At 34.0% G+C, this 72089-nt stretch overlaps 2 protein-coding genes across 3 annotated transcripts; one reads left to right on the forward strand and one right to left on the reverse strand.

The window, feature by feature from the left end:
• Nucleotides 1–9897: 9897 nt before the first annotated feature.
• Nucleotides 9898–51770, reverse strand: LOC118194679 (protein SSUH2 homolog). Of its 2 annotated transcripts, none has more exons than XM_035365851.2 (12): nucleotides 51484–51770; nucleotides 42450–42557; nucleotides 37770–37823; nucleotides 33430–33493; nucleotides 31320–31449; nucleotides 31168–31228; nucleotides 22303–22490; nucleotides 16872–16948; nucleotides 14989–15081; nucleotides 13744–13846; nucleotides 11955–12059; nucleotides 9898–10761 (listed from the first exon to the last, which is right to left on the reverse strand). In XM_035365851.2, exons 2-12 carry the CDS (start codon nucleotides 42490–42492, stop codon nucleotides 10618–10620), a joined length of 1062 nt encoding a protein of 353 aa, XP_035221742.1. In that variant the 5' UTR covers nucleotides 42493–42557; nucleotides 51484–51770; the 3' UTR covers nucleotides 9898–10617. The 2 variants fall into 2 exon arrangements, with proteins under 2 accessions (XP_035221742.1, XP_085678764.1); XM_085822638.1 differs by having other exon boundaries at nucleotides 51323–51770.
• Nucleotides 51771–59719: 7949 nt separating this feature from the next.
• LOC118194677 (uncharacterized) lies at nucleotides 59720–71625 on the forward strand. The gene is made up of 3 exons (XM_035365849.2): nucleotides 59720–60428; nucleotides 65367–65617; nucleotides 71278–71625. Exons 1-3 carry the CDS (start codon nucleotides 59846–59848, stop codon nucleotides 71476–71478), a joined length of 1035 nt encoding a protein of 344 aa, XP_035221740.1. The 5' UTR covers nucleotides 59720–59845; the 3' UTR covers nucleotides 71479–71625.
• The last annotated feature ends 464 nt before the right edge of the window (nucleotides 71626–72089 follow it).

The raw sequence follows: 72089 nt of genomic DNA on the forward strand, positions 1-72089 counted from the left end.
GCTATCAATTTTTATTTGAACTTTTACGGTTTGAAGAGATGAACTCTACTTTTTAGAAATCCTTTCTCATTTTAATATTTTTATTCTTATTTAGTTATTAGCCCAAAGGAGCGGTAGCCCAGAAGGGCTATTATTCCCAAAACTGCATTTTGTGGCGTTCACTATAAACGGCGTTTAACTTTTCAAATTGTTGCCACCAAATATTATCGGCCAGTATTGTACTTAAAGAAATTAAATAATGAAGAATCTGCATGAATGCATGTATGCTTCTCGCGTGGTGAAACACGATGGTACCTAGAGCCATCAAATTTTGAATGACTTTATCCTCCACCCTAACATGGGCACCTGGCCCCCCGAATTTTGAATTTCGAATTGGTTTCCTTATCTATTTCATATTTTGTAACGCTTTAACGAATTTTTGATTAACAAATTATACGATTTTCAAGCAAGCAATGGTAAACTGTACGAAAAAAAAAAAACATTTTTATCTCCAGTGTGCGAGACTGTCTGTCGGAAATTCTAAAGATATGATGTTTTTAAATATTTTATGTATTTCAAAGGGCTGGAAAACTGGTTCATAAAAACGTGAAATATTTCAAATCGAATTATATCGATGTACAAATGCCCGCGGTCTACGTGCAAGGTAAAATCAGATTCACTGTCCTCTACGCAAAACCGAACTTCAGTACCGATGCCCTTTTTCGGACTTTGAAATGCGACGAAGAATGTAAAACGGTCTTGGATGGAGATTTCGATATCATTTGGATTCTTTGGAAAGAGTTAAATTCGCCTAAGAACTTCAATACGTGAATCTCGAAATCTCAAAAACGTACAATACCTTAAAAAAAAAAAAAAAAAAAAAAAAATTATAGTTCTATATCTCACGCTCTACTGGGCCGTTTGACGAAATTCAACATGCGTTTCTCATGCCTAGAAAGCTCGATTTAGAGTACATGAGTAGTACGTATATTTACCATTTTCTGTTTTATGGAAGAATAGAATAATTAACAGTCATTAATAAAACTTAAAAGGCGGTAGTAAAGAAACAATCCCATTGATACCATTTCTAACGGTAATCGGTAATCTATGATAAAAAAAGGAATTCTAATGGTAATCGGTAATCTACGATAAAAAAAAATACCGCCCCTTTTGGCGTAATGTAAAATCTAAAAGCTTTAAGATATTTTTTTGCTAAACTTTTTTCCGGATCATTTAATTTTTTTTTCTTTCTTCTCGTGTCCTTTTTCTTTCAGTGTTTATGTACTTTATTTAGTAAGGAGTATTAAGTACTCCTTAAATTTCAGCGTTAATGTGCCTTATTAATACACTATGTTAGTGTTATACCTTACCTATGGAATCTTATGGTGGACGAATACTTTGTGTAATATAAGTAGCTTGATTTAATAACCACAACAAAATCATCTATCTATAAGCAACGATGAAAATGACGAATTTAGCAGAAACAGTTTTTTAAATGTAGACCTTCATTTAATTGATTATTAACTCTTTTAACTATTTTAAGAAAGGTAGTTCTGCATTCTACCATGTGTACTAATGGACATTAATAACAGTCAACGATGATTAATAATATTAAATATATTTGGAATGCAGAACCTTTATTTCAGGTTTATAAGCATTATCTTACCATCATGAATTTAGATATTTTAATTTTTTTTTACTGTTATGTGGTTTTAGACAGAATTCCATAGAAAACGGAGTTATTGAATCAGATGAATTGTGGCAGTTTTGACATTTTAGAAACAGAGAATAAACTCCTAGAATTATTTCATTTAAAAATTCATAGATGCATATCCAGAGGTTCCAAAGCCATTCCCAAAACTAATATCGAGGACAAGTACATGGTTGAGGCAAACCAATGATAGAGTTTGCCTCGGAATACATAATACGAATGCTGGGAGATTGATATTGTTACTAAATGTAGAGGCGCGGTAAGATATCTTCCCCGCAAAGCAGTTTTAAGGTTACCATAAAATGGCATGGTAAAGCAGGGTTGACACATTCGGCGAGAAATCGCCCATTTGGCGAAAAAATTGGCGATATACCATGGACGGTTGGAGAAACTTCTGTAACGAATTCTTACCGGTTTAGCCCAGAATGTTCTCGAACACAAGCCGATAGCTATATAAACCCTGCTGGTTCGCAGTCAGTTAGTGTGTATCTCTCATCGAGAGTGTGTGTGTGCCTCGTCTAGCGAGCTGATAGTCAGTCATTGAGCGAGTGTCTCGAAGTCTAGCGCCGAGGTGGTGGTCGAGTGCATCGAGAGAGTCTTTTAGTGCATCGCAAATTAGTGCATCGTCGAGTTTTGTCATAGACTGTGCTGAGTCGAGAGCTATACTCTTGTGTATCGTCGAGTGCATCGTGTGGAGAAACTCGAGAGTACGTGGAGTTCCGAGAACAACCAAGCATAGTTGGGAGGTGTACTCAGGTGCTTTGAAGTGAAGCTGTCTCCATCGTTATTGCCTGACAGTGTGAAGGCTGTGTCACTGATTGCTCCAACGCGTTTATAGTACATCTCCGACGACTGTAAAAAGTCTTATTAGAGCTGTCCTGATTAACATTGGCTAAATAAAGTGTGTTTCGATACTTCATCAAGTGTCGTCGTTATTCACTCCAAATCCACGAACCCCGTACGAACGTGAGCGAAGAAAATAACGCAACACCTGGTGTCAGAAAAGGAAAAACGTAACAATATAAACATACAGGAATGAGTGTTTTCACAGAAAAACACATGCTAGGACCTGCCTGTATGAAGCTTGATAACCTTGCAAATATATCTGTAACTCTTTAAAAATATGTGACGGTTCTCCAGGCTAAGGCACTAATTAAACGTTCTATCATTCCTTAATCAGTAGTAATAATGACACCAAATAGTATTAGCAACTACTCAGAATCTGCAGTTTTCACATAGTACAAATATTTTTGTTGATGACAAATTTAGCACATATAATAATTAATAAAAATTTTGTAGTCATGGTTCTTCGCTTTCATATGTTCACAGATAAAGTAATTTTTACTGCCGTTCACGAAATGAAATAAATTGAAATATTTTCTGAAGTAATGGCGGTAAACGAAAGACATCTGTAGAGCGGTTTATTCTGTAGATGGATGAAGCTGATGCATTTAGATTGAAACCGATTGAACTATTTTAACGGCATGTAGTGCATAAAAAAGAAAGCATGCTAGTCTGCAACTTCTTAGGTAAGCACTGGATGGTCTTCCACTAATAAATATAATAACAGTATTAGCGAGAGAAGGCATAATGTACCTTCAAAGCAAGTTCGTATTTGAGTATAGTATATTCTGATAGGAATTTCCGTTCCCTGTCTTATAACTACAGATGTTAGGCAGAGTTTTATTCTTGATGGCAACGACATTTTCATGACACCGAGAATTAAGAGAAAATGAGCTCATGATGCGATAGGCCTCGTATGATATGATCTATTTTTTTTTAAATGAGTTTAATTTAACCTTATAACTTTTCAAGGAAAAATATTCCTTTTGTTGTTGTTGTTCTCATGTCCATGCCTCCTTTTGCAATGCTTTTTTTGTCTTCCTGTTGTAATTTTAAATAATAAGACTGATTCTGCGTAGAAAATGAGGATACGTTTCATTTGTGAAACATTTATCAAAATAATATTGATCGTATCAGCTACGTTTTCGGGAACCCCAATATCCTCATTGATATGTAATCAAGCTTAAAAGAAATAACTGAATTAAAACTCGAGGCTGAAAATAAATGATAATTTTATTGCTTTCAGATAAACTCTTGTAGAACGGAACTTAATGTAACGTATTTCGCGTCATGTTAAAAAAGAAAGAAATTTCCATGAATTTTGTCTCATAAGAGAGATATATGATAATTATGGACTATTTGGATTACACCCAGTGCCTCAGAAAAGCTAAATACTTAACTTAAGGAATTAACTAAAAATTAAATATAATTGATTTTAAGATTATTAGAAACAAATCCATAATACACAAGTAAAGGAATTATTCTCAGAATTCTTCTGGCAATGGTTTTGGATTACTCTTTTTTATCTTGTTTCTTTCCAGTAAGCTGCGTATGGAAACCAACGGTCTCTTTCGTTTTATTCTTACAGGAAACAACTGAACATGATTTTCCGTTAGACATTTTAACATATCCTTTCTTCCAAATTCCAACTCTTATCAGAAATATGGAGCTAATTATAACGCGAAACAGATTGGAAAGGTAAGTTAGGGTACTCTAACTACTATATATGCCAAGTGGACAAGACCGGAATTTTTAAAAGTTCGGCTAAGCTCAAATCCCAACAAATTCTCAGGTATATGGGTATTTTCGTAATTTTCCACGTATGTAACGTGAATTCGAACTAGTTCTCCTTACAATATCCTTCACGAAAGCATCTCTTCCCTTAGGATTAAAACTCTACTTTACCAAAATCTATTAAATTGTTAAAATCAGTTAAATCGTATCTAACCACCACATCGTATGGAAAGGATTAATACACAATGTCCGTGATATGGTGTCTTTAGTCAAAACTATGGTATTAGAAGTTAGCAATAAATAGGTCAAGAAGTTACTAGAGGACCAAATAAAAATAAACTCGACAAGAAAGAAGTGTAACATCTTCAGAAACAACATCTTCAGAAACAACATCAAAAGGCGACTGCAGATTAAATGTCTTCAGCGGTACAGAGGATGAAGCACCTATTTGTTTTTATCCGTGAAAAAAATCGGGCCTAATTTTGTGAAAATGAGGATAAAATTCTAAATTTTTTGTAATGATATCTCCCTGATGAAATATTACCAAGCTACAGCAAAGCATGTTCATTGACATCACAATGTCTCACTTTCGAAACGTTTTGAAACAGACGATAACATATCACATTGAACAAATTTTGAGCGAAACAGATACGTTGAGTCTCAAGCAATATCGAATGATGCAAAGAGACAAAGAAGCGATAAAAGAAGATACTGCAGAGAGACAGTTACTTGATGCTTTTTCAGAAGGGGACTTATCCAGATCTTCCTCATCACTTCCCACTTATGCCGTCCACTTTCATTCATAACGGTTCATTAAAATAAAATGAAATTTTCATGTGTTTTGTATGCATAATATTGTGTTTACATTTTTGTTTGAATTGTTTGCGTTGATTTTGTATTATGAACTTATGACAATGTACTGTAGTTAATTTCAAGTAGCGTTCATGTATGATTCAAGAACAAATGAATTAATTTTATATATATTCTATAAGAAAACTACTTTCGGTTTACATAGATTTCGGATGACGAACGACATCCACGAACGATTTAAATTCGTGAATCAAGGTTTCACTATACTAAATTCCTTCATGTCTATCTAATTTCTCACATCGTGCATTAAGTTGTGTATATTTAAGGGAATAAAATAACTACAATAAATGCATAATTAAGGGAATGAAATAATTAGAATAATGTAATACCCAGAATGAGCACTTAGTATGGTCCGTAACATAAGCATACTAAAATCATATAAAATTTTGTATTTGAGCATATCCGAGTTAAGAAGGAAACTTCAAATTCACAGAGACAAGTGTGAGTTAGTTATTGGGCCAGAAATACATAGTTAGTTAAAAAAAGAGGAAGAAATAATTTAGTAATTTAATCCCCACACTTATATTATTTTTAGAATAAGAAAGGCCAAACATATTTATGAATGGAAACATAATTCTTTTCTTCTTTAACCAAAATTAATCAGAAACTGCTACAGCTTATTTATCAGGTATCACTAAGTGCTTACGCGTGACCATGGTGAGCATTTCAGAAAAACAGATTTTTGCGAAGAATGCTCAAGCACGTTGATTTCATTTTAAAACAACTACGATACAAAATCATTATTTGAGTCTTTTATTTCTATTATTTTATTTTATCGTTCAGTTCTGTCCAATGTTAAGGACCGTTCGGACTGAGATTTATCTAAGCTAACGAAGACAACAGACTTAGCCGACCCATTTCTAAAGCCAGTTTCTTCCCATAGTACAGTGAGTTGAAAATATGAACTGCACGCATAGCGGAGCTAGTCGACAGATAGAACTGACTCCGTTAGCTCACTTAAATCCCAGTCTGAACAGCCCTTTACCGTTGTTATAGGAGAAGGGTACAGAATATCGAAAACAACTATAACAATGGACCGAACTCAACAATAAATTCAAATAATAGAATTAGAAGTTTCAAATAATGACTTTGTCTCGTACCTGCTTTAAAACGAACACACTGTACAAATGAGAGTTTTTATGCTATGTTTATTTTAAGAAGTTCAATCTAATAATAACTCATTTGGCAAGCACATACGTGTATGAACTTATTCAATGGTAGTTTTAGTTTCTCTTTCTATCACCCTTATTATTTGTAAATAAGATGTAGGAACAGGAAGTTTACAAGTGCTGCGCAAGGAATCATTATTAAATTGAAAGCAGATGCTATTCCATCTAAAATTTTATTAGAGTCTTAAAAGTCAGCTTGGAGATAATTGTCCTCCTCAGTGCGCCAGGAGCCTCAAAACTGCATATGCATGTCCTTCCTTAGGTCCTTCCCCACCGTGGAAGCGCCTGAAACCCACGCGTGTATACCATGACGTAGTGGTAGCAAGCCGGATTGGTGGCCCGGTCTTTGACAATGTTTAAGTGACTTCACTTTACTACCCGGGTTTGCGGCCCCTGTTGATCGCAGACGTTTTTATTTCCCTCCAGGAAGGGGACGTGGAATTGAGTTGCTGAGTGTTCCTGACGGCTGGGTTTAGTCGGCTCCATCAATAGGTTAGCAGTCTCTTGGATCGCCTTGTGTTAAGGCAGCCTCGAACTAGCCATAAGGCAGCCTCGAACTAGCCAGGTCTGGGTGCCCCTTTCTCCTAGTGCATAGAGGTAAAAGTAAACTCACTTCCTACCTCCATGCTTCTAGTGCACTTCTCCCTCAGTCTAAAACATGGAGGTAAGAATGAAAGGAGGGGCCAAACCCTCAGTACGAGTAAAGCACTGCTCCCAGGCTTTGGTGGAGTGTCTTTTGTTTACATCTAGACGGTCTCTTGACAGCTCTAATAGTATTTCGACACACGACAGTTCCATACACATCGAAAAACGGGCACTTTCGCATAAAAAGAACATTCATTGTGTTATGAATTGCAATCTGATAACAATGAGTTTGATGCTTAAATGGTAAATGGATAGTTATTATTTATTATATTATCAGAGAATTATTAAACTTTGTAAAATCGCTAAAAGAGGTATTGAATGCTCTGCCAAAATATATTTACTAGAAGATTTGAATTTGATAACGAATGTATCCTGAAACATGTTTTAAGTCAAAAGTTTGAAACTTGATGACTAAATGTAAATATAAAATAATGCACGTTAAAAAATTTGTAATTAGGCACATAGGTCGGGTTACTTTTTTTATTAAATAGAGTAAGGCATGCAAGGGCTATCTGACTAAAGGGAGTAATGCCATCGTGGAGGAACTTCGAATAAAAACTAACCTTTGAGTGGGTATTAAAAATAATGCATTTAATTTTCATTCAAAGTATAGTTATACATATTTTTATGTACAAATGTCTGGTATATGCTAAATTATTGTAAATTACTTTACTCGGAAATTGTAGTGAAAGCACAGAAATTAAAGATTTGCACATGCCGAAAATGAAAAATAGGAAATATGTATGGGTATTTATGGATATGCTTGCAAAAAGCATGTACCTGTAACAAAATACATAAATATTTATTACATTATTTATAAAGTATTTGAAAATGAAGGATTTATTCATTCATAAACTCCTGTGAAAGTCACTATGAAGAAATCTAGTTATTAATTATATATAATTATTATAAATTAGAAAATAAATTTTAGTACGCACGCTAAAAAGTTACCAAAAACTGTGGTTCCGTGAAAACTTCAACATAAGCATATTTGGTTGCTACGAAATGTGTGAAAGAGGAAAAAAATACAATATTTAAATATTTACAAGTAAAATTATTAAAAAGTAAGCTATATGCTAAACAAATTGAGTAATTTTTAACACAGTAAAAAAAAATAAATCAATTGAACGGCGTAAAATAAAAATAGTAAGCTATATGCTAAACGAATAAAGTAGATTTTAAAACACAGTAAAATACTAATCAATTGATCAAAGTAAAATATAAAATATAAAAATATAAAAATAAATAATTATTATAAATATTATCTAAATATATAATAACCTTAACATTTAACAGTTAACATAAACTGAAATTCTGTTGACAAATACGTTTATAAAACTATTTAAGGAAGAATTGTTCGTACTGGAAAGCAATCTGTTAGAAGGTATTGTAAAGCAAATTCTATGAGATGCGTACTTAAGGAAGTAATAAAGAATAGCTTTAGAATATGTATTGTTGAAATGAAGGGTTAAAAAATTTGATAAGTATTAAAAGAATTATTCCGTTGCATTTTATAATAACTCAGTTACCTCAGTTACCAGTTTTAAATAATATTTTTTAAAAATCCTTTTTTTATTTCTTTTCAGGAATATTCAGAGAAAGTTAAGTACATGGAAATCAGCACCGAATAGAGCATAAATTATAAACTGACTCAAATTTTCGATTTAAAAGATGCCTCAGAAGCTAAAAAATCATGTCATATTTGAGACGTATTTTAGGAAGAAGCTCTGTAAAAACAAAAGAAATAATGCGTAATTTTTATATTAATAATATAAATTAACTTCGTTCTCTTAATTTAACTTAAACTCTTAATTTTTGTAACCCTTAACCGAATAAAATAGAATTACCTTAAAAGTTTTTTCTAATATAATTAACGAAAACTTGAGAAATTATTTCATTGAAATTAAACTGTTCTGAGCAAATTGTTCTGTGAAAAACTATAGTATTTAATTCCGTTCAGAATGAAATTTTGTTTAAAAATGTATTCTTTTCACATACTTTAGACTCTGAAATATTGTAGTAAAAGAAAGTACATACACTTATATGCATATTTATGACGTGATTACAAAATGTTTACATCCGATCGTGTCAAAACCCATTGATCTTAATGATAAGTAGCTGAATGTTTTGGTCTCCATGAATGGATCGCCAATGCTTCAAAGCAGTGTATGGGGAAAACCAGTTACGCCCTCTCCTCTTACTTCCTACCTCCATGGTCTGATGATGTCGTGTCTATGACAAAGTGCAATTATATAGCTTCGACGCTGTCAAAGACAGCTCTTGCAACGCCGGCAGCTCTATCAGTACAAAGCAGGTCCACTGGGTCTTCAATGTCGATGTTAAACAGTCTGGCCTGGATTGCTGGGCAGCTGAAGATGTGATGGCGAGACAGTGGGATGTCATCTGGGCAATGAGGACAAATGTTGATGTAACTACGCTGTCCGTCTGCAGAAATCCTCATCCCTTTTTAGTGATTTTTCCTAAGTCTGATTATGATAATCGATATGGCTCTGTCACAGTTCAATTCCGGGATGGAGTTTCCTTTAACTTGACCAATTAGTCTCTGACTGGCAACTGCATTGGCATCAGCGAGGGTTAGGCAGTTGGATGGCCGGGGTTTGGATGGCATTTAGACCTCCATGGTCTAAAATGTACGATTGGTGCAAATCTTTTGAAGAAGTCTGGGTGAGTGTTTAAATTGATGCGTAAATCTCACGAGCAAGTTATTTATTCTGTGCAATATTGGGTGAATATGACTATGAAGATTCTTATCCGTCTAGCCTTAAGAAACCTTTTTGGGGCTGAAACAAAAGTATTGTAATTGCAAGTGACTTCATAGAAAAACAGAATAAAGTCGTCTCATTGTATTCAATAAATTTTGTAACTGTTAAATTCCTCTTGATATATGAACGTCTCAAGTATTAAATGAAAAATAATAAATCCTGCTTACAAATGCACGCATATTTTATTGATTTGTTATTTACAATTGCCGATAACTTTCGTACAGTACCAAAAAATATTCATTTAATTACATTGCCACGTACAGTGACAGCAAAAGATTCGGTGTCATATTTAAAGACCTTTCTATGTAACTTTACTTTTTGATATCATTTTTCATTATATTTTAAACGAAAACCAAGCAAAAGTATTGATTTTGCTTTTCTTTCAGTGTGAAATAAGTTGATAATTCTTCGTCCAACCTGCTGGTGCTTAATTTTGAATCCGCAATACATTGCAAGTACGTATTACGCAGCAGCAAAATTTTAATCTAATGATAATTTAATAGATTAAGGCTTTCTAATGCACCCTGTAATATAACTTAAATCTCTGAGTTGAATTTTCATTCGTAAAACCTCGTCTGTAGTCGTTCAAGACACAGAAATCATTAAGACATAGTTGCATATATTTACTCAGAATAGTGTGTGGTGCTCATGATAGTCTATTATGCTCGAATTCTTCAAAATGTGTTTTCGATTGATTAATTCCAATACTGGTAATCATGAGTTATTCGTTTTATAAAAATATTCTAACTTTTTATATTAGAACCGCCGCAAGTATGAAATTGTGAACTTCTGCTGCCAAATTGAATTGGCAAGCTTTCCCACGTTTATCTTCCAATGAAAGTATACAGGTGGGTAAGACTTGGTTTTGATTATTCTATAAAAATTATAAACATGTGCAGCAGCAACAAGGTTGGGGATAGTCTTCAAAGTAAACCTTCTTTTGGAAACCGTAGATAAAGAATTCTCCGTTTTTGGTTCTCCATATATACTTAACTGTCGTTAGAGGTACGGCCCGCAAAACATGCCTCTGAAAAATAAAACAAAAATTATGAAGATTTGCATAAACCAAAAGCCATCATTTTTTTTCTTTTCTACAGAATCACTATAAGATAAAACGTAGAATGAATAAAATCTAAAGTAATGAAGATAGACTTGTAAATATACTGGGAAAGAGAATAATGTGGGAACAGGTTTCTTTAGCCAAGATTTCGTCGCAGAAATTTACCAGAAACCAATTTTTGAAGCTTATTTCAAAAGTTATGTCTTATTCTTTTTTCTTTTCTATATTTCTTTTTCTTGTATACTGCTTATAAATCAATACAGGTATGTAAATTTTTCCATCAATGTGAACAAACTCAAGTGTAGGAAATCCGCCTTAGTGTGGATCAAGTGTAGGAGTCCGTCTCATCAACAATATGAACAGATCTTTTCCTGCCCTAAGGTAATAAAAAACAGTAATTCTCTAAAAGCTATTTACATGTAAAAACTCATATATTTCCATTTTATTACATAATTGTATTACTAATTTTTATCTTTGAAAGATTTGAAACTCGGCGGAGGAAATTACAACTTTCGTTACACTCAGAAGCTTATATCTATCCTTACAATATTATATTTTAGAATCATTTCCGTTGTACGATAACACACGTGAAACAATTTCCTATAAAAGGATATATGTACCAACGATATCTATTAACCCTTTTAAATTAAATGTCCTTTTCTCATTTATTACAGCAATTTTCTTACTTACATGGTAAATGTTATCAGTGTAAATATTTCAAAGTGTTTCATTCTGTATCTTTCTTCCTTTTTTAAAATAACCAACAAAGCAGATATATTTCTCACATTTAGGAAATGTTTAAGGGTATTGCAGTTTTTGAGCTTTGATTTTAATAAGATAACTGAATGAATCGGTGTATAAAGACCCTCGTTTTACTAAATTTAATTTGAATTAGTGATTAGAGTTTTAAGGTTGCATTCTTTAATTTCCTGTTTCTATATGAAAATATTAATCGTCTGCATACCTGATTATGAAAATCACATGGAAACTCACGTCTGTTCAATTTCTAATTTTTAGTTATTTGATGTCTTTCCAAAAATATTGAGACATGCAATTCTAAAACCACTTTAAGGATGTCAATGGTGGGACGATAAAAAAAAGCCCTTCTTCTAAGATGGCTGTAGTCGTACATGGCAAAATTACAGAATCTTTCATTTTACCTGTTTGCGGATTAATTCTGTAGGAAATGCCGTCTGGTGTTTAGCTACAAGCCGGCTGGAAGCAGCATTTACAGCAGAATCTGGCGCGTGATTGATTGGGTTTACCTAGTTCAGAATAGAAAAAAATATGTGCTCAAATAAAATCATCATCATCATTTACTTTAAAGTCAAAAGAATTTTAAACAAATGTATATTTACAATGTAGATTAAATTACTGAAAAGAAGAAATTTTCTCTGCAAGTTATGATTTGTTTTCTAAAATATTTCTTTAATTCTTCTTCTTTATTTATGAAGTGTCTCCCTATCTTATTTTCGCCAGTGTGTTTTTTCCTAGCTTTGCTTTCTACCCAGCGTTGATCGTGCTCATGACCGCTGAACATCAGAACCAATGTTGATTGCTCTTGCGGGATCTGTAGAACCTATAATTCGTTGATATCTTCTAACGCAGTGTCGATTATCCTTTCGTTGGTAATCTCCTGCGACTGGAAATCTTTATCTTAAGAGGCAAGCCACCTCATGTCACCGATCACATATTTTTGTCCTTATGGTGAATAAAAGGAAGTTCATATTAACATAAGAAAGATTATAAATAAAGTGACTGCGTTTCAACAAGTTCTTTTTTGTGTATATAATCCCTTCTCAATTATCAGGACACAGACCTCACCTAACACAAACAATGATGAGCTCACCACACCTAACACAAACATCACGATATATGGATATTTAACTTTTGCAAGGTGAAACGAATTTTAAAGCAGTCTGTTTGGTGCAGGATGAAGAGGAACTTTTACCAGACAAAACAAATTTTCATGATTCAGCATTAACTCGCAATTCTTAAATCTGATTAGGATGCCATCCTCCGTAATATTTTATTACCAACTTCACGCATTTTTTCCGAGCACGGAGGAGACAAATGACCCATTCACTTCAATTTTCTCGAATCAGATTACAAAACAAAAAATCATTATCCTGTTAGGTTCATGAATATTTGAATAATTAATATCCCGCCCAACCGGGATAGTGGGACTCTGACTGCCGTAGCGAAAGGCCCGGATTCGAATCCCGGAGAATGCACGGATATTTGTAAATGTAATGTCTGTTTGGCAAGGGGTGGAGGACTCTAAATATGCGGCTAGCTGAAATTCCTCTAGAGAGGTTCCTGGTAGGGAAATAGGAGTAGGAGGCCCTCGGACCCGTCCTCCCAGGAGTTCTCTCCATTAAAAATGGGGGCGGAACTGAACAAAGTCGTACTGTCACCTGTATGGTGCTCAAAGCTCCTGCCAATGATAGGAGCAAACTTGCACTCCTTGCCACGAGGAATTTCATGGTCTCGTTTTAATGTTATTCTTAGAAAAGGGAGATAAGTCACAGCAACATATTTGGAAATAGAATGTTGAAGCTGTCTCTTTAAACGCTTCAACAAATTTTGCATAAAAAAGGTATTGCAAAGTAATGCTCAGAAAAGGAAATTCGTTGCTTAGGGAAAGTTTTTCTATCTTGCAGCAAATAAAGGGTTTTTAAAGCAAACAGCGTAAATTTCAACTGAAATTTTAAGTGATATATTACTTGAAATAATTTGCCATTAATGTCCCTTTCGAAATTTCCTCAAGTTTTCAAAACTTGGAGTGCGGGGCTTTTGGATCCCCTTGTAGTTTTAAATCCTAGTTAGGTTTAGTAAGGGAAAGTGAGACTCTTGTTATTCGACTGTTTAGTCAACTTTAATGCATGACAAGGCTGTTAGCTGAATTTGTTAATAGATAAAATCTCTGCATGTTTTAAATACACATACCGTAACATATTCTTCCCTGAAAATTTCTCTTCCTGCTACATCCCGAATAAGTTCTTTCGGCAAGTTTCCCGTATGCGAAATGAAGTCGTCCATATGGTTCTTCCTATAAAAGAGATTCATATCATTACTTTGCGTTTCAGGTTAATGAAAAAAAAAATCTGAAAGGTTCTAGATTTCAACTGTCTCCCAAAAGAGTCTGTTACTGTTTTTGACGTTCTCGCTGAGCTCATAGTCTGCAAGTCTGCTATTACTCTCACTCCTGGTAACCCATTTTTTTGTCTTTTTAGCTTTATTATTAAGCGTCATTTTATTCCCGCTTACGCCATATAAATTCAACAGCAAAATTACAAAAATTTAAAAAGCCCTATAACAATATACGTTAAGAATTCCCAATGAAGCGTTAACCGTTGGCAAAAATTTTCTGATTTTCTCCATCTTTTCTCCGTTTATCATATCAATGTTCAGTTTTCTTACTCAGAGGGCTTTACAAATTTTTCTGTCTTTTTAATATTCCCTTTTTCTGTATTTACTTTATTTATGAAATATCACGTTCTTGACGCTTACGCCACATAAAGTTTGATCAAGAGCAAAATCGCAAAATATTTAAAAACAGTATATGTTTAGATTTTCCGATAGATAGTCTCTCGCGCTGGAGATGAAAATGTTTCTTTACGTACAGTGTTGTCACTGCTCGCTTTGAAATCGTTCAGTTTGTTGATCAAAAATTCATTAAAGTTTTACAAAATATGAAATAGATGATAAACAAATTCGAAATTCAAAATTCGGGCTTCCAGGTACCCATGTTCGGATGGAAAACTATGTTAATCACAATATTATGGCTCTAGGTACCGCTGTTTTTCCACAATGAAAAAAACATGCATACATTAACACATTCACGCTGATTCTTCGTTATTTAATTTTTTAAAATATAATACAGGGTGATAATATCTGTTGGTAATAATTTGAAAAGTGATACGGCGTTTATAGTGACTCAACGCAAAATGCCATTTCTAAACTAATATCCCATTAGAGACTAACGTCCCCTTAGGGCTAAAATAAAAAGTAATGCAATCAAAATTAATAAATGAAAATTGTAAGTAAAGCTGTAAATACTCATACAACAGTTCAGACAGTTTTCATAAACTATTATAGAGCTGAAATTATAACTTAGCTTGTTTTATTTATTATGTCATTAATTTCTGTTCATTTGTAAGCATTTCATTACCACATTGTAGCTTCACTCACCATGTAACGACAAGTAGTTGATAATGCTTGAGTTTCCCATGACCCTTACAAGTGCGGCATCTCACCTGCCCGGTGCCATTACAAGACCAGCATCTAAAAGTAGAGTCAATAAATTAGCTATGAAACATTCAAATACTTCCTCGAAAAAGAAGAACAGCAAGAATTAAACTTTCATTATAACGAAAGTTAAGAATGCCTCAAAGGAATAATGAAATATTTTCGCAGGATGAAGAAATTATGCTCTCATACATTTTACAGCGAACTTTAAAGACATTTTCATGCATTTTAATAAAAAAATTTACAGAAATAAAAGAAAACAAGCAGAATACAATTAGCAGCTCAAAAGAAGAAATTACCTATAATAGCGTGTATATGTAAGTGCAAGTATATGCATAATGGGCGTATATATGAGTTCACGTTATATGCAGGGAAAATCGAAATAAACGGTATACTGCGGGGGGGGAGGAAAAAGGACAGTTCTGTATCTCCCGTTCTACTAGTTCGATTGACGAAATTCAAATTGCATTTTCCATGTCTCAAAAGCACGACTTAGGATATATATTAGATATATATATAACGTTGTTCTAATATACGTATTTTGGCAGAAAATCGGACTTCTTCTGGAATGACATGCCAATTATTTTCCATATTTCGATTCTACGACTGAAATTATGCCAAACTACCATGTTTTGTAAAAATCGAACGAGTAGTTTTTAAAAATTTAGCTCTCAAAATTTTAGCTCCTCAATGCTAATTGAATTTGATATATATTTATTAATATCTCTTTTTATATTAAGCTTATCTGACTCCCTCTTCCAGAAATCGAAATTTATGCTTTAATACAAACATAATTCACTCATTTTTTATGATTGGTTTTTTAAAATTTGTATTTTTAAATATTTTTTATAAATTTTTCGAAAAAGGTTTTGTGTTATGACCTATAAAATGCTTAACATCGTCTTAATGTAGATGTATTTCTAGGCACACCTGCAAAAAATTAGTTTTTTATTCAAAATTTTCTAAGATATACATGAATTTACATATTGGAGCGTTTTAAAATTTGGCATCTTTTTTTTACCTATAATAACTCCAAATGTGGTTTAAGCACTTTGTTAAGATTATTTGAAAGTATGAAGGATGACTTTTTTCCTGCTCGTCTACAATGAAGAAAAAGGAAAGTAAAATAGGTTGCTATAAATTAAGAAGTTCACCAAGTGAATTATTCTTGGCGCAAACTGGCCCACCAGCGGCCGAGCGGTAAAGTCGCTGAACACTGGTAGTTCAGTCCGAGGTTCGAATCCCGCGAACGTGCTGGCTGCATGGGCGTTTTCGTGGTTTTCCCCATGTGTAACGTGTATACGAGCCAGTTTCCCTTAGAAAGTCCTCCACGAAAGGCATCCCTCCCCTCAGGCAGATAGCCCTCGTGTGCTTTGCCATAATTAAATACACCAACACACCTTGGCGCAAACTGAAAAACATTCACCAAGATAACTTTTTAAATTTCTCCATAAATTTCTTACCGTATTTTACAAAATTTAATATTTAGACATCATTTGAGTCATATAATCGAAATATGGAAAACAATTGGTATGCTATTTCAGAAAAAGTCCTATTTGGAGTCAAAATAACTATGTTAGAATGATGCTATATATAAATCTAATATATATCCGAAGTCGCGCTTTCGAGGCATGAAAAGCGATATTTGAATTTCGTCAATTGGACCAGTAGACGGTCCCCCCCGCAGTGTACATCTTTGTGATTGCTGTAACGAATCCATTTCCCAAATACTTATATGAATGTAAACAATCACATCTGAAAGGCTTCTTGATGCATTAAAAAACAATCGTTTCCGTAGAAATAATTAAGTTATGTGTGCTACGTACACTCTACGACCTGTGCCAGAGCAACTTGTGCATCGCCGTCCGTTATCATTCCCGAAAGTGCAACTCCAACAGGTTTCCTAAAAGGAAGATATAGAAATAGTTTCAATATAAAAAGCAGTATGTGTTAAAGAATACAATTATAAAAAAGTATTTGCAATAGGAAAAAATGGTTTATTGATACTGCTATGGCAATGAACAACGTTTATGTAATTAAAAATGTTTTCAATTTTCTATTGAGATTTTTCAACTGTACAGAAAGAATGAACTTAGTCATGATGGAAAATGCATTTTTTTAATTTTCTACCCATTAAAATTTATTATCTGTAGCCGAATTTCATTTAGCAGCAAGACGGAGCAGAATTTTATATAGCAGCAAGACGGAGCAGTCATTCACAAGTGCGAAATGAGCAAGACAATACAAACGAGGAATTTTTCCACAGCGTATTTGAACAGTGAGTTTAACCAGTAACCACCAATGCACTGCGAACAACTTACTGGAATATTTTGGTAGTGACATCTCCTTTTCTGATTTCTTGCGAAAAGTGTTTACCAATCACAAATAAAATGGCATACAATTGATTGTTATTCTCTGAAGTTTGTATCTGCCTTCATATCAGTTGCAGCAAGAGTGCCCACCAGTGATCGAGCGGTAAAGGCGCTGAACCCTGGCAGTACGACTTGGACTCAAATCCTGGCTAACGGTTGACTCCTTGGGAATTTTCGTGTTTCTTCTTATGAGTGATGTGTGTAAAATCCAAGTTTTTTTATAAACATCATTCACGAAGGCATTTATCCCCTCAGGAAGGTAGCCCTCGATTGCTTTGCCTTAATTCCACTAATTTAATCATCTTGACTTTCCTTGTGAGGGGATGCCCAAAGATATAATACGTCTACTTCAGGTAAAGCACCACGGAGTCAAAAACAATACTGAGACTGTTTATGAACATTTAAAATGTAGATTTATAATTGAACTGAATAGCGACTGAAGATACTTTACCAACAAAAGTTTCACACACTGAATATTCTTAATAATTCTATTTACTTAAAATAATGTTTTCGTTCTTTTTCCACCGTAGGATAAAACGCGGCAATCAGTTTTCTTTAGAAAGATGTACAAGTCAACTTGATACTTTCGCAAAGGAAAAATACTTTTTCATTATCAGCTTACTTAAGAGTGAAGTAGTATTTGTTTGAACATAAGAAATGCGTATACAGAGGCTGTTAGCACATTTTTAGACAATTTTCATTGTAATTAAAGAAATAGTTTACCTAACGTTTTATGCTGTAAATGTCCCATTTGATAACCCCTATTCTTCACTATCTTTCCACTTCTTAATTTCCAAGACAATAAAGCCATTTTTAATATTGAGAGAGATATTTTATCCCTTTTCTCTTGAACAACTTTCCGCAATACATGGAGGATTGTAGGTCGACGTTTGGACAATTCGCCAAGTCTCAAAGCGCAAACAGGAATGATACATCAGGAGATTTAGAACGGATATGAAAGAATCGAATGGCCTTGATACTCGTTTCTTGTTTCATTTTTTCTAGGAAATTAACAGTAGAAATTAACAGATACTACTTGCTTTGTCTTGATGCAGTTCTGCTGTTTGATCACACTGTGTGTAAAGAGAAGATATTTCGTATTTAAAAATTGGATATAAAATATGTTTCTGATAAAAAATATGTGTAGTTGGTCTTAACATCCCCCCTTCTTTATTTCTACTTTACTGTTATAGGAAAACCCAGCAACAATGATAAAATCCCTTCGAAAAACTGTCTTTAGATTCCTTGAACCATGTTTTAACACCTTTCCTCCCTTTGATGATAATAAATGGATCTTTTTTTATTGCAGTTATTTGCTTACATCCAAGATTAGTCTACTGTGAAAACATTTTCCATTTTTGTCTGGATAAATCTTTCTCACACAGAATTCTGCAGCGTGTTCTGCGTCCGGCGATATATGGGGGAGAACACGATGCACAGTATGGTTTTCACCTTTTTATGATTCAAAAAAGCATTAATCACTTTGTTTACAGTTGACACTGAGCATTTTAATGATTTTGTGACCCTCCTTTGGCATGACGGATTTTTTTTTTTTTTTTCAGTATTAAAGATCTTACTTTTGCAACATTCGAAACATTCCGTGTTTTCCTTTGATACGTATATGGAACAATTTTTCCACTTGAAAAATGTTGAGGTTTTTTAACTTTGTTGTTGACATTATACTTTCAAAAATACAGTTGCAGTTAAAAAAAATTCCGAGCAGAAGATTTTTTTACAGCAAAGCAAGAATGTCTAAAAAGTGTGCGAACAGCCTCTAACTTAGTTATCTGAGTAAATGAAAAGTGATAGAATGACAAATTTTAAAAAAATTCTCGTTGACAGCATTTACAATAAAAACAACAGTACTATTACATGAGATAAGAATAACGCGTTTAATATGACTAATAGGCATCGGAGTATCTATACGTTTCTGCAGAAATATTTTTATCTGATGTTGTTTGATAATGAAAAAGTCCAATGAGTTAATAATTCTCGTAAATACGTATTCTCGTTATTTGCTTTTTGAAGTATATCCTTTAGCGTGTAAAGAAATTTGGAACATCTCGTAGTTCCATAGTTTCTTTCACAGGTGCATCAAACAAACAATTACATGATTTTGGACAATAAAGCTCACACGATTTATTATGTATTAATTGCTATTATTTTCAAGCTTAAGTTTTGCTTACTATTTCAGTTTTGATCTGTAATTGAAGTTCTAAATTTTTTGCTTTAGTTGTTAAAGTTGTTGTAAGTTTAAACTGTAACTTTTGTAAACTTTAAAATTTAGTTGCTTTAAAAGTTTTGAGTTGAAGTTCTTTAGTTTGATTTGAGTTTAGGGACTTAAGTTTACTTGGTTTTTGTACTTTTGTTTTGGACCCTTAAGATTGTCTAACTTTTAACTTTAATTATTATTTTAAAGTTTTGTTTGCTGCACTTTTAGTGTGTTAATTTTCTTTAACTTAATTTTTTGTTACCCCTCTTTCTATTAAAGTTGTCGAATACATATTTTCTGACTGGCGATAAGGTCAATCAATAGTATTTGAAATTCAATCTGGGTAAAGAGTATTTATACTTAAGATGCTGCTGAAGAAACAATTTATATAGTGTTGACTTTTTTTATGAATTATATTGTTATGTAATAGTTTAATTTTTAATTTCCCAAAGTCGTTTGTGTTGACTTGGTTCTGAAAATTTTCACATTCCAACCGTCGGCTTAGAATTCATTCACAGAATCCCTTATCAGAGGATTACTGCACCCCGAAATTCTTTCGCCCAAACGAAAAACCACATGTCGGATGACGTGCTGGATGTATACACCATCTGGAGTTTCACTGATAGGGGACCCCGTTTGCTGGACAGAGCTAGCAGGGAAAGGTTCTACAGCGAATTTGGGAGGAGGGGTAAATAATCGTTAGGTAGGAAGCTCTACATGGTCGAGGTGGACCTCGATGCGAGGCTAGATGCCCTCCCCCTTGTTTTCGTCTGCGGAGATTGTTGACACTTCGGTGTGGCCTTGGAGGCCGAATGTTTGAACTGCGCTAACTGGCTCTTCTGGTAATCGGGAAACCCCTTCCCGTGAAGATTTCTCTGTTTGGGTTGCAGGACTTGGCTGGTTGCTGTTCACCTTCTACGCCAAATTTTCAAAAAACGCGTCAGCTATTAAAGTGGCTGCGCAGTGTTTTCGAGAGGGGATACGGAGAAAAGATTTTCGATTACACCTTTTTTCTTCTGACGGAGCCAAGGAGGGAGAAAGCAATTTTCTCGAAGAAAAAGGAACGAGAGATGACTTCTATGAGGCAGAGCGGAGACCAGCAGTCCGGAGTCCCTGGTGTGATGAACGATTAAACAACCTACACAGAAGGAAGGCGTATTGAATCAAGAATTCCTGAGTATTTACTGACTTCAGTATGGCCGGTGTTTTGGAGAAGTCCGAAGACCTACCGGTTGGAAGCGGCTGTGGGGTGGAAAGCCGGGCCACCGAAAGAGTTGCCCATTATTAATTCTCATATTGTTTTTTTTTTCTTTCTTGTAGATTGCAGATGTATCTTCAGAAGTTTAATTATTATTACCTGCATCGTGACAGTATCTTGTCTGAGTTTTCGCCTGTATCAAGTAACCAAAATTTTGTATGATGCCTCCCAAACGGGAACGTTGAATTGTTAAATATTTAAAGAAGGTATGTAATTTTCAGTTGTTTCATTAGATATATAGATGACCGGTCACCACCAAATTAAAATGTAACTGTATTCTTACTATTACCTCCTTAAATAAACGTTAGTTGATTTTACCTACCTAGTTTGTAATTATTTTAATTATTTGACTTTTGCACTGGACCATAGTATTTGAATGGGTTACTGCCCGACATTATGTTACACAACGCAATATTCTATAGTTTAGGATGTTTTGTGATTTAGAATTGTTTTAGTGTATGTTCAACTCGCACCGTTACTCGAACTCTTATGTCATGTGATTGATACAGTATTGGTTGAAAAGTTTTGTTATGTTGCACATATACACAACTTTACCTACTACAAATTTGGTATGAACATTGTTTATAGAAATTACACAGAAATGATGTCAAGAAGTAAATAATACATTTGAAATATATTATGTTATATTGTTATATAACACAATTAATTAGTAAATGCACAAGGGATTTATTTATTGGCTTAGTAGAATGGAACATTGCAAAGCACACGTAAACTATCTACCTAAGGAAAGGATTGCCCTTTTGGTTGGTTTGCTTCAGATGACTGTGGTAAAGTACATTAGGACTATCTACCAAAGCTGAGGGATGCCCCCGTGGAGGATATTCTGAAGGAAACTGCCTCGTATACACATTATACATGAGAAAAGCCACAAGAATAATCAGGCAGCCAACAGTTCGCCTGGAATCGAACCCAAGTGAATGCCTTCTTGGACGACGTTTAAGGAAAAACCTGCTCGTATTCATGTTACAAGCGAGGAAAACTTTTTTTAAAGTTTTCATGCAGTTAATCCGTTCACTTGGTTCGCACCTGGATAGAACTTCTAGTCTTCAGTGTTCTTAACCACTCTGCTACTAGTGGAACACGAGGAAGGAGTTTTATTTATTTAATAACAGTGATGTTTTGTTGCATAAAAAATTATATGTTGTTATATGTTACCATTAAAAAATTTTATAATAATGCTTAAATAAGATCACTGAAAAAAAATCATAAATTATTTACATAAAAATCGAAGATTTAGAGCCATAATATTTACAAAACTTCCTTTAACAATGGCCAGTTTTCTATTCAATTAACAACTCTACTTTTTTCTAATTCAGACCAAGAGAGAATCTTACGAATCGCATTTCCTAACAAAAGAAAAAAGTGATTTTAAAATTAGAGTCTGTAAAACTCACCCCTCCTCTGCCGTGACAAGATTCACATCTTACACGACAATTACCTACGCAGGTGCTGCACTGCTTCACTGAGGCCGTATGTGGGACTTCCAATTTCATTTGGCTATCCGCAAAACTCTGAGGTTCTCGGACAACTACGTCCCAGGGTCTAGGTGGCACACCATTTTCTGGACCATCTATCCACTGGCCTACAAATAGAATGTGATATTAGCCTTACTCGTACAAATCGTATTTTAATATCAGACATAGAATAATAAGACTTCTATTAATTCTAATTGGAAACAATGCCTTTTTTTCCCAAAATCTAAATAAAAAATGGCTCTCAATTTGCTCTGACTCCATCACCATCAGCATTATCAAGTTGTTATAATTATTGATAAACTATAATGGCCTAATTGCAATTATATTATTACGTTCGATTGAATAAATAAACATTTTCCAGCTATCCAACTGATTGATTTAACAATCATCCCTTTAAAACTCGAAGAATAAATAAAGGTTTCTTCTTAAAGACCAACGAAAGCTTTCAAGATTTGGCAAAAAAAAAAAAAAATTCGGGAGGTAAGTAACGATTCTGGCGTGTTGGTGTATTTAACTATGGCAAAGCACACGAGGGCTATCTGCCTAAGGGGAGGGATGCCTTCGTGGAGGCCTTTCTAAGTGAAACTGGCTCGTATACACGTCACACATGGGGAAACCACGAAAACACCTATGCAGCCAGCCCGTTCGCGGGATTCGAACCTCGGACCGAACTACCAGTGTTCAGCGACTTTACCGCTCGGCCGCTGGTGGGCAAGTAACGATTCTGAAAGCGAGGAACAGATATAATGTAGCGTATTATATTGTGCGTTATCAGTCACGTATCTTCAAAATAAAGAAGATTAAAAGAATCGCCCGTTCATATGGAATTTGAAAGCAAATAAATACATTGAGAAACTATTCGACATCAATGTGTGGGGAATTAGTAAAAAGAATAGATTGTTATCGCAAGACAACCTTTTACTTTAAAGAATAATGGTACTTACGTATTATCACAACTACCTTAGTAAAAGTCGCCAGGTTTTTCAGAAATCGCCAAACTCTGGCAACCATGTTATCTATCATAAGTTCCAATCAGAAAAATTCACAGAATCAACTTTTTCTTCTGTAAAAAATCGCCAAATTGCGCCATGGTGGTTGCGCTAATACGTAAGTAGCAAAAATAGATTTTATTCCATGTAATATACAAATAAAAAACAAAATTTATGGATATTCTACGATACCGAAAGAATTTTCGAGCTATTCACTTCGAGATTTCTCAAGAGTCGGGGTTTTTCCTTCCTTCTGTGAATAAAATTCAAAGATTTGTATTAAATACATTTTAAGGAAAGAAAATGGTTGAAACAGCGATGGAAAAAGAGATCGAAATTACCGAAAAACCATGGCTTTCACAGCACTTTTTAATAACTAAATACGAATAATTTTCTTCTGAAAAACCACAAACACAGCCTTCCTTCCAGTGCATCTTAAAAAGCCCCATTTTTCTTAAAAACAAAATTTTAAAATAGCAGATGGTAGTTTACACTTTCGAAAATATATTTGTAATTAAAAAGAAATTTTACAAGTAGGTAATTTTTTATAGCAAAGCAAAGTCGTCTAAAAAAATGTGTGAAATATTTAAGGACGTGATTAGTGTTTAAATGATGCGTATCCTACCACAACATAATTTTTATATTTTAAAGAGAAATAGCCCTCTGCATCAATATCCAGAGAAATATGTATTTTGATCACAAAACCAATATGAATGTAAAGTTGAATTTTGCTTAAGTTTGAATCCTAGGCATTTCTAACCATTTGTAATACAGTTTTACTAGCTCATAATAAGAAAGATCTTGATGAATAGGCTGGCTCCATCGGAGTTTTCATGATTTTTGTGTGTTACATAGATACGAGCTAGTTTTCCTTACAATATTGCCCACGACGTCAACCTTCCTTAAGTAGAAACCCGTGTGTGCTTTGCCATTATTCAAATAATTCAAATCCAGTACTATGAAGGGCCTTGCTATTGTTGGCAATTATCATACATATCGATAACTAATGCAAGCAATGCAACACAGTTGAAACGAAGCTAAAATCTTTGTTGATCTTTACAGCTCATAGAATGATACGAAACTCGATCTTAAATCCGGTACTATTCGGTTTTGAGGGCCGTAAAAAAATCGCCAAACTATTGTTGATGCCAGTGCTGCCAAAAATAATTGCGGCAACCCTAATGCAAGAAAGAAAGTATAATAATAAATAACTATCTAAGATTGATGTTTTAATTTAGATGAAAAGTTAATTTCATATAATACTTTTTATTATTATAATTTATATAAAAAAAAGCTAAACATGACTGAATGGAAGCATAAGAGTAAATAACTATTTCAGATCATTATTATAATTTATATAAATATTGCTAAACATAACTGAATGGATTCCTGCATTGCTATTTCGCTACCGAGTTATCGCTAAAGTATAATTTCATCTCGTTGTTTGTTCAAAACATAATTTTCTATAATAAATGATGCCTTTTCCTTGAAACAATTCTCAGTAAAGTGCAGAATCGCTCACTTATTTGTTTGCCGCTTTTTACAAGGGTAGGTAGGTAGGTGACGGAAGACGGGGACGCCTGGTGGCTACCAGAGATAAACAGGCATGTGTCCCTCGCCTTCCACTATCTAATGGCAACAACTCCCTGTGGCCTCAAGAGTCCACACCGGAAACTTATTAAGGGTGCAGGAGTTTACATGGCCAAACAGGGACGACTTATTAACATTGCTTGACTAATTACATAATTACAGGTATGAGACTTGTGGGACGGATTTACAGGTGAGGGGCTCAGAGCTAGGTACTAAATGTATGAAAACACAAAAACATGAAAATGTACAGAAAACACACACGCAGAGGGGAAAAAAGGGGGAGAGGGATACACTTGATTAACACTTATGACAAATAAAACATACTTAAAAAATAATAATACACATATACCACATGTCAGATACATATTTGGCCTCATCGATCACATATACTGTACATTGTGGGGTGTGTTTACAGACGAGGGGCCATAAGATGGGAATAACATGTGATTGCTGGACATTGATATGGGGGACACGTAGAGGTCCGGCGAATATATATTTGTGGAGCGCATAGGTTGCTGAGTGTATGAGCATGCCGAGCGCGGTGACATGTTAGCAGCACAGGGTGATGTGCATGTTGACTTCTGTTAGTGGCGGACGTTGTGGGATTATGCAGTGTCGCATATATCTTGGCCCATAGCGGCGAGCTGGTCAATGACCTTACAGATTTTATTGATTTCAGGTTTGTTTTTAATAATGAACCGTTGAAAGGCGTCTGTAGGAGGAGTGGGATGCTTAATGTGGTTGTCTGCTGTGAGTGGGCAAGAGTAGATATAGTGTTCTGGTGATCCAAGTTGGTCGCACACGCAAGCATCTGCAGTGGAGATGTTGTGCCTATAATAATATAGATAAGGGCCATGTCCTGTTATGAACCGGGTGAGTTGGGGTATAGCTATGAGGCGTGATACAGAGACTTTGGGTAGGAGATTGTAGGTCCGCCGTCCGGTGTCACACTTGTTCCATTCCTCTTGCCATATTTTGAGTAGGTCTTCTTTGAGAAGCCTCTTTAGATGCGATGGTGGTGCACGGATACGGATTTGCTGAACTTCAGAACTGATGGCTTCTTTGGCTAGGGTGTCTGCTGCCTCGTTTCCAACTAGACCAGCATGCGCCTTGACCCAGGTGAGGTGAATGCGTTGCTCGTGGTTTACAGAGAGTAGCTTTCGCATTTCGGAGATAATTGGGGAGGTGTGGCTTCAGTTTTGAATTTCCAGGAGTGAAGATTGGCTGTCTGTACAGATGCATTCTTGGTGGTAGCCGTTATTTAGTATGTCGTTGGTGGCGTTGAGGATGGCCAAGGCTTCTGCCTGGAACACACTATTGAAGTGCCGCAGTACTGCCTTCCAACTGGTATGTTCATCATTTTGGTGGTAGCAAATAAAGGCGCTACCAAATCCGTCTGCAACCTTGGATCCATCGGTGTAGTAGACGTACCTAGCGTTGGGAATACTAGAATTGCTAGTGTTGTTTATGGTGATGGAAGTTTCTTCCTTGAATGCCTGGGTGTGGGCGTTGGGTGGGGCGAGGGTTTTAATATAAGGTCGGACTGTGTGTTGTATCGTGGAAGGTGGCGTCTTTGCGTAGTTGCAAGACTCTGGTTATTGTAGCTTCTTGCTCGGCTCTAAGATATAGTGGCGGTATGCCTGCAAGGATGACGGCCGCAGAGGTGGCTGTGGTGCGAAAAACTTTGCACATCATTAGTGCGAAAGGTCTTTGGATGGTCTGTAGTTGTTTACGTTTCCAGCTTTGCATCGGCATCGCCCATATTGCGGCAGCGTACAGTACTATGGGTTCAATCACTGTCGTGTAAAAAATCTTGTTAATATATGGGTTTCGTCCCCAATTTATACCTTGAAATTGACGGGCCTTGCGTGCAATGGCTTGTGTCTTAATTTTGAGTTGCTGTAGATGTGGGATCCATGTAAGGCCTTTGTCCCATATTAAGCCTAAATACTTGCGCTCTTTGAAGATTTTTAGATTTTTCTGTTTTAGTTTAATACATGGATTTCTGCTTGGGTTGGTGCTTGGCATGGGAATGATAAGAGCAGTTGATTTGGCAGTGGAGATGGTTAATTTGAGTTCTTGACAGAGAAAGCTGAATTTTTGTAATATTTGAGTGCTTCTGTGTTCCAATTCGTTTCTGGTGCGACCCTGGATTAGGAACGCAACGTCGTCTGCATAGGCAACTAGTTGTGTATGCTGTGGCCAGTTGGTGGAGATGATGCTGTTGAAAGTTAGATTCCAGAGCACTGGGCCGGCGCAAGATCCTTGCGGGAAACCTCTCTCCTGCTGTTTGATGGTTGTCCCGTTGTTGTGTGGGATCAGGAGGAAACGATTCTGGAGGTAACTGTCAAATATGCCATAGATGTTACGGGGGCGTCGAGATGAGCGGAGAGCTTGTTTAATGGCCGGCCACCAGAGGGTGTCAAAGGCACTCTGAAGGTCAATTGAGACAAAGGCCGTGTGAAGCTGTTGTTCTTTGTTGTAGTGGATTATCCGTCGAACTTCCTCCAGAGCATGCAGTGTGGAGAGGCCAGAGCGGAAGCCGAACTGCCTACTGCATAGGATGCGATTGGATTTTTGTCAGTTTTCTTTTACTTTTTAAGTGAAAATAGTTCGATGTGTACATAGATAAAGTCAAGGGTGTGCGCAGTGCCATTTTTGAGCAATTTCTGGGTTTTTTTTTTCTTTTTTTTAAAATGAAAATAGGTCGATGTGTACTTGGATACCGAATATGTGCAATTCTTAAAAACGCGTCAAGCAGTAGGGGATTCTGCCCTTTACCCAAAATTCAGTTGCAGACTTTTCGTCATGGGCAATTCCCAAATTGTTAAATCCATAGGATATCAAAAAAAAAGGATTTAAAAATTAAACTAGTATTTCAATGGCTTCTTAAGAAATATAGAACTATATAAACTTACGCAATCTGAAATCAGCGCGTACACTACATTTGGTGCTCTGTTAAATGGGCGCGTTTGCTAGATTTGGCGCTTTTGCGCATACATTTTCCCTGCAAATTTTTTACGGTCCTCAAAACGGAACAGTACCTCAAATCCTAACGTACTTTAAAAACAACCTTAAAACGCAATCTACAAGTTCAGGGGGGAAAAAAAGAGTTCAGTGAGTTTAATTCAAATGCATTCGACCGGTTTTTAAGTACATTCCTGTTGACCATGAAATTTCCCGCCGAAATTGCGCAAATCATTCCAACGGGCATGTAAAGATCAGATTATTCTTTATTTAGAAAGCTAATCAACAAATACAAGTTACGGATACGGTTAATTTTTGAAGCACTCAAAATGTGCCGTTTTCGAATCGCCATTATTTATTTGCTTTCAACTCACCAGCTACCGAGCAGTAAAGTCGCTGAACAATGGTTATTCTAACCGAAGGTACGAATCACGGCGAACGGGCTGACTACATGGGCGTTTTGGGGATTTTCTTCATGTGTAACGTGTATACGAGCCAGTTTTCATTAGAGGGTCTTCCACGAAGTCATCCCTCTCCTTAGGCAGATAGCCCTCGAGTGCTTTGCCGTAATCAAAATAAACCAAAACTAAATTTATTTGTTTTAAAATACAATCTCATACTGTATTCATTACGCGCATATCAGGATCCTGTAACTTTCCTGTAGAAAATATTTCACTGCATGTTATTCTGTAGAAGACAGGTTCATTCCAAGTTTTAATCAAGTCTTTCATCAAAATGTTAAAAAAAAAAAATCCCGAGGAATAGCTGTTAACTTATATCCTCGTTTACAAAAACTAAAATGACTTATAGACAATTAATTAAGGTAAGATAAATCAGGTGAGGTCCTCAAGCGACCCCTGAACTATTTCGATCTGGGTTCGATTCCAGGCAAACGGGTTGGCTTCATTTAAATTTTCATGGTTTTCTCCACGGGTAGCATAAATACAAGCCAGTTTTTCTTTGAAAGTACAAAAGCATCCCTTCCTTTTAGGAAGAAGGTCAAGCATGCTTTGCCATAATCAACTAAGCCAAACCAAAACGCGAAGATCTTGACAGTGCATTGTGACACCACACTTATCCATTATTGACCCTAAATCACGCCTCTTCTCGAGATATTTTTCCGGAAAGTACGAAAATATTATTTTCAAACTTTATCAAATACACCTTTTAAAAATTAAGACGTAATAGACGTATCAAATAGATAATTATTAAACTAAAACTTCTTCATCACTTCGCGTCATGATTAATATTTTTTAAATAACTTGCCATTTCTGGCATGATTTCGTCTTTGTTGTTTGGTTACTTAATAAATTCGCTGAGAAACGAAGGCAAGTGGATAAAAGTCTTAATAATTTCTCATAAAGCTCAATCCTTTCGGTTACTACATCTATGTATCCTCGATGTAGCTGTGTTTTCTTTAACACCCGTTAAATTCGCATACTTTTCGGCAAAAGAGGACAATAAAAGAAAGGAAACAAAATATAACAAAAACTAATGACAAGAACTGATTATTTAAACTTAAAAAATCTTGCCAAATCATAGAACAAAATGAACATTTTTCCATTCAAAATAAACGAATTCAGATTACCGTAACAAGCATGTTTGTATTCAAAACAATGTACACTGGTGTGGAAAAATTAAGGACGAACTCGAAAAATTAGCATATCAGCTGAACGAAGAGGCAGAGCGGACAGAAAGACCAATCAGGAGATTAAGTAAGGTGATGTACGCTAGCACATGCGCAGATATGCAGGTAGACGTAATGGGGGAGTGTCTGAGTAGTATAAATCATGTTGTCGGTGTAAGATCAGTATTTCTGGCAAAGAGATTGCACGCCGTATAGCAGTTAAAATCACACCGAGTTGCTGCCTCAGCGAGAAATGGCGAATAATCAATCTGTTAGACGACATCTGGATGCTTTTACCCGAGGTCGAATCATTGGGAAGTTGGAGGAAGGCCGCAGTGTGACAAGTGTGGCTGCAGAGTTCGGAATTGCTCACAGCATCGTTTCACGACTTTGGAGACAATTTCAAACTACAGGAACAGCTATCCGAGGGTGTAGTAGTGGTCGTCCACGAGGAACCACACCCGCAGATGACCGGTATATTGCCTTACAGGCCAGAAGAAACAGGCGGCAGACAGCGGGAGAAATCGCTAGACACACGACACAGGCGACTGGACGACCGATATCGCGTTTTACCGTTGCCAGAAGACTGCACGGTGGTGGTCTGTTTGCACGATGCCCTGTACGGTGTGTACCTCTAACGCCTGCCCATCGGAGAAGGCGTTCTCTGTGGTGCCGGGAACACCGGAATCGGAGAGACAATGAATGGGGACGAGTACTCTTTACAGATGAGAGCAGATTCAGTCTGAGTAGCGATTCTCATCGCATACTCATCTGGAGAGAGCGGGGAAGCCGCAATCATCCCTCGAACATCATTGAAAGGGACAGGAATGGAGGTGGCAGTGTTCTCGTTTGGGGAGGCATCATGCTCGGTAGTCGTACATACCTTCACATCTTCGACGCAGGTTCAGTCAACGGGACCCGTTATTGTAACGAGATTCTTCTTCCATATGTGCATCTTTTTAGAGGCGCTATGGATCCGCAGTTCCTTTTCATGGACGACAATGCACCATGTCATCGCACAGTAGCTGCCGAACAGCTCTTAGAGAGTGAGGATATTGAACGTATGGATTGGCTGGCACGATCACCGGATCTCAATCCCATCCAGCATGTATGGGATTTTCTAGGCAAACTCTTGGCAGCTCGTACCTGACCACCAGTAACGATTCCGGAGCTTCGATTGGCGCTGCAAGACGAATGGGCAGTAATGCCTCAACAACTCAGTGACACCCTCATTCTCAGCATGGGCAGACGCTGTGAAACCTGCCTAGCAGTCAGGGGAAATCATATCCTATATTAAAGACCGGATGTTTCTTGCTGGACACCCATCACAGGGATGTTTCGGCCTTCAGTCGCATTGCGCTCCATGCTGCTTTTTCAATAAAGCTTCTTTTTATCCTTCTGATTTCTCTTTTAGTAAGTGTTGCTTACATTACTCATGTCCTTACGTATTGGGGATCTTACGGTATTAAATGTGTTGATTTGGAAAGCTTCTGTACAAAGTATATTGAAAATCCGTCTCGTCCTTAATTTTTGCACACCAGTGTATACTTACTTATCATGCACTTATACTTTAAATGATATTACGTAAGAAATCATTTTAAATACACTTACCTGTATAAGGTGTAGAGCGGAAGGCTGTCACTCTTTTCTCGCCAAATGTCTCTAATATGTACTGAAACAGAAATAATCATTTAACTCTAATATTCTGTACTATTGGCAAAAATTAAAAAATTGCAGAGGAGGTTTTACAGTCAGTAACTTACATGATAGGTGCAACCGTTGGTAATCTCGGTCAGTATCATTTCTCTGATAGCCTTTGACCCATAGCAACAGTTCTCTGCCACATAATTCATACAGGCTTCTTTAATCTCTGGTTCATTGAGTCTATCCATACTGTAGATAAATGCAAAAATTTATTCCACTATTTATCGCTTTTTGACATGCTTACTATGTCATTTGAATATAAAATCTCTGTTACTTGTTGTCATTTGTGAATTTTCTGTTAAAAATTTAATAGATTTACAAGGATTAAATACAAACTAGTGACAACATTCCGACACCGAAAAGATTTACAATCCCTCAGTATAATCGCCCCCATGTTGACCCCCGTCTGAGCACTTGCTGGCACACGTCGTACATCATTAACACGTTCATTTCTGTTGATATCAAACAGAGGCCAAGAGAGATAATGAATTCTATCCCAGTGAATCTTTCATTTTGGCTAAGACATCATAGTTTTACTGATTCATATCTAATCAGTATGGCGTATATTCCAGTCCTCTCATCTCCAGCGTTGCAGGAGCTTTGTGAGAGCTTTCGAATCATAAAACAGCACATTATCAGGGAAGATGAATGAGATTCATCACCTGAGACATCATCTGCGTCCAGCACTTACAAGGAAGAGATGACATTCATTGGTAAAGATCCCATCCTCCTCCATGACAATGCATGGTGTCACAATGGGAAAGCTGTCATGGATCTCCAGTGACGGTGACAATTAAAGGTACTGCAATGCCAACAATATTCATCTCGCATGAATGCGTGTGACTATTATATCTTCTCCAAAATAAAATAATCATTGTGAGGGATGCATTACAACAACACAGAAATGGGTATTCATGCTTTTGAACAGTCCCTGCATAACATCAGCAAAAGTGGACATGAAAGTGGTGGTAAAAGATTTCTAGTGATTTTGCAGAAGATGGTAGATGTTGTAGGCAATGATTGAGAGATTGTATTTATAGAAATGAGCTATTTTTGGAATTATCAAAGCGTTGCTACTATTTTTACCCAAGCCTTGTTGCCAGAATTTCAAACCTCTAGTTCAGAATTTCGTCAATCATCCCAGTAAAAGGGAAGCTATAAAACTTCCGCCCCCCATTTTTTGGGGGGTTGCTGTATCTGCATACTTTGACATCAAGTATAACATCGAATTTTCTATATTTTTCTAAATAGCAAAGAATTTTCATTATTACTAAGGTTATTTTAATCAAATTCCATGCAATAGTAGTGTGTTATATGACGATTTAAGTAGCTCAATTGACTTTTTTGTTAATTTGAATAGAAATTGTTTGACAGATGAATAAAGCTTTATTATTTTAAATTCAAAGTCTCCTCTAAAATTGAACGAATTATTTTAATTTATCATTGTAAAGTTCCTCACTTTGGAATTCTAAGTTAATGTTGGAAGTGAAGAATCTAAGAACTGATAAGCGAATATTCGTTTGAGTTCGGTGACAAGAAACAACAAGATAGGAGGGTAACTAACCCTTTATTATTCCAATAAGATTTAACAAAACTCCGCCTGGGAGTGTACAAGCAAAGCCCGCACTTGGACTTGAACTTAAAAGACTAAGAATTAAACTAAAACTAAGATTAACTAAAGAAGTATAGCCGAAGCTATCAAGGTTCAAATCGAGCTGGCCCCTTAACTTATTTCACTACGAAGCTTAGCAAGGGCCTGAGTACGGCCGAGCGTAATAACAGCTTTGAGAGAGAGAGTGGCCAAAAAGGCCGACGCGCGTAAATCAGAAACTCTGATTCTCTCTGACTCAGTAACTTCGTGGTTTAAATACCGCTCATTAAATATTCAGCAAGATTCCAAAACTACGTTCTGGCCGGAAGTAGTAAGTTGAAGTTAAGAATTTGACAGGGAAGGAACTTTAACTTAAAATTTAACTGTTAATAAAATTAACATAATCCTTACATCCTTAACACATGTAAAATCAGGCTCTATGCCCATCCAAAATAATTTTTCGTGTGTATTTTGATTTATTGATAATTTATATTTAATATTTTTACAATATCACAATGGATTTTGTATAATTAAATTAAGTATAATTAATAGAAGGAAAATTATTAAACATTCAATACTCTGTGACAAGTGTAGGACGCTGAGGTGTCTCCATCACTGGTGCTGACGGAGGCTCTTCATAACCTATAGGAGGAAACAAAAAAGAATTAAATACATACAATTAATAATGTATTAATTAATTGCTAAAATAAATCAATAACATCACAAAATTTATCTTTTCATTCCAACAAGTTTTGATTTTTATTCTGTTTTCAAAAACATTATATATATTAAAAAATAATAAACTACATTAAATCTAATTTAAAATCATTTTAGCTTATTTGCGGGCATCGCCCAAAATTATTCTAAGGGGGGAATATCACCGTAAAAAACGTCATACGAAAACGAACAGAGTATCAGCCTCGCATTTTTGAAATATCGTAGTAGAAAATAAATTTGTTTTTGACAATGAAATTTTGCAGTTTCAAAATAGCGTCAAACAAAATGTTTTGATTAATTATAAATTGGGTATAAAACATTTCAGAAATGCATTTTGTGCATCTATGACATTCTGAATTCTATTAAATGTATTTTCACGACAGTAATATAATTAATTTTAAATATTTTAATTGATATCGAAAATATAAAGTACACTTTTCCTATGCATTATAGATCTAATTGAATGCATATCTCAAAATTACTCATCAATATACTTTAATTTTCCTGTTTCAGTTCTGCCAATATCACCTCTTTTTAGATGAATATTTTTAAAATTTAAATGATTAAAAAATTTTAGGACTTTTTCATTTAAATATGTTTTTAGTATTTTAAGTGGATTTTTATTTCAGAACAGTTTCGAAATGAATTCTTCTCTTCCTAAAAATGAGTTTCCTCGAATGATATTTTCTTTGAGAACTAGGCAACATGATTTCTTTATTTTCGAAAGATAATTTGGAAAAATCTGAGAACCAGGTGTAGGAAATTTTTGAAAACTTTGAGAGATTTGAGATTTCTATTCTCAGATTCATAAAATGTCACTTTTCCCTCTCTTTTGTAATTATTTGTGGAGGTAAAATAAAGTTTAGAAGCTCTGAATGATATATAAAGCTCGAGAAAATTAATTTTGCTCTTCTGCATTGCCCTATCATGTATGTTATGCTCTTTTGCTATATTTCAGGAATTATCTGAATGTCACCAAAAATAATTTTCAAAATTATCGGGTCAGTCCATAAGTTCGTGCGCATTAAGAGTATGCGTGGAATTCACTATGACGCATTTACTAAAACAATACAATTTTGAACCTGTTCAAACTTGTCATTGTTTGACTAACATATTATTCAGTTCATCAACAACTTTCGTAAATATCGAACGCATTTTAGTACCCATAGAAGATTAATATAAATAATCAGTACAAACGTGCTATCGAAAATATATTTTTTATTTTTACATTTTACATTTTTTATTTTTTTATTTTTTTATTTTCGTGTGCTGAATCTGCCAGGTTTGCAGCGATAAAAATTAATAGTGTACATGGTGAACACACTATTAGTGTAAGAACTGCCCAGAAATGGTTTAAAAAATTTTAAATTGGGAAAAGCAGCATTGACGATGAATCCCATTTCAGGACGTTTTGAGCTGTTAGAACCAAATCAAACGATTTATTCTCGATAGACTCAGCTTCGTGAGCTCAGTTTTTTATTCTTATATCTTGGTAAGTTGTGTATTTTTTTGCTTTAAAAAAATGACTGAATTATATTGTTCTTATCTTCCGGTTAATGTTTTTATGCCTTTAGTTAAGTTGCATCAGTTGTGGAAATTTCAACAATTTAAAAGTTGTTTAAGTGCGGCTAAGCCTAATTTTTTTTATCAAAGCAGCCATATTTGTTATCATTTGAGACTTAGGAGAAAACTAAGCTTCGCAACAACAAAGATAACATTTTCTTTTATTATTGCGAATTAAATCATACTTAATCCATTCTGGAATTATCGTTTAAGTTATTAAATTATACCATATATTCACTCAGCATATCGTCCACAACAAATTAAGTCAGTTCCTTCAGTGTGTTTTTGACGAGTGAGACCAAAAGTAAACTTGCAGTTTTGTGCACCGAAAAATCTGTCTTTTTGCCCGCTGTCTGAATTGCTTGTTTTTGCGTAAAAACTTGAATTTTAATTGTAAAAATTGTTTTTTTTTAATTGTTTTAATTGTATTTGGTGTTTTATGTTTTTCTATAGCTTTTAAATTTTAATGTAGATATTTTGAGTTATGTATTTTTGCCTTGTCGCGAAGTGAGAACTAAATTAATTGAATTAGAAATATATCTCCAATGAAATTCTAGGAAATAAGATTAAATAAAATGCAGGAAAAATTGCATATACTTTAATATTCCGTACAAAAGAAAGTCATGTGGTGTACACATCAGGATTTTTTTCCTTTGTTTTGCTATTATTATTGTTTATGTACGTTCTGATAAATATTCATTAAATTAAATTTAAAATTTACTTAAATTTTTTTCTAGTTAAAATTGTTTTAAAATTGAACATTTCTGGCCCGTCAGCAACTTTCAGATCAAGCATTCGGCATGCAATCTGAGTTTGGGATCGCCGCGTTAAAATATAAAAGAGGTTTAGAAACAATAATATACTAGTATCATGTATCGAGCTAACATACTGAAAGCGTTCAATTTATGGAAACTACCCTTAAAGGGAGAGAAAGACTTTATATGCAAAGGTCCAGGGACAGCTTAAATGTTTTTGTGTTTTTATGTGACGTGTTATTCTTTTTAGTATACTAACCTAATTTTCTTTTCTTTCTGTTAAGCTGCTAAATTGATTTTTTTTTGGGGGGGGGACACGGCTGGCTCGCCGGCTCGTGTCGTTTGTTGTTGGAAGGGTTGCGCCCGCTTTTCTTCGTAAGGTTCAACAAACCAGGCGGAAGGGCAGCGCCCGTATAAAACAAAACAAAACTAGTATCATGTAAATTGACTTAATTTATATCAGTTAATAATAAATTTATATCCGTCAATAATTTATTCAAAAAGGCTTTCTCTAGGAATGATAATTGTTTGAGACTTTCCCCAAACTACAGGTTTAAGGTCCCACTTTTAGAGGATCCCAGAATCATTCTGTAATTTCTCATAACCCTGTTCTCTCACCTGAAAATTACGAGTGATCATTTTCGGACTCTGAAAGAACACTGTTTTTAGAACCTCGAGCTCTCTTAATAGGGCCATGACTTTTAGTCAAATTTTTACATTTTTACAAATTTTTACATACATTACAAATACAAGTCAACTAGGAGTGCACACAGCAGTACGCTGAAAAAAACGCTGTGCTTAGTGCACCAAACACTCAATCGAATCGTGATTATCAATCAAAAGTTTTACATTTTATGTTACCAGAAGATTACGAAGCGCTGAAAGAACGCTGTACTTAGAGAGCCTTAGACTTCCAGTTATGTTTTGAATCCAGCTATGTTTAGAAGTCCGTTTTCTTTTCCATTTTATGTAAGTATTAACTAGAAGTGAGCATTGACGGTTACTGAAAGAACGTTGCCATAGAGCTTGTGACCCTTTTAACAGGGTCAAGATTATCAGTCTGTTTTTCTATATTTTATGTAAATGTTAACTACGAATAAGCACTGCATGATGTTGAAAAACGCTGCACTTACAACCTTAACCGAGTTAATTATCAATCAAATTGGTCTGATTTTATCTCGATATTAATGATTGCATATTAACTATATATGCATGAAATTCGATACAGATGTCGTCACTTCCTTAAATATTGACCAATTATCTCAAAATTAGGTACAGAATTATAGGAGATTGTTTCAGATCAGAGAGTGAAACGTTTGGGAAAAATAAAACTTAATGATTGCACTGTTCCATTAAAGTTTAAAAAAAAAGGTAGAAAGCTCATTATGCTTTAATAATTCAAAACTTTAACAGTTTAATACAGGATCAAGACTTTTAAGTAAATGTTAAAATAAACTGCCTGCTAAATACATTTTTTGAACAAAATCAATGCTATTTAAAACTTTATAAATTGTTAGCTATGAAAGAAGAGAAGTTTTTTTTCTGCGATGAATGAGTCTCATATTAGGCAAACTTTACTTATTAGCTTCGCAACTAAGCTCCGAAAAATTACATCTTTCAACTATAGTTTACAAATACAAATAGGCAGTGGTCTTCATTTCATTCTTAGAGCGTAATTTGACATTTTTACATTTAATAAGAGTTTCCTATTTTATTAAATGGACATCGATAAAACTATGAGCATCGCTTTGTTATCTATGACAAAAGCTAGCCTTTTAAAGTTTGCATGTTATAATTAGCATTAGAACACTAGATTGGTTATAATTAGCATTAAATCGGTTATAATGAACACTCAACGGTTATAATCAAAGAACGAAACTTACCTTCATCAGGTTCAAAAGCTTTGTTAATAGAAGGCGCTGAGGGATCATATCCAGCTAGAAAATTATATTACAGTATAGCATATGTATAAGCTTATTTTATTACAAAAAACATCATTTGTCTAATATTAATAATATGTTATAAAGAAAGAAAAATTATTGTTTAAAAAATCCCTAAGGCCAAAATGCAAAGAAAGCATTTAAACATAGCATTAAAAATTAAAGAAAAAAAGCTTTGAGTCGATGGCTGTGGACTCTGATTATTAGCTAAATGTTATTATAAATGCAACGCAAAAACTCTATTTAGTATACAGAGAGGGCGCTATATCATTTTTGCTAAAATTTCAGTTGAAGGTACAAAAAGATCTTCAAACTAGTCCTCAAAAATTCCGTTTTACTCATATATAATACTTATTGAAGAATTAATAATTCCCCTGAATTATCTATTAGTGTTAAGTCAGACCCACTTCATTTTTCAAATTAGTTATTATGCCATACTGAAGGATTAGCAATGGCTAAGGCAGTACTTTTATTGTAGGTAAAAAGACAAAATTCATGAGGCATCTCCTCTGCATTCGAAAAATAGTAGTCGCTTTCTGTATTGCGTCATTTCGACAGTAATCCATGTCATATGACGCTTATATAACATTGATGATGTAAATGGAACTCAAACAATAATAATTTTTAAGCATATTAATTATCCTATCCATATGTGCTGACAGCCAGGATGAATTCAGAGTTCATCCTGAACACAACGCGCTTGCTCTGTAGCTAGAAAGTGACTTGCTGATCTCTTTTGACTGCAAAGCTATCAAAAATGCAAACATTTCGAAATAGGTACGAGTAGTGTGTAAAGTTGTTTGTGGGCGCAATGTGTTTACTGAAAAAAAAAAAACGAATATTATTTATTCGGCTTCGGCTTCCAATTTCCTATTCATTATGAGTCAACATTCTAGGCACTCAAAATTCTTCTTTTTATTACTGATTTAACATTCTATGCTATCAATGCTTCTACATCGTTACATCTACAAAGATTACATTTGAAAGTCAGAATATTATATTGTATTGAATGGCAGCAAACTGATGCATGGAGATAATCAATATTCTATTTGAGGCAGCGGCGACACATTGCTTTCAAATAGCCGAAATTATGGATTAAAACTGAAAACATATTCTTTTACATTTTGCCGTATGGCGACAGTCTGACTCCCTCGAGATATTTCGAACTGTGTTGCCTCTTCTCGCTTTCATATTTATTTTGTTAAACAAAACGTCTTCAAATTTGTATTTGTTTGTGTCTTCAAATTTGTCTTTGAATTTGTACAAAATATGAAACAGGTTAAAAGGGAACACGAAATTCAAAATTCAGGTTTCAAGCTGTCCGTATTCGTTTGGTGCATTTAAAATTCAGTAACTCATGGTGACGTAATTTTTTCACAGTATATACATATTCTTCATTATTTATTTATGCATTTGTTTATTTTTTAATCACAAGTAGCGATGACATTTAGTGGCTAAAATCTAAAAGGTTATTGGGAAAAAAAAAGAAAAAAAACTAACATACTTACATTCCAACCTACTGCAAACAATCCTACCTTTGTGATTGCGGAAAATGGGTAAGTGTGGTTGCCAACACAGAAAGCAAAATAATCAGGACGGAAAGGCTAATTGTAAAGTGGTTAAAGTACTAAATGTTTAAGTAAAGGATTAATTTAAAACTGTTTAAAATGTGAAATTAATAAAAATGTTAATTGGAGAAAGATAATAAAAATAATAAAGCAATTTAAACTTGTAAATACAAATTGTAATATAAAAGGAAATGTGTATTATAAAGGTAAGGAAATGGAAAATACAAAGGTTAGGTAAATAGTCGATAGTTTTCACTCAAACCTGGCTGTGCTGAGTCATAGAAATCAAAATGGGTCCATTTGTTTTAGTAACAGTAATAGATGGGCTGTTATTTGCATATTTGCAAATGCTACACATTCGGTATATCCGATGTTGACCTTCCCTTTCAGGTATAAGTTAATCTCTTCGTAACGTTAAAAAACAGTGTACTTGATGCTAAGTTTAGTAATTAGTGATTTAATTTCAATGTCATTAACTTCGGTGCAGTTAATTTTAATCTTGTTAAAATGGTTTACAATAGTATTGGCAACAGCTTTTATGAAATGTTCAAATTCCAGTTACTAAAATTTAACGAGTTCAGATAGTGTCCAACTAGTTAATAAGTTTAATTCTTTTAGAACTGAATAATTCTAATTTGTCAAATAATCGATTTTTTAAAAATTATACTGAGTTAACTTGTTGCAATTGCAAATTGTTTAAATTTTGTTAAGTCGGGTAAATTTTACTTTTTTCAATTAAGCCCTTAGTTATTAATGTACCTATTACATATGTACTAATAAGTAAAAACGTTTTATCGGATTGAGCTTCAGCTATTTTTCAGAAATATATATTCTTGGATACGTAGGTCTAGATTACAAATGGTTGTGGAGGAATTGGTTTTGTTGGTAAGTTTCATTTTTATTTATAATAGGTTATTAAAACGTGTGCAGTTAAGATATGTGTTGCGATTTTCTATTTTAATAATTTTAATTAAACCAAGAAATATTTTATGAATAGTTAGTAAGCTTTCATAAATTTCATCCCGTGGTAATGTGGTATACAGATTTTCGAAGTCGTAGCAACTAATTCTATGATTGATGTTACTTTTAATGGTTCTAATAACTTTTCAGCTATTATTAACAATCTAATAAAAATTCCGTTTCAGATCCACATCACTAGGCAATGACTAAAGAAATCTTTTCTTTTTAAAATTTTTATCAATATCTATTGCTTCTTTGGCGAATTTTTGTTCCATTGGTTATGAATCGAAATTTAACTGGATTTATATGAAGCTTCAGAAATACTTGTAATTTGGAGAATCTATTAAATTGAAGTTAAGGTGGATTTTTAAGCTTATGGAAAGATTTAGTTTTATTTTCAATGATTTTTCAGTTGCCTTTAGAATTTTTTATATGTGCATTATTAATTAAATTCTTTTCAATAATTCTTGGTAGAAGGCTTTGCAAATAAGACTAAAATTATTGTTAGTTTTATTCTCGGTGGAGAATAATGAATTTGTTCATAATTTCTTGAATCGCATTTTTTAGTTTGTAAAAGTTGATTTTCACTGTAGTAAATTTGATTTAATTAGTGCCTTTCATAATTTTCACAATAATTTTATCCTTGCAAACATATACAGTGCTTTATTCATTCTTAAATCTCCTTTTTTGGAATACTCTTTCTGGTTGCTGTTTTCTAAATCTCTTTAGTGTTATTAAAATAAGATCTTCGAGGTAACACTTCATTAGGGAAACGAAAGTAGTCTGCCGGCGCCAAATCTGATACAAAAGGGTAAGGTGGTTGTGAATGATGACACGTTTTTTAAGAAGGCTAGAAACTACTTGACGAGAATGGAATTGTATTTGAATGTATTGTCGGTAGTAGAAAATAATTTCTGTCATGTTTCTCAGGTCTAGGACACCCTAAATGTTTTTCAAAGGCCTCTCCATTATGTCTCATAAAACGTAGAAGTCATCGTCTGTTCCTCAAGAATAAATTCCTTGTAAATTATTTCTTTCCAAACCAAAAGGTGGAAATCATCAAACTAATTTCTGAAACCGAAGTTTCTCTTGCCATGGTATTAAGCAAATGATTGCCATTTTGTCTTAGAGTTCTAAGCGAAGCACAAAATTTCATCTCCAATCAAAATGTGATTGAAAAAATCGGGATTAATGTCTGCCATTTGGATCGAAACATTTGCTCAGCTTTATCAGTTATGACAGCATATGTTCACTAGATCAAAGCAAAACATTAACTGAATAGAAATGTCTGACCGTAAACAGATTATAATTTAGGAAACGCTAGTTGAAATGTTTTAGTAAACAAATGTTGCCAACTAAAGTTTGAAAGTAAAAGCCGAATAACAATTATTAGAAGTTCGAACGATAGAAATCAGCGTAAAATATTTGCAAAAAATATCAGCATATTTATAAAAAATTAATACTTATTGATGTTGTTTGAATTTAAAATAAAAGTTTGTAAGGTTTGTTGTAACTTGCTAAAATAATTCGTCCTAAAATTATATAGATATACTGCGTATGTTGGACAAATTAAAAAAACATTTAAACAGTATGAAGGAGTATGAATCTTAAGCTCGAAAAGGAGAACTGAATACATCATCAGTAGCTAATCACAATTTTCCGATTAACCCCAATGTTATTTTTTATTGCATTAAAATTATTCAGAAAAGACTTCAGTAGTAAATTGGAATTTTTATAGCCTTCCATATTCAGAAAATGCTATCCCTTTAATATATGTTATTACTTTATAGCAATTTAATTTCTCCCAATGTTTTTCAAAATTTTAATGAGTAAGATTTAATTTTTCGAGTCCTTTTTTTTTTCAAATAGATGGTGTTTCTTTCACTTCTTTTTTGGGGTCGCCTATTCAGTTCAATATTTATTTGCGTATTCGCTTTGCCTCTTCAAAATCCGAAATCAGCAGCGATTGTTGCATCGCTTGCTCTTAAAGAAATTGTTCCTATGTTAGGCATCCAAATTTACCATCGATTATTGCGACACAAACAAGTTTGTGATTGCATCATAAACCACAATACTAACATAACAAGTATTCTACCTGCAACGCTTTCGTAGCTTGGTGGTTTCATCTCATCCATCATTTTGGAAATGTTTGAAAGTGCGGACGTTATGTATTTAATACCAGTTCACTTGCAGGCTTCTTATCCTAATGAAAGAAAAATAGAATTAATAAAACAGATTTTTGTTTACTCTAAATTAATAACTCTGTTGAAAATTATAATTTTTTAGATAATTTTTTTAGTTTCAAAATTACTTACCAAGTTAATTTGATATGGTATTCCACATAATACCTATGTTGCTTTATAGTAGAAAGAAAGGATGGAAGTTTGATTTTTTTTTGCAAGTGAATTGCTTATTAAGTCTTAATTAGTATTCTTACCAGAAAATAGAATTAATTTGAATAGAATTTTGTTTACTTTAAATTAATAACTCTGTTGAAAGTTATAACGTTTTTAGATATATATATATATTTTCCTTTTTTTTAAGTTTCGAAGTATTTATCGGAGAAAATTCATATGGTATGCCACGTAATAGTTTTATAGAATGGTCGGGAGTTTAATACGTTTTCACAATTCAGTTGATTATTAAGTTCTCAATGAAAATTCTTATTATTTAGTATTCTCAATTCTTAGTATAAGAAATAATATAATATTTATGTTTAAGATATTATTGGATAGCTTTTTTTTTTTTTTTTTTTTTCAATTACTGCTTCAGTGTAAACTATTTGCAAAAGGATTTGCTTCAGCAATATATTATCATTCATTGTAAATTAATGATTTAATCTTCTTCGATTTATGTTTTCTTGATGTGGAAGATCACAGAAATTAATAATTAAGTTCCAAAATCAAAACAATTGTTCGGCAATTGTTCTGTAACATTTTCATATAGGATTTAGGATTAAGAAGCTCAAATAAATTCATTAATGAAAGAATGCATGCGAATTAGCTGCGAATTTTTTCAAAACGGAAAGAGTTAAAATTACTGCGTAGAGCTATCGTAGCATAAAGCTTGCTGCGTAGAGCTCTAACTCTTTAGGATGTGGGGAGAAGAGTTTTTCATAGTCTTCTTCATTCTAATTGAATGATATCTGAATATACAAAAAAATAGTAGAATTCCACTTGTCGGTGCATTCCACGGATGAACAGTTTTAGCTTTAGTGCTTAAGTACCAGGCAGAAAAGTACTGTCACAGGCATAGTTCCCTAATTCGCCACCAGATGACAGCACCGTATTTTCATTTTTCAAAAATTAGATTTAGTCTTATATTGCTGAAATGCATGCATTGAAGAACTTCCATTTTTTAACATCAGATACTCACATCTGACTGAGTGGGACGACCCATTTATAATTTTATGGTCCTTATGTGAAGAGGTGGATCGAGTCGTCCTCGTATATGTGACTCACATCTGAGTACGCTGTTTTGTTGCTAATTATAAAGTCTATATATGAATAAACGTGTAACATTATATTTTTTAAATATGAACAGTGTTTTTTGCAATTTGAAATTTAATGAATCTGTTTTCGTGATATTTCTGTAGGTTCTTTGAACATGACACATAAGCAAATATTAAAATTACTCCCAATATTACCACCAGAAAATTAATAATTTAGCAAGCCAGAATAATTATTCAAAATCCATGTATAAGTTATGCTCAATGGTTTGATCTTCGAAGATCGCAAATATGCATTCATACATATTATCTGTTTCATCATACTAATTAAGTTCTCTTATGGAGGTCTCATGGGACTCAAATGGGTATACTCAACTTCAATTAACCGTGGCAATACCGAAAACGCAGTTTCATTAACTCAAGGTTATGGTCACTTTACTTAACCTGTTCCGCCAAACTAAGTTAATGGCACTACAGGGTTAGGAAGTCATCCTAGTCATTGCTAGCAATCTGACGGTTAGGCCGCCTTTCTACATTTTACATTAGTCTTTAGTTTCTTGGATATAATTATTTTCATTCACTTGCTTCATTATCTCTAAGATGCCTTTGTTGCAGTAATAGTCCGTGAACAGTCTATTCAAAGCATACGTGATGTAGTCGGAAGGAAAGAATTGTTGTCGAAGGTGCTCTGTCAGAGGGCAGGAGAGCAGGTAATGAAGTGGGTACGCGTCTTCCCCGTGAAAACCGCAAGAACAGTTGACGTCCCGTCTGAGGAATCGTCTGCAATATGCTGGGAATTTCCCGTGATTGGTACAGGCCTGGAGAAAGATTCGGTTGCATTTGAGCCTCTTGAGAGAAGGTACTGGGAAGATGTTGTAAGTAAATCTTCCTGTCTCTTCTTCTTGCCATCGTGATGACCATGTCTCTTGGAATGTTGCCTTCAGGAGTTTTCTTGCAACTTCTGCGGAAAGAGGAACTTGTCAATTTCTGGTTTGAGAGCTACAGTCTTAGCTAGTTCATCCGCTCGTTCGTCGTTGCCTTTCTGCCCAGTATGTCCTTTTATCCAGTTCGTCTTTAAACGGATGGAAGAGCCTAACGTCAAGAAGATCTCTCTAAGTGCTGCCGTGTGCGGGTGTTTTGGAGGAAAGTAATTCAGCGCATTCAGAACGCTCATGCTATCTGTGGAGAATGAAGTGTGAGCTGCTGGTTGCGTATCTAACCATAGTGCTGCTTCTTTGAGTGCGAAGGACTCACCTAACAGTAGTTAAGAAAACTTTGGAAAGAGAGCTGTTACTGGCAACATTAAGAGCATTAATAATAAACAGTGACAGTCACTGGCATTGATACATTTATTATTTTACATCTTATTAATTTAAACAGAAAACATTTTTACTTTCGTTTTGGAACTGTGATGAGCCTTGATGCGATGAGTCCTTCAATAACTCGCAACCAGAATACAATAGTCGTAGCCAGAATACAAACCAGGGTGGTGCAGACGATCTTTGAATAAAAACGCTAAACTAGGAAGTGGATTCGAATACTTCCTTTGCTTCCCGTTGTCATTAAGAAAGAGATGCGATACTTCTAAAAGACACACTAATTTCATCATCACTAATTTTTCATAAAGCATACAAGAGATGCTACTTTACCCCTCCGAGAGAGGTTATTTACAAAAAGTTGGTCATTTGTCAACTGATAGGTAAGAATGGAGATTTCATGGAGGTAAAAATAAATTCTACCTAATTCTCTATTCTTTAAAACTGGTAAACCGACCGATGGGATAAACTGACAATACTGTTATAGAAAACTCCTGGATTTACAATTAATTACCCGTTATCTTGACACCAGAGGGCAGACCCAGATGTTGGTGAACCAACTGTTGCATGACAATTCGTGGCAAACTTTGAAGTCAAGAAAAGAACTGTCTGTCCAGTTGCTTTTGCATGAAATTGATACTTGACAAAATTCTAAGAAAACAGCAAATTTTTCTTCAGTTTCTATTAAATAATATTTGAAAATAGAAAAAGATAGAGAGTTGTTCGAGAGTTCAAGTACACCTCCGGTAGCCGCTTTTTTCGGATGGCAGTGACTTTTCTTTCACCATAGATGGGGAACTGCTGATATACTTTGTAATCATTTACGAAGTCTCGATGCTTCGTTTACGTTTTATGCGGAATTGTAATAAGGCTGTATATAGAAAATCCTGCAGAAAGGAAAAGAGCCTACCTTCATATTTAATATTTTTCTTGTTATATACGAGACTGCAAACAATGGGAATAAATCTCTACGATACATTAAATTGTTTCCATTATTCAAATTAATTCATTGTGAGACCCTTATAAAAGTCTTAATAAACAGAAACTGGCTCATATTACTGATAAAATGATCAAAAGTATTGATATGATTAGTTTAGTTCTCTTGTTAATAAAAAACAGCAATTATGCATGTGAAGAGTCTAAAAATTAATGAAAATTAATATATATTTGTATATGTTTAATATATGTATAATATATGTTTGTAATATATGTAATATATTGTATAATATATGTTTCCCTAAGCAGCAATAATGCATGATTGTAAAATAGATATTAGAGTCTAGTGATTGTATATGTACGATTTAAAATAATAATTATGTATGACAGAGTAGATATGAGGGGGAAAATTATTGAATTTTATTTATTTGAAATCTTCGTAATCGATAAACAACGCTCACTTTCGTAATCGATGATACAAGTTTGTCTATCGATGGTTGGAGGACAGCCTGTGCCATCCGAAAAAGAAACGAACGTGCACGGTCCACCTCCCTGCACCCCGTTGACTAGGACGTGGAAGCAAATGGTTGTAAAAAACCAGATATAAAAATAATTTGTTGCCAAATTTTTTTTCCTTGAGAATTATTAATAACTACATTGTATTTATCCGCTGAATATAAGTAGCATTTAAATATCAATAATAATTATTAAACATCAAATATTATAAAATACAGTCAAATTCTGTAGCAACCTATTAGTTTAGTTTCATTAAACCCGGCTCATGATGAAACCCTGGATGCAATGAACAAGCTATATGACCCAATCTAATTTCCTACACATTTAATGTGATTTCATAAGGCTACAACGAAATTCCAACGGTCAAAAAATGGATATAAAAAACTTTGTGGATACATCGGCCTGAAAGTTTTTTACATCCTTCAAAGCTTTTTCAGAATTTCTGCAGCTGAAAATTATACCTAAGGCTAAAATCACCCCGTTATCGTTCTTTTATCTTTCTCATTCCCTTACCTTTCTCTGCTATCTAAGCAAAAATAAAATGCGAGATAGGTTTAGCACTCATTTCTTGAAAAGCCCGAACACATTAAAAATGTACCTTAAAGCAGTCGTCGCAAACTGGCGACCTGCGAAGACATTTCAATTATGTATTTTCTGCAAATATGTCTTGCAAAGTTTTCAAGATTTTAGTTATTAAATCCGAATTTATGTTAGTTTCATTCCCAATAAAAGCGAACAATAATGACGTACCAGAAAATGTGTAAATGGTGCTAATTAATTTACAACGTGATATAAATCCTATTCAAAGATTTAAAGATACAGATTTTATTAGCTCTTTTATTCCTACTTGTCAAAAAATAAATAAGATCAGTTACGAATTTTTGCATTAAGAATAATCGCTTTGTTTGAGAAAAAATTATATGTGAATAGCTTTTTCTCGCAGTTGAAAATTAGCAAAAAAATAACTCAATTGACTAATGAGTATCTACAGTCCGTGAGGAAGGTAATTTAAGTGATTTAAGTGATAATTTGATGATGAAGATAGTTTAAGTGATTTCTGCATTTTTGTTTCTGCGTCAAAGAAAAATTTAATAAATAAGAGAAAAGACTAACTTATTACCATTCATTTTCAAGATTTTTTTTGGCCACTTAGTAAATTTTCTCTCAAAGCCTAGGATGCTTTTATAGTTTATTTATTTTGAATTTAAATTAAAGCAAGTTATTTAATGATTGATTACATACGCATTTTATAATTATTTGAAAAATATCAGTCTAAGAATTTAATATTTAACTGTCAGTATATTTGATTTAAAAAGTGTAGCCAACAAAATTGTCTTTTTCTTTATTTAATTTTTTTTTTAAATTCTTGTCCGTCCATTGTTTTCGGATATGCATTTCGTATTCAGGACATCTAAATTAGCCCTACGTTAAGAGATCCTACTGAAGGATATCTTTGTTTTAATGTGTCAATAGCTTTTAGGTTCAGCTCAATACGTAAGGCAAAATACTAGCCCTACGTATTGAGATGAGCCTAAAAGCCATTGACACATTAAAACAAAGAGCTCGAATCATTTCTTTGATTCCATTCGAGTTCTTCTGCTGAGATATCAGACAACAATCTGTTCAAGGGTAGTGCTTATTCATAATTGCAAATGCATATACGAGACGGAAGTATTTAATTCGAAGGCTGGGTCTGAATCATGACTTATATGTGTAAATTTATGTGTGAATGGCATGTAGAACCATTAGGTATTTTTTGAAAGTAGGAGAAATGAAAAAAGGAGCAAGTCCTTCGCCCGAACTCGAACCACGGGCCTCTCGAATACTCGCCGAGCGTGCTGACCACTACACTACGAAGACATGCTAAGAAGGCGAGAGAAATATCTCATAGCCTGAATGTGGGAATTTTTTGTCTAAAATTATTAGCGTGTTGAAACTAAAAAAACAATGTAAAAAATTTAGTAATTGCACTTAATAATAATCGTAATTAACTTTTAATTAATATTACTCTTAATATATTCAGGAAGATGTGCCAATGCTAATGGGATTTATCAATTAATTTTTAAACTGTTTTGAGAGACTGATCCAATTTTTTTCTTATTAGAACGAAAGCAACAATTGAGAAATCAGTATAGCGGGATTTGATTGTACACATTTTTAGAAAAGCTAAATACTTCAGTCGCTACAGAATAACTCTTACTGTAATTAACGCAAAATATTATTAATACTTTGTTTCCATTTTTAAGCATTTCATTCATATGATTCAATATAAGTTCACTTGATTAAGTACGTTAAATCACTATTCAAAGTTCTCTCTCTTAAGCGCACCATGAGCACTTTTTTTCTTTTCTGTTTTTCCCTCTTTCTCTGTATGTGGTAAAATCTAAAATTTGATGTCCTTTCTCCAGATTTATATAGTTCTCCACCTACCGCCGCTAGTATCTCCCATTTCTTGAAATTATTCGCACGCATGTACGGTTCAAATTATAAATAAGTGTCGCATACGGTTACACATAAGGGTCAATTACAGCACCAGTTGTAGATATACAGGAACAAGACCAAAATGTCGCCAAATGGGCGCCAAGTGTGGCGAATTTTGACAATTTCTTGCCAAATTAGCGAGATAGCCATTTACCTCAATGCTAAATAGACTTGCCCCAATAACCTTAACTCTTCGGGAGTTAAAAATGGGAAAAATGGGAGACTTCCCATTTTTCAAGCATTTCATTGTTAACTGTAGTATCTTTTGTATAACATACAGAAGATACTACAATTTCACTAACATTATTTACATATATACAAAATTCGTAAGAATATCTTCTCAGTCTAGAACGCATTACGTTTTATCATTGCTATTTATCTCAATGAGCTTTGAAACTATATTTGGCATTGAAGGTTAACTTGCAAAAGAATGCGAACGTTCGATAATTTAATCAGTAATTTTTATTCTAGGCTACAACGTTTTTTAAACAAAACATTTTTTAAATTTATTATTATTATTATTATCGTGAATAAATATATTTTTAGGAGAAATAAAATTTTTATATATATATAATAAATATTAAAACTTTGAAAGCTAAAAAGAAATTTTTTAAAAGCGTAAAATTATTGCAAGAAAAAAAAAGATGACGGCTTCTTCTTCTACGGCTAAAGTTATTGTTGGTGAGGTTAATAATTACGACAAAACACTCGAAAATTAAATTAAAATAAACAAGTAATAATGTTGCCTTTATTGAGTAAATTTAGATTGCTTTTTCAGGCCTAATCTGCAGTTATTTCATTAGTCAACATCAAAGAATCTTATAGTAACACTTTCTGTCTATCTCGATAATTCGAAAGTTACCCTTTTTCTGTTGTTAGAGTTGAATTTAAGTTTTGAAAGTTAATTTTAAAGCCTTGTAATTCATTTGTATCTTATTATATATAAGACACCTTGGGTAACGGTACAGTTTTCTGTTATTTATCAATTATTGTTAATTGAACGAGAGTTGGTTTGTTCCCCTTGAAAGGTCAACTAATTTCCGATCAATAGCAACAATTACTTGCTTTTAATTTAATTTCTTTTTTCAAGTTTGAAATTTTGTTATTCATGATTTAATTAAAGTCCCCGTAAAACATTTTTAACAATTTACATTCAAGTTACTTTAAAACAATTTTCGCAATTAAGCTTCCTACCTCTGGGTTCACTCTTTTTAGATATTTCTACTAAAATTAATATTAGGAGATAATATAATCAATATTTCTTTAGTATATATGTATATATATATAGAATCACAATTCTTGAAAATTAAACAGTATATACAAAGAGTAAGAAACTTAGAGCCAATTCCACAAAGACCCAAAAGAAGTGAAATTCAAAACCAGAATTTCCTATAAATTTGCAAATTCCCTATAAATATGTAAAATTAACCAAAATTAGAAGAATTAAAAAAATGGGAAATACTAAAACTTAAAAAAATGCAAAACCACAAAACTAAACACAAATATATACAAATACAAACAAAGGAAGAGGAATGCAATGAAATCTGATATAACGGTTATCAAAATGAGTTAGATCTGACTCAATTGAACCCCCCCCCCCTTCCATTGAAAAACATTGCGTTTCTGTTATCCAAGATGACAGAAATTAGCTAATGGACAATTCTACACTTTTAAATTATAACAGTTCACCCGAAAATTCTGAATTTCTCCCTTCTGTAATGTCTGTCTGATAAAACAATTCAGATATTCAACCATTTAATCAATAAAATATTCTTCATGAGTGGAGATATGATATGAGAAACTTTGCCAAAGAAAAAATATTGTTCACCTCCATAAAAAAAACTGGGCTTGGAGAGCGATGCTATATATAAGAAATAGATCATGCTGCTATCCGACCTGCGTTTAGACTTTTAGACGGAATCTTTCTCTAAAATCAAACACAGCACTTTAATTACCCTCAATTTATGCATGAAACAAAAATGATGATGGGAATTGCATATCTCGACAAAAAAAGTTAACAAAAATGACTCTCCTATATGTTTTAAAAGCAAACCAACACTTTATACAAACTAAATACAAAAATATACTGCTCAAGATCAGTTTTTTATATCAGTGTACTAAAATGCAGTATAAACGTTAGCAATAAGATCTCTTACAAATAATAACAACCATAGAACGGTACAGTTTTCTTACAGTTAATTCGCATCACATGATTCAAGAACAAATTATTAAAGTTTAAATTATCTATATCAAAATAATTATATAACTTACTTGCTGATGTATGTTCATGAACGGATGTAAGAGTTGGTCATGAAGAGGTAAACAAATGGCATTGATCAGAAATAAATGAAAACGAAATTATGAAGTTTATGATCATAAACGTGTTTACTGGTAGCAAATTAGTTAAAAAGCAAAAGATTTATTGAAATTACCTTGTTTAACTTTGCGTTTTTGTAAACGCAGCAGTTATTGAACGCCTCTCATTTATCAATTTATTCTCTAGTGCTAAAAAGTTCGATATCAGCTCAAAAAGAGATTATTTCTGACAACACATATGGAGGTAATGATAAGGCACCTGCTATAGCAAGAAAGAGCTGTAAGATGTTTCATTTCAATACGTCTACCTCTCTGCAACACAGGCAGGACAGATCAGTTGACAAAACTTGTCATGAGAAGGGAACGTTCAAAGAATATAGTTTCGTCTTTCTTTCTCAAGACCTGCAATTAGAGAAATGAAAATTAATAATTGAAAACGGGAAATATATATCTCGGATTAAATAGGATTGCGTCACTCTCTTTGCAATGTTTTCTACCTCCTTATCGCGTGCTGTCGTGATGCAACTGGGAAGCAAGTCTGGCTACGAAAGTTTGAAGTTCAAAACCCGGAGAGGGCACTGCACATTTTTCTGATCTCTTGCTCTGGTAGCCCGAACTAAAAGACGGTGGACGATAATCCGCCACTATCAGAGTTTGGGTTTGAGTCTTCGCCTTCCAAAACGCCCTTTAAGTTTGAAAGAATGTAACATATTTTATCCCTGTAACTTTGTAATTGAAAAGCACGTCTGCTAGCAATTGGAAGGTCCAGAATTCGAGTCCCGGGAATGGCAAGGCGGATTTCTTTGGTTTCCCCATCACCAGGACTTGCTACTGGACTCCAGCCTACCAGTCGCCCCTTTCCAGTCTATATAGAGAAGATTGTAAGGTTTTTTCCGAGAATACCTAAGTGCCATATGGCTGGCATATAAAAAATTATAAATAATTAAGACATGAGATATTCACTTGTTTTATATACAGGTTATATATAATTCCCTGAAATATTTTTCAAATTCATAGCGAATATTTCATAGCAACCGACACCAAATTTTATTGTACTCAAGCAAAAACATACTCTCAAGGCTTTTTTTAAATATATATTTTATTTTCATTTCTTTTTTTAAGGAATTTTAATTTTTCTATATTGCACAAATGTTAAATCTGTAAACGTTTTTTTTTTGATATGATGCATATCAGTCCAGCCAACCGTTTTGTTCCACGCACATGATCGATGCAGCCACAGCAACGGTGATATAAAAGCGAAGATTCTGGAGATTATCACGGAGGGATGGCTTTGAAAGAATATCCTCGACACCCTTCACGAGATAAAAGCCACACGGGATTAATTCCTGGACTTCTCCATGTGTGTCCTCAATGGAAAATGTTTTGGATTCATCTCGCAAAAGTTCTCTTCTGTTTGGAAAAGATTTTGATTCAGACAGTTTCTGTAGTAGAGAACTTTACCCTTATGAAAACAGAAAATATTTCTGTATAAAATATTTTCTGTACTAGTCTTTCTGAAATGGGTAATCTTCAGTGTTTTCATTCAGATGTGGAAACAGCCAATTTTCTAGTATGTCTAAATAAAACATTCCTAATGTTTTCGTTCTTTTTTTTTTAATCTCGTTAGATGTTTCATCCTTCATTTCTTGATCTTCCTCAGACAGTTCATTAGCTACTTCCTTTATTTCTTCATCCTTTGTTAATTCATATGCCACTTCTTTCATTTCCACATCGTCTTTTATGGCTCCAGTTTCTTCTGTAAGCTCCACTTTCACCTGTTGGAGTTGCTCTCGCACCTTTTCTTGGCCGACATTTCGACTCCGCACGGATTGACTAGCTAGACGAGACACCAACTCGATACTAACTATCTGGCACTCTAGGCGAAGCACACACTGACTCGCCCTCTCGACGAGGCAATAACTGACTGCGGACCAGCAGGTAGCTTTCAGCTTGTGTTTGAGAACATTCTGGGCTAAACCGGTAAGAATTTGTTCTCCATCCGTCTATGGTATATCGCCAAATGGGCGATTGCTCACCAAATGTGGCAACCTTGCCGTCCCTTGCCATTTTATGGCAACCGTAAAACTGCTTTGCGGGGAAGTTATCTTACCATACCTGTACATTTCGTAACACCATTGTCAATCAATTTTACACCTTGTCTTGGAATAAAAAGGTCCTTTATTCCGTACATACAGACGTCACACAAAAACAAGTATTCAAAAATGGGAATGCTCAAGTTGGATATTTCCGTTGAAATCTGAAATTTTCGTGATTACAATTTTTCATTTATTTCGTACAAGGAAGTAAAAATACCGTGTTTTTGAGTGAGAGAGAAAAATTACTTATGACTTGCCTATTAAGAAGCGAAACTGTTTAAACTAAACTGGTTTCTGAAGCATGAACATACGCAAAATTCTACGTTTTCTAAAAAAGAAATCAGATAACAATAGTAATAAACTTGCTACCTTCGATGTAACTGGTGCTCACGAGAAGAGTGTGGCATTATACAAAGTAGAGAGCAAGGTTACACCAAAGTTTGTAATCAATTGGTCTTACTTTTCCTATATTTGTTACATCAGGTAAAAGGACATTTTTATAAATTTCTAGGATAACATCGTATAAAATTTTTCATTTTATCATTTTTTAATTTCTTATGAAACTATATAACCCGATGATATGAACGATTATTTAGAGATTGAGTTACACCGTTTTCCACCAATAAGATAGAGATTTTTGCATAGAAACCTTAATGCAATTTTTCACATGATTTCTGCAGCAAAGATGACTCGTAGAGTGTTTTTTTGCCATTAGTCACCTTCGAAAGTATGTCAGATTAAATTCTAAACATTTCGTAAGCGATAAAAATACTGAGATTGATATATGTTATCAAACAGATTTCAACTGAATAGATTAGTTGATTATATTTATCATTTAAAGTGGTGAATATATTTTGGCTACAGTTTTTATAATATAATTTTTAAAAGTAAAAGACGTTTAAAACTAAAAATGCCATTACATATCGTATTTATATATTACACTAACCGCTACGCGGCAAGCTTTCATCTGCTATTTAAATGTACCGTAAAAATGCCTAAAGGGAACACCAAAAATTTAATTTAAAACCTGCACAGAATTTTCCTCTGCAGAACAACTTTATCATAAAAAATTAAATAAAAATGTATCAAATATTAAAAAAATTACAATGAAATAAGCAATATCCTTTAATACAAATATTAATTATCCTAATAAATCAAAAAATCAAAAAAATTGGTAAATAATCCTAATAATTTTTCTCTAATAGTGTCAAGAATATTGAGAGTGGCATTATTGCAACTCTTAAGAATTATCGTTTCCCAGTAAAAGCTTTGATTTTGTGTGAGGAAACGGGGTACGGAAGAATACAGCTTACGGAAGAATCTACAGAAAAGGAAGCTCGAAATACTTAAAGAAATTTGAAATGGAAACAAGTATCTGTTAAAACTATTCATACTATTAAATGTGATGATCTTGCTCGTGATGTCAAAACCAGTAAAAGGAACAAGAAACGAACTAATTGTGAGAAATCAGAAGAAACCAGCTAATCAAGAAGTATCATCAATGGACATGAAAAGCAGTTGGATTTCTCCTAACAAATCAGCCCAGACACTAACTCTTCCAGATGATATACCTCCTCCGACCTTGTTTGTTTTATTATAAACAAGATAAAATACGACACATTCTGGATTAAAGCACAATCTTCGATCACGTTTAGTTATCAAAGGCGTACCTGCAGAGACGGACTAAGTAGAAATCAAGAATAAACATTGTTATTTGGGATATTCTAATTACGAAGAAATTCCTCGTGTGCATGAACAGTCGTGCTAACAATAAGATCAAATTTTTAAAGTCCTAAGAGGTAGACATTACTTAACTATTAAATTAACTTTGGACGTGCTCACGTATGAGCATGGTCCATATGCCTGCTAGATACAAAATTCTAAAAATTTCGTAGTCAGTAAATATTACGAAGGTATTAAAAATTTAAGCTCTTTATGCAGCAAAATCTTCAAGAACCTAGACGACTTTTAAATCCTTTCTTTGTTTTTCAAATAGGGACTTCGACTATTTTACTTAATTAATATTTTAGTTGTTGGTAAGGTCAGTAAAATAGTTTCTCACATTTATTTATATTTTATCGCCATATGAGTTGGAGGAGATTTCCGACATACCTAATGATTTATTTTTATCGGTTGCGTTTGTTTGGATTTATTGGTGATATAGTTACCCGATTAAAAGTAATAAATGCATTATATAAGCGCGTTTGCAGATCTTTAAAATTTTCTCGTTGGTATATAAAATAAAGAATAAAATGGGATAATTAATTGATTTATTTCCTGTTAACATTCATTGTGTAGAAAAATGTGACGTTCTTCATCTCCTCTAGATTATGTGATGTTAGATATGGAATGGAGGGACAAACTAACAAAGGAGGGCTGTGACATTTTAACTCCCTCCTCTACCGCCCTTACCTACCTGGAATTATATTTTCTGAAAACATCACAAATCACGGTGGAGTGGTTGGTGTCCCGCACCCATCCCTGGTAGCAAACCTGGTAGGACTCTTAACCCTTGAGTGTGACAGGTGCTCCTGAACTACGTATCTCCAGCGGTCATATTATGAGCCTCTCTTAGCAAGATAGAAATTTTTGCCACATGCTCCAAGTGTCGAGAACATCAGGCGTCTGCCGAGTACATATTAGGCTGCTTGGACCTCTATAGAGATGATATTTACTCCAATCTCCTCCTTGTGCTCGACGTTCTTAGAGTCAACGGTCTTTTGGACCTTGTCTGACTTCGTCAGAAACCTGAAGAAAAGCAACAACAGATATGGGATGTTTTAAAAACCGAGAATTGTTGGTTTATTTTTAGACGTTAAGCTATCTCCATCATATACACACATGCCAAAGTACGGGGCGGGTGTTAGAAACTAGCCTCATTATTCCACCGGACTTGAAGCGATCGATGAACTCATTTCGAGCACTATGAAAAAACTGAATGAATTGAAGGCACTTTTTTCCCTTCGTTTGTGCGCACGATTATGTGATACAGGAATGTTGATTTCAATCCTTTTAAGTGCATAACTTCTTTTCTTATGAATAAAATGTTATCTAATCCTTAATGATATAAAAGGGGAAAATCCCTGAGATGATATGGCTGTCCTCTAATAGGAGGTAACGGTGGCCGCCTAATAGTTGCCTCCTTTGTAGGGAAAGGCAACGACCATAGTTGATAACACACATTTATTACTATTCACAAACATAGATTATATTAGGATTACAATTAATGAAATAATATACGAGCAATCGAGCGACGTCTGCTCCGCTCGCCCGCTAGTCCTCGTCTTCTCCCGAAGGCGGGACGACCATAGTTGATAACACACATTTATTACTATTCACAAACATAGATTACATTTAGGGTTACAATTAATGAAATAATATACGAGCAATCGAGCGACGTCTGCTCGCTCGCCCGCTAGTCCTCGTCTTCTCCCGAAGGCGGAACGACCATAGTTGATAACACATATTTATTACTATTCACAAACATAGATTACATTTAGTGTTACAATTAATGAAATAATATACGAGCAATCGAGCGACGTCTGCTCCACTCGCCCGCTAGTCCTCGTCTTCTCCCGAAGGCTGACGCAATGCATACGCCACACAGTAGGGGATTAGGGAATATCATGACATAATATTTCCCGGTGCTACTTTGGTAGACGATTGCACGGATTTTGGCGATTTTTTGGCGATTTTTCTTTTGGCGAGTAATACAACTTATGGTAAACCCATTGCTGGATAAATTATTTATGGTAACCGATACTTTGTTGTCATTTTATTAAAAAAATAATGCGTTTTATTATGCATAACTTCCGTGTTTGAAATATTATTTATGGCTTCTAAATATTAAAAATCAATTTAATTTTACATTTTTATTTGAAATAAAAATTTTTTTGTTTATAATATTTTATATAATTTTATGTTGTGGATGATGTAATCAATGACGTCACCTTACTTAAAAAAAAGTGATTGGTTTTATTAATATCTATAAATTTACTCTAATGTTTTAAACATTATTTATGGCTGTTAAATATTAAAATAGAATTTAATTTTGCATTTGTTTTAAAAATGATTTTATTATGAATGATTATTTAAATAATTTTAATTCTTTGCGTGACGTAATCAGTTCCTTGATTGGTTACTGAATATTTTGTGCATTACTGCGCCATTTTAAAATTTTATTATTCATCTCTTCGAATTCCTCAGATTTCAAATGGAATGGAAATCTCCGTTTCGAAGAACAATGTTGTTATTGGTAATTACCAAGAATTATTGGTATTGGAATAAAAAAGTTGCCCTTTGAGACCTTATTTTGGCCAACCTGTCTTTCCTAATCAAAGATTTATTTTTAAATTGTTAATAGCGTCAGAGGAAATTTATTTTAAATTTTTGGAGGAAATTTCGGTAATTGCTTCTTCAATCAAGTGCGAGATATCTGAATAACAGATGAAGATGGCTAAAAGAGCCGATTCAATTATGATTTCAATTTTTTTGTGGCACTTATCAATACTCAAAAAAATGTAAATACATATTTTTCTTTTATTTTATAATTGTATACTTCAATTTTTGTTAAAAAAATTAATACACTATTTTCAAAAGTTGCTGAGATAATTATTGTCGCATATGTTTTAATATTAATTATATTTTATATAACGTATTTTAAAGTATTTGAATTTAATAATATTCTAATTCTTTTAAATGTTGGTATGATGGTTTTTAATTCGATATTCAATTTCAGTAATATTTTAATCTAATTAAACGTTGGCACAATGTTTTATAGCGGTGTTTTTATTCTCTTTTTTGCTATTAGCCTTACTTTAGTATTTTATACTCATAGTAAATGTATTTATTTACACTTGCCTGCCGTCTTAAAAAATAATCCATTACTTTTAACTATATTCATTTTTTTTAAGTTTCGAATACTTTACTATGCGTAAAAACAGCGTTTTTCAAGATGGCTGACGATTGTAAAAAATCGCGCCAACAATTGCGCCAACGTAAATCGCCAAAAATCCGTGCAACCGTCTACCAAAGTAAAGTAGCACCGATTTCCCACACCATAATAAAATGACCACCATTTCTGACCTTAGTAGTGGCGAAAGCCTAAAAATGGCTAGTGCCCACCATTAAAAAAATTGGAACAGCTTTCAGTTTAGCCCACCTTTAAAGTTTGGCGAATTTGTTTTGGGGCCAAAGCACATGAAATACATTATTTTGAGAAATGGTTGCCATCCATATTTTCAACGAAACTCCTTTAAAATCTCTCCGTACTTAAATACAACATCACTAACAGCAGGTTTAGAGCAATCCATAACTAAATGCAAAAATATGAACTCCAAAACAGTATTCTCCACAATATCTGAGCGTTAAACAATCGCCGAAAATAGTGTTACGAATTTTGCCTAGATTTTAGTACAATTACGAATTTTAGTACAATTCTAATTTTAAAATGCTGTATTTCGCCGTACAATGCAGCGCGAGATAAATCTTAAGAGAAGCTCTGCCGGAAAAGTAAAAATACATTGGCACGTGCATTTAACTATGAGTAAATGGATATCTCGGTAATTTGTATTGAAATTGAATAAATTTCTGACTGACTATATTAGCTGTAACCGTAATTCCATCCTCTTGTTTACATTGCGTTTGGCGAATAGTATGGGTTACCACATCATATCATTTATCACCGCTCTTGGCGATATTTTTGGTTAAATTCTGGGTGAGCTATGCTGAATATGTTCCAAAAAATTAATTCTTAATGGGTGTCATAGGGATTTATTTAAACGATGCGACAGCTGTTAAGCATCGGTTACATGCGCGAAGAGCCGTTTAAAGTAGTTTGATCTTACAGCAGATGCATAACGGAAATGTACCAAATCTTTTCTTGCAGTTGAAGATTAACATGAAATTTACACATTGAAACACAAGTTAATGAAAACGTAAATAGAATTCCAGATAATTTAAAATTACTCAGCTTGTATTCGTAGTTTAATCTTTTAACGAAATGTTAGACACCTTCTATGCAAATAATTTCTGTTAATTTGTATAATCTTCTAAAGTAACTATTTGGTTATTTAAAATATGCGAGTTAAAATTTATTGTGGAAAGTTAATCTTTTTCATTAGTTTTCAATCTGTTCCCGTTAAATTATTTATACGGAACCATTGCGTTATTCCTCAAAATTAAATCTTCTTTAAATTTCATAATTTATAATGGCAACATCCTCATATCGGCAGCATTTTCTTAATCGCTGAATTTATAAACAGATTTGGAAACAAATTAAGGAACCTTTATTTCATTTTATTAGTTTATAGGTTACTATTTCTAATTTTTTTAGTAATTTACCACCTTTTAAAAAGGTGTAACGGTATTTTTTGAAATCCCAATGGAACCTAAAGAAGTCGTCATGAAAGAGCTAAACCAAAATCTTGAAATTCTGGAGAAAGGCTTAATGTCAGAACTTATAAAAATATCTGAACATCGCAAGCGCATCTTGAAAGGAGAATTTGAAAAATCTGAAAAATTTCTCAAGCAACCTCAGTTGTTGAAGGAAACAGATGTTATATCCTCTGCAGCCTTTCCTGTGAAACTTGATTCCTCTGCTCAAGAAAAACTTGCGGAAAAGAGAAATGTTGCAGACAAGTTAGAAGATGAGCTTCGCAACTTACGCTCTTCTTTTGACGATAAAATGGAGAGTACGGAACGGATAAAAAAAGAGCTACATCGAAGAGAAGGTATGCTCATCAAATCAGTACAGCAAATAGAAGCATTTCTGAGAGCTGTTTTCTATTTAAAACAAGATGCTGAAACTATGTATGAGAAGCTGGAAAACATTGCTGCAAATGCTGACAAGGAGCTTATTGCTTTAGCAGAAGAAAATGCAAATTTATCTATGCGAAGAAATGCTTTAGAGCAATTACTGCGGATTTTCAAACCCACGAAAGTTTGCCTGGAAGAGATACTTTGCGGTGAGATCTCTTTTTACTGCCTTATAGTTGTTTATTCCTTCACCAGACTTAAAACATTTATTAAACATTATTCAGTGTAATAAAAAGTGGGTACTTAAATGAAACATAATTAAAACATTTATTAAACATTATTCAGTGTGATAAAAAGCATTAACGCAACCATCTTGGAGCTATCTGGAGGTTTTTTATGGATGAAAAGATAAAAGTTTCTTTTCGAATACGAGTTGGCAGTTTTCACGACTTTTCTTAAAAAGATTCCCAAACTGTCGCTATTTATGGTAAATGTACAAATATTATCAACGTATGAAAGGGAAATATACAGCATTTTAAAATATAAAGTTCAATTATTGAATTAGGATTGTATGAAGCATTAAAAAACTATGGACATTTTCGTTACGCACTTGCTACGCATTTTGATGGGATTTTAATTGTAAATGATTTCTAGTTATAAGATTGTTGGTGTTCTTCTGTTATCGGGACTGGATTCAGAAATGTATGCATGTTTGCATATGTATGGAAGTATGTGTTCATGTACGCTTGCATATATGCACATACGTATATATTTTACGTGCATACATACATACATTTCTGAATCCGGCCCTGATAACAGAAGAGTGACGAATGATTAATAGATAGTGCACGCATACGCGGCACTTTTAAGTTATGCACACACACAGTACTCTTCCATTAAGAACATATATTCCGAAATTCGAAAACAAGGGCATAACGGAAATGGACCATCAAAGAAATAAAACAAAACATCTAAATTTTTCGCCAAATCTTTTTGTAATTTTTAGTGCTGCTTTTCTCCATGTGCACAGCGATCGATTTTCTCTTTTAAAACCATCGGGTAATTAAATCCCGCAAAACTCGGCAACGCTAGTTATTTACTAAGCGCATCACATCATTTTTCCTTTTAGCGATTTTGCCGCAAAATTCTGTGATGCTACAGAAATAATATGTCAGTTTCCTCCATTGCTGACAAATTCCACAAGTGCGTATTTTAAAACTGAATTTAGGCCAAAAAATATCAGCATTTGTCTATGAAAACCACTGGGACATAAAATACCATAAAAAATATCATACGAAAATGGCGAGGTTGCTTGAATGAAGGAATGGTGTGAGCATGGTTGCCTGAAGAATAGTTATGAACATAGTTGCTAGAATTTCGTAGATTCTGAAAGTTTGGTGACTTCTATTAAGGTGGTTGCTTTAATACGCAAGTACCTAAAAATATGATCAAATGAAAGCTGCAAAGAGCTACTAATAATAAATCAAACTTAAATTAGAGTTTAGACCTACTAATAAGAGGCAATAAATCGGCGTATCGTAAACAAACCTGAAAGGAGCCAATGGTTTCGTTTCTTTACCATTTAGCTAAATTTTCTCGAATATCCTTTTGTTGTTCTTACGTAGCCACTTGTTTCATTGTCGTCATTTTACTTCCCTCAGCTGAGAAAAAATGCTCTATTTAACTTTCAGAACTCTATTCCTGCCAAATGTACTCAAGTTACACCGTTTCTTGCAGTTTATTATTACTTACTTCAACGTACAGTTTGAGATTTTAGGAGTTGTAGTTTTGAAATAGTTCTTCCCACTCGTTCAAATTAAGCTTTACAGATATGCCATGAAAAGAATCTCTTAAATTTTGGACACATGCAGATAGTTAATCAGTTCGACATTGAGATCTGGTCACCTTTGGTAAAAAGATGCTTTGTACTCAGTCGCATGGTATTAACTTAAAACAGTTACAAACGATAATCGCAATATGTAAATTGTACATTAAAGACGAAATCTTAGTACGCGATTCCGCATATGGATCATTTTTTAATTATTAATTTTTATCAGGATGGTTCAAATCGCAAACGTTTTTCTCTTGGCTGTCTGTCATAAAAGAGAACAAAAGTCTGGTGAGCCTTGAGCATGCACATATTTTCCTCAACTTAGATAAAAAAAATTTCTTTAATGGACGGATACTTGCTGGTCAAGCATTCGTTGGAAATTACTCATTGGCTACCTGCGGTGCATCATAAGCGGTAACCAACCGATTTCATACCCTCGAAAAGGAAACTGGCTAAATTTTAAAAGAGAACAGGGCGGAACATGCATCTAAGGGTCTCTTCATCCCCAAAGGTTTTCAATTCGATTGTACTTTAAGTACCCTCATACCGCAAAGACACTGCCCTCTTACAAATATCCAACATTCATGTGTTGTGTGAAGTACAAACCTAGATTCAAAGCTATAGCAGCCAGCTTCTCTACACCAAGTCAAAAAGACCGCTCAGTTTAGAAAATGAATTAATTTAGTATTATCAGAAGTATATGAAAACTAATTGCTGTTTACTAGCTTGTAAACAATTATCACATTTCTCCGTACCATAAACATACTGGTACGTAAAAATCACGTATATCAGGGATACTAGCGATGTACCATGGGCCAACTTGTAATACGTGTTCTCGTGTTGTAAGTGATTTTGCCGTTGCTAACTCGACGGGCTAACAACTGGAAGATCCATGATTCAGAGAGCAGATAGCTTTCTTTTTTAATTTCCGATTCCAAGAAACATAATAATGTCTAGGGGCGTCTGAACTAAAAATCTGATAAACATTAACTAGTCACCATCTGGATTTGATCGACTGAGTCTAATTTTTTTTCCCAGTCGTCTTTCAGAAGAGAGGAAAAAAAGGGATTGCAGCATGTGTTCTGGTGATGTAAGTGATTGGCACACCCAGCTAGCAAGCGAAAGATCAGTGGTTTGAATTGTGACGAAAGAACAATTAAATTTTCACATTTCCTTCTTCAAAAATCCTTCGGTGTTCCACAAGCCGAATTTAATTGCCGAAATTTAATCTATTTACAGTCTGTACTTTAAATTTCTGTGCTAAGTAACTTGTGTCTTGTTAAATGAGAATGTACATCAAAAAAGCAATACTCAAATATCAGAGAATCAATACATGAACTAAAATTAAACTAAGTCTTATTGAGATCATATATACATTATAAGAACTTACCAGAAGCTAACTCTTAAGTCAAATACTTCGAACTTCAGCTTTTTCTTTTCTTTTCACCATTTTCGGCATCCTTTGTTTCTCTTTGCGGGTCTTGTATTCTGGTCTTCGACGCTGTATCCGCCGCATTCTCTGCTGGCCCTTCATTACTCAGGCTTGGTAATTCCCCCAAAGCGTCTCTTAACACTGGCATATCAGCGCACTCATAATATCACTTGATCTCGATTACATTCGTTTGCTCACATTCATATGTTGGCTTTTCAAAAATACCACTACTTGCTGAGTTCTCGCAAAACAGGCCTTCGAACTTGTAGAGACATTAGGCTTTTATCTGATGCAGGAGACATGAAAAATGAGTAGGGCCCTCGCCGGGGCTCGAACCTCGGACCTCTCGAATACGCGCTGAGTGTGCTGGCCATTAAACCACGGAGGCATACTAAACGGGAGAAATACTTTATATACTCCCCATTTTAAAGTGCAACTGGGGATTAACGGACCCAGTGGCTAAATCCTGGTTTGGAGAATCATCATCCACCATCATCCACCGTTAGCCTTCTTCAGCTCGGCGCCACTGTAGAGACATTAGGTTGCTTCGAAGCAGGAGAGATGAAAAATGTGCAATACTCTGACCATATCTTGAATATTTATGAACTAGGTTTTAAAAGCTTCCGAATTTTAAAGTAAAATAATAGAGGCTGTAGAGTCATTAGGAGTTTTTGGAAGCAAGAGACTTGAAAAATGACCAGTGCCCTCGCCAGGCATTGAACCTCGGGCCTCTCGGATACATCATGAAAGCGGGAGAAATACCTTATAAATTTATTACAAAACATCTCAACCTTTCCTTTTGGGACATACGAAAGAGGTTTTTGAATTTTCGGGAATTTATCTCCCACCTTGAAATTCACTTCCCTCCTTTCCTTGTCATAATAAAAAATTTTTTTGCCATTAAACAAGAACGTTAGTTTAGTTATTTGGATATGGTAAAGCACACGAGGGTTATCTGCCTAAAGGGATGCTATCGTAGAGCACTTTCTAAGAGAAAGCTCGTATTCGTGTTACACATGGAGAAAACCACAAAAACCATTCATGCAACCAGCCCATTTGCTTGAGTTCTAGGCCACATAGAATTATTAGCATTCAGGTATCTTTATTACTCAGCAGCCATTGCTGGACGCCAGTGAAACGAGAATAAAATGAAGCATGTGCGTTAAAATGTAATTTGAACACGCCTGCTGTACAAGACTAAACTACTTTGAAAAATTCCAATTAGAAAAATGTAATGTTAAGTTAGTTGGACTAGTTATATTAGGATAAAAAGAAAGAGGAATGGATGACTTGGAATGAGGAATGGATGAATAGAGAATAAAAAGAAAGAGGAATGGATGACTTGGAATGAGGAATGGATGAATAGAGAATAAAAAGAAAGAGGAATGGATGACTGGGAGATAATTACACACGCTAGCAAATTTTCAGAAATACATTTTCAACCTTTCTATAAATGTACTTTGAGTGTGATTAGTTATTGATTATTTACCATGCTAGGTGAGTTTATAGTGCCAAGGAGACTGGAAAATATGGTATGTTGAATTACGGGTAACAGTAAACGAAACCTTTCTATATTCGCAAAATACCATGGTCTACATCAAAAATACGGCAATCAACCAGCAAACAAAAGGGGGAAGAAATTTCTAATTATATTATTCACATCATTCATTATAATCTAACAACTTAATCATGATCTTAATGCTGATGTTTGTCGTAAATAGCACATATAAATACTGGAACGAAATTTCCTTTTGTTCAAATAGTGAATCATAATTACTGTGTTGTATTTATTCCAGATAAACCATCTTTTCCAAGTCTAAACTGATATTTCTCAGTTTTTAAGTAGGTTTTCTAATTTAATTTCAAATAAAACTTTCTTTGAAGATTCATCGGACTATCATAGTGTGAAACAACTGGTAAATTATTACCTTGTCCTTGAGATCCTGCAACAAGATCTCTTAAATGAAGATGAAAAATGCCAATTAGAAGAGACGTTGCTTAAGGAAGAAAGAGAAAAGCTTGTGGAGCTGAGTAAAAGCCATCCATTGGACATAGCTGCTAAAGAAACCGAAATTCAAAAGCTGCAATCCGCTACTAAGAATGTTCGAGATCAAATCCTGAAGCTGCAGCAACAGGTTGTTATTTTGAGTAAAGTCTGTTCATTTAAATAATTTCCAGTATCAGAAACTACCAAGATAATCACTAGCTTCTTTCGTAGAAACTAATATTCTTTGGGAAAATATTATTCTGAAAAGAAATTTTTCAAACTATTCTATTTTTAATAATTTTTGGATTTATTTTATTACTCTGCCTTTTTAATCTATGCTATTTTAAGCTATCCCTCAATTATCGTTAAAAGTGTTTGTAGTTTATTTTCGGTGTATAAAAATGCTCTTGTGAGCCATCCCTCCAGCCTTAATAATTCTTATTGACCTCTTCAGCCTTAATAATCCATAATAATCCCTCCAGACAATCAGGATATAATTGACACTTTATTGAAACAAAAGCACGAGATAAACATTAATAAGAAACTTTGGGAAACTAATCAAGTTTAAACTCATAGTATTCTAAATTCAGAGTTCTTTGGATTAATAAATAGAAATAACTAGTAAATGCAAAGCAGAAGCAATATGTAACGTAAAAACATCATAACCTTAAAAGTGTGTTTCGAAAACATTGGAGAGATTTTCGAAAAATTCGCTAAAATTTCAGAATTTCAATCACAATTTTCATACAAATTTCAAGTAAACCATCTTTCCTCGCTGTACGCGATGATGCAAATAGCAAAATTTTGAAACTTTTTATTTTAAACGAAAATATGTGCGAAAAATCGTTTAAACATCAAATTTGAAAAATTCTAAATAAGCGCCGCGCGCTGGAGATAAAAATATTTTTTCTGTATCGGAAATTCTAAAAATATGCTCATTTTAAAACTATTTTGCGATACGGCTGTTGAACTGAATTTTATGGTTTAAGTGTGAAGAACGTGATATTTAATAAATAATTGTAACATACAAAATGTTAAAAAAACGCACCTTTGGACGTAATTTAAAACCTGAAACCTTTCAGATTTTTTTTTAAAATTTTTATGCTGTATGTCTGTTAGAGAGCTTTAGTGTCTAATAGTGACAGGACTGAATAATATTAAATATGTACAAAAGATTGAAATTAATAAGCATTTCTCGTTCAATTCATTTAATTTATACACTAGCTTAGCATTAAATGGCCAGCTGCCATAGCATCAAATGGCCTAGCCATTAAACAACTGCTTTGTAAATTCTCATTTACGTTCTAGCCTCAATTTCAAGGAAAAAAAGTATTTAAATACATCTGGTATGTATGTTCTGTACATACGTTGCCAGTTTTTCTAAAGACACTTCTTACATTATTTTTAATATCAGACAGTTTTACAGACTGAATATCAATTTTCACCTCATTGGAGATTATAATAATGAAATTAATATAATTATAATAACTTCTAATTAAATATCCTAGAAACTTAGCTTATAATTAAATATCCTCGAAAATGTTACTTATAATTAAAAGTCCTTGCTCTACTGGCTTATTTTCTTAAATATTATTTCTTAAATATAGTCGCAATATGCATCGAATTGAAAACATTTTCAAAAAAAAAAAAAAAACATGTAATTTTATGAAAATAACTTTTGCAAAATGAATCGGATTTGGTGCGTGCGTAGTGTTATGAATTGATAGCTCGCGCCGTTAGGTGGCGCTCCGAGCGCCTTGTCTCTGAACTTTAGTTTTGGAAGAGCTAATGTGTTAAGCCTATAATAATACCGAAGGCGTGTGCATAATAATTCTGTTTGTAGCCATTGGTATTATATGTAAATAAATTTATGCGTGTTAATAACGAACCGCATCATCACTTACCTCTGGATTTAATGCTCGAACATTAATGAATGGTAATGTAAATAATTATCACACGTAATAAAGTATAACTCTTCATATAACTCCCTTCGGACCAAATTTCTAATTAAATAAATATTTAATACATTTTAATTAGTTAAATATAAAGTTCCTTACCCGTAAGTGCAAAATTCGCAAAAGTTACGACATACTCGTTTAGTGGATCGCGTTACTGACTTAGACCACAACCTTGGTTTTGAAGTGTCTGTTTCATTTTCTTAATATTTTCTGTAAAATAGAACAGACATGTGAAATCAGTTATATAACAAGACTAGAACACAGAACTCGACATCCAGATATTTTCTACTGATCAATGGGAACAATTATCCCTTTTTTGAAATGGGTGTTTCATCATGTATGAGATAGGACATCTAAGAATCCCCTAATGTTCTTGCATGGTGGTAAGAATTCTAATCTCCAACGATTTTTGTCAGGCATACCTTTCATACCTCATTTGTGATAATGGCAGTAACCCCCAACACTCTCCGATGTTATTAAATATTAATTCCGATGTTATTAAAAATTAATTATTCTCCACAATTATTAAATATCAAGACATTCCAGACCAGAAGAAATGACATAGATATTATTAGGCGTCTACCCAGAGAACTGCCTGCAGCCAAATCGTCATGGCATTGATGTTTCGATTTATTAAATTTTTAGTTAGATTTGCTATACTATAGTGGTCCTATTCTGCAGTCTTTCATTTTTCTCACAAAAGTCGCAACTTAATTTGTAATCGGTTTTATGCAGATCTGCAATAAATGTGCAAAAAATTATCTAATGTGAAACATGATTTAGTCCCCTGTCAGGTTTTAGGCCTATGTAACTGCAGCTGTTGCAGCCGTTAAACCGGCCCTATTTGCAAGCAGACTAATTATTTATTTTTGGTCTGTCTGTTTGATAAATAAGATTTGTTCTATAAGTACGTTATTTTAATTATTATTCGAATACTTACATTTTGATGAAAACGGAACTTTCATTTTCATTAAGATATTACGTAAACTATAATAGCTGCTTTTAGCTAAGTCAGAAGGCTATTTCATTGATTTCTTTTGATGCGCTTTATTAATTCAAATATTAGTTTATTATTATCAATAATTTATTATGCTGTAATTTTTACTTTTCATTCCATGGTTTTATTTATAACTGAAACAAGAAAATTAATCGAGTTGCCTGCATGCCCTATAATGAAGCTAAAGGAGGATAAACTGTCCACCTCGTACCTACCTTATTCCCAACATCGCAGACATAAACAAAAAACAATAATGAAGGAGGTAACATTAAAAATCTAAAATTATTATTTAGCCACATCATGTGCACTCTCTTATTTTTCATAATGAAATATTTCACGCTTCTAATATCGCAATTTTCTCTCATCGCTTTATTTTTTGTCGGAATATTTTTATCATTGTCTTAAAAGTTACCTGTATTAATTTTGCTATATTACTCTTTGATCATTTCATTTTCATCTCTGTCAATAAGGAAATCATAGGATCGCAAAGGTCTGGGTCATAATCCCGACAGCCGAAATCCCGACAAGCCAGAATCCCGACAGTCGGGATCCCGACTGTCCAAAACCCCGACAGGGCCGAAATCCCGACAACCCAAAGTCCCGACACGGTCAAAATCCCGACAGGGTCAAAATCCCGACAAGCCAGAATCCCGACAGGGTCAGAATCCCGAGTGTCTAGAATCCCGAGTGTCCAGAATCCCGACAGGGTCGAAATCCCGACTGTTCAAAATCCCGACAAGTTAATATCTAAATACAAACACTCAATTTAGCTTAATAAAATACAATTTTTAACTAACTATTACATATTACTAATTAAAAGTTTAAATGAAAAAATCATAAAAATTATGTCATTACTTAAATAATTTTTAGAAATTGAAATGACCGTTAAAATTTGAAATGATTTATAAAATTCTTTTTATTAAGAAAAAGAAAACATCACTTACACATGCAAACGACATAGTTACAGTGACACATTGTGAGCGATAGCACGAAGATATTCCATCACAGGTCGATTATCACGATCGTCCGCGACAGTCATAATTCTCCTTTCTCTGTCATCATCTACCTTCCTATGTTTTGGTTGTTGTTCTCCGCGAAGAATGCATTCAACTTGGTATTCCACACGCTCCTGTTCTTTTTAAAATTCTTCTATGATGTTATAAACGCCAACATGGCCGTCCAATTAAGGTCTCCCATCTTCTGTGCCAATCCTCGACAGCATTTTGAGTGCGCAGAGCATTTACAGCTGTCTTTTCTAGATCAATAATGATTCTAGATGGCCTCAGTTCAATATTATTTTCTTCAGCGAAATCAATTAAATCTTGGAATAATCTTTTGTAATTTTCTTCAGATTTGCTAGTCATCAAAGCATATACTAGTTGCAGCTGTGGAAGTATGTTAAGGGGTCATTAGGCCTTATTGGGATTTCGCCCGTGTCAGTATTTTGACCCTGTCGGGATATTGGACAATCGGGATTTCGACCCTGTCGGGATTTTGGCTTGTCGGGTTTCTGGCTTGTCGGGATTTCGGCTGTCGGGATTATGTCCGGATACCGATCGCAAAACAGTAAAAAATATATTGAACTTTAATTTCACTCTTCCAAGCCTTTCTTTCTAACAACAGAGTTCTTGCTTTTAGCATTCCCAATATACGACATTTCGTAAATGTACAGACATTTCTACTGCTCACTGTTTTTAAAAGCTCGATATTTGCTGCTTAAAAAATAAAAAATACATAGTATGATAAACTATCTAAAAGGACTAATCATAAAAGTAAAAGGAAAACAATCACAAACATAATAACTGTTAAATAAAAGAATAATCAGAGGGTAAACAGAGCAAATCTAAGTTGGTTCTTTTAACACTGCGACACGGGGAAAGTAGAATAACCAAAACACATATAGCAGAAATTTGGGGAACAGTAAAAAGACTCCAGTAGTTAGAAAACTGCCGCGCCCTAACTCGCTTCCTATTGGTTACCGCTTTTCATAATAACGCGTGGCCGCTCTAGTGTAAATCGAGCTTTATACGCTCCTGTAAGCCATGGCCAACTGGACAATTCCCGAAGGATACGCTAAAGTCCCGAAGTTCAGGATGCTTTATTTTCTGGAAAGAGTATAAGAAAGATATATTGAACCGTGTGCTATTCGCCCAAGCATTTTTGCCTTGCAGTTCAAGTGTTTATCCGTACGAAAAATGCAGTTCATGTATGTATTTGTGCATCCACTTGCTTGATGATGCAAACGGTAAATTATACTTCAGATCAGGTACTTAGAATATGTTGTGTTAAAAATATCAAACATAATTTTTAAAACTTATCGCTTAGTTAATGGGCTTTCTACCCAATCTGGGGAAGGAAACTCAATGGCACTTAAGTGTGTGCATAGAAACTTCGAATTTGTTACGTAAACTGCTTAGTTAGTAATAATTTTGATTTGCGTAAGTCTATGCGTATTATGTCAAGAGCTATTATGAGCTTTCCGAGAAAGAATAAGTGAAAGTATTGATAACTCGTGTACTGTGCGTAGACTGTTGTCCGCGGATTGTATGCATTCTCCGAGTCTGGAAACTTCCACTCAATTTTACGTGAAAAGTAAGAACATTAACAAAAGCGTATGAAGTATTTAATATCTCTTATATTACGTTATTAATCCTTTGGGTCGAAGATTAAAATAAAAACGTGCAATATTGAATTCCAGCTTTTCGCAGCTGCATGCTTCCAGGCAAAGCTTCCAGGCAAAGCCAGTGCAAAACATTAGAATGTGTTGACTTTCTACCGAAAGCCACGAAATTAGTTGGTAGGAATGTTATTAAAAATGAAACATATGTGGATCTGATTCATTATTTCTTGCAGATGGAGGCAGCTAAAATAAGGGAAGAAGCCAAGAGGTTCGACACCGAAAGATGGATTTCTAAACTTTATGATACTGCTTGCCAGATGAGACCCCCGAAACCCGATGAAGATATCAGTAGCGTTTCAAGCCAGCTGGATCGAATTTACGATTTCGTTTCCACTAGTTTTCAAGTGTTGGAGAGACTGAAGATGGAAGATTAAAATTATTAAGTCACGATCCTCCTAAAATGCTAAGCAGACTAAAACTTTCAAGGACAATTTCTGAAGAATAGGCATTATCCTTAAAGGCAAATTTACTTTAGTTACAAATGTTTAGTTTTTGTAATTTTAAAAATATCTCAAATTTATTAAAAGAATTTATCTCAAATTTGTTTTTGTTTCCGTGCATTAAGTACATGCAAGGCACTTAAACAAAATTCATCCAGAGCATTGTGTTTTTTAGATTCTAAAAAGGTTCCGACTGAATTTTTTTTACCCTTATTTCAAAAATCCCCAACAGATAAAAAGATATTTTATTCTAAGGAAATTAAAGGAATGAAATAGAAAGTTAAATTATATCCCAGCAAATTTTCATTAATATTTGACTTCATTTTGTTAAAACAACAAAAGTCCTGTTTAAATTAATAATTTAAAAAAATAATATTTAAATAAAAATTGAAATTTCAGGACACATCGCTTCTACGATGCATCCTATTTTTACCGACATTTATATAAGAAAAGGTTGCATCGTATAGTTGAAGAAATGTGGTATTAAAAGTATTGAGCTTCAGATTTTATACAGGGAGAGAAATTGTAGGGTTTCCTTTAATTAA

This window comes from Stegodyphus dumicola, chromosome 8 (genome assembly GCF_044657685.1).
Source record: "Stegodyphus dumicola isolate Sdum_Otavi_A_Nest chromosome 8, ASM4465768v1".
Lineage (NCBI taxonomy): Eukaryota > Metazoa > Arthropoda > Arachnida > Araneae > Eresidae > Stegodyphus > Stegodyphus dumicola.

Excerpts from the sequence above, each read along its gene's own strand:
- LOC118194679 (XM_035365851.2), bottom strand. The coding sequence starts at position 42,492 with ATGATGGATGAGATGAAACCACCAAGCTACGAAAGCGTTGCAG. Across the intron at positions 16,949-22,302 it reads CTTGTCACGGCAGAGGAGGG|GAAACCTGTTGGAGTTGCAC; the intron begins GTGAGTTTTACA and ends TCTTCCTTTTAG. Across the intron at positions 15,082-16,871 it reads TCTGGCACAGGTCGTAGAGT|ATGCTGGTCTTGTAATGGCA; the intron begins GTACGTAGCACA and ends CTCTACTTTTAG.
- LOC118194677 (XM_035365849.2), top strand. The coding sequence starts at position 59,846 with ATGGAACCTAAAGAAGTCGTCATGAAAGAGCTAAACCAAAATCTTGAA. Across the intron at positions 60,429-65,366 it reads CCTGGAAGAGATACTTTGCG|ATTCATCGGACTATCATAGT; the intron begins GTGAGATCTCTT and ends CTTTCTTTGAAG. Across the intron at positions 65,618-71,277 it reads TCCTGAAGCTGCAGCAACAG|ATGGAGGCAGCTAAAATAAG; the intron begins GTTGTTATTTTG and ends TATTTCTTGCAG.